Below are 61,259 nucleotides of genomic sequence, written 5' to 3'. Positions count from 1 at the left end.
TTTAAAAATGACATGAGTTGCGTTGCATCCATGTGCCACCGTCTGTTTCTCCACCGGAGTCTGTGTGCTGCAGCTTTGCTCTGTCTGTTTCAACTCCCTGTGGGCGTGCCAAGTCCGCCCTCCCCTGTCTCACTGACACTCCACTCTCCACTCCTCTGTTCAGCCGATCGGGTGGACATGCAGTGTTGCCAACTTGGCGACTTTGTCGATATATTTAGCTACTTTTCAGACCCACGTGGCGACTTTATTTCTCAAAGGCAACTAGCGACAAATCTGGCGACTTTTTCTGACCATGGGAAGCAACGTTAATGTGTTGAATCTCTACGGATTTTGCCTGCTGGCTTTTCTCCCTCTCTCTCTCTCTCGTTCGCTCTGCCTGTCTGACACACACAGCGCTTCGCCTTCACTGCAGCCTCTATCCTACCTGAGAGCAGCAGGATAGGGTTTGCTTGTCATTTCTAACAGCGTATGTTGAATCTGGCCCACACGGGCGGAGTCAGCACTTAATATTACAACCATACAGTCAGATTACAACGGCTATGCCGAAGCATGCACGGACATCAAAGCTGTCCGTCTGTAAAACGATGTTTACACAGGCAAAAGGGAGACAACACGTCCACTTGACTTGCCAAAGCATCTCTCCAACAGACGATCCGACTAGTACAAAGTGTCACAGTTTAGCGAATGTGATAACGTCAAGTCAAGCGAGTGTGATTTATTTTGTGACAAGCAAACGTTTTTCAGTTCGTTTGACGAGGCAATTAAAGGCAATGCGCCTAACCTCTGCCAAGGGGGTAGGCTATATGACGGTGTTTAAGAGTGATATGAGGTTGCAAACTGTATAACGTTAACTGTCAAATAACTCACATACACTAAGTATAAGGAACATCAGATTACTGCATATTACCATGTAAAAGCTTTAATAACACTGAGAATTATTTATTTATTTAGAATAATCCATGATTAATGTTATACTAATTGTCAAAAACTCACCTAGCCTACATGTATGAACAAACAAGAAAACACTTGACACCACATAGGCTACCACATACATTTTATTGTGGAAATAAATAAAGATACATGAGATTAACTGTAAATCTGGCACTTAATGATGAAGCTCAAACTCAGATTACACTAAAGTAGACTGAACAGACATTATTCTATTCTGCGCTCTACTGAACACATTTCCTCATTTTCTATTGAGTCAAATGAGATGCCAGCAGAATCAGTTGAGGCAGCCTTCCCCAGCTATCTTTGAACACCACATAAAGTATGATGAAGACTCAAAACATGAATTTTAACTCCCATGTTCTTCTGTCGTCCATTATTACACGACTTTTCCTGTTGTTTTAGCTTTTTGCCGTGGTATCGTTTAAGTATCGAGTATCGCAATATTTAGGCAGGTATCGGTATCGAAGTCATAATTTTGGTATCGTGACAACCCTAGTCTTGACACACAATCTATCTTGTTTTACTTCAAAATCAACTCTTTAAGTTGGAGATATGCACAAGTGTGTGTTGTGTTCAGTGGAGACTGTGTGAGATCTCACTCACCTCTGCCTCGTAGTACTCGTCCATCAACAGGTCCTCTTTAAGCAGGAACGACACCTCCGCCTTCAGATAGTGAGAGATGCCGTCCGTCTGGAGCTCCTTCAGGTCAGTGAGTTCCTGGTGATAGGCCAGCTGTTGATCTTTGGCCTTCAGGGAGCTTACTAGACCTTTCAGCTGCTTCTTCAAATCAAGGACCTGATTTTCCATGACGTTCTGTTTAGACAATTCGTGGAAAGAGGATTGTGCATTCAACATTTAAGTTAACAGATACGCACAAGAGAGAAATGTAAAACTTCAAAGTGTGTTGTGTTCATTGGTGACTGTGTGAGATCACACTCACCTCTGCCTCCTGGTAGCCTTGCTGTGCTTCAATCAGCTCCTGGTCTTTAGCAGAGAGGCTTTCCTTCATGAGCTTCATGGAGCTTGATGCAGTGTTCAGCACCTGCTCTTTAGCAGAGATGCTCTCCTTCATGAGCTTCATGGAGCTTGATGCAGTGTTCAGCTCATTCTTCAGATCTATTGCTTCCTTCTCAATCACTTCCTGTTTTAGACAGTTTGTGGAAAGAGGAATTGTGCAGTGGTTAAAAATTAGATTTGCGTAAAGGGAAAATCCACCTCAAATCATATACTTCTTAAATTATATATATTTAATATGAACATCCAACATTGTAACAGTATATATGTCAAAATAATAAAAAATAATCACAAATGATTAGGGGTGTCACGATACACTCAGTTCACGATACGATACGTATCACGATACTGGGTTCACGATAACGATACGATACGATACGATTTTAACAATATTTTTTTAAACTTGAATAATGACAATATATGACTGGAAAAGTAGTATTTTATTTGAAATGCACAAATACAAAACATGCTGTTGTGGGAAATTGTTATTACAATAACAACTAGAAAAAACATGAGATTGGAGATAAGGCTTATCTTGAAATAGAATGAGTTACACCGTCACTTAGATTTACTTTGAACTAAAAGGTTTCTCAGCAGTATAAATTCTCATTATGCATCTTCAGTTTTTCTTCAAACTCAAACAACAAGACTTTTCTTAGTCTATTTTTTATGCATCTTCAGTTTTTCCTGTCAAGTAAACAGTTTTGCCAGAAACTCAATTGAATGGTTTCTCTCCTGTATAACTTATCATGTGTCTCTTCAGAGACTTGTTCAACTGAACTACTTTCCACACATTGAACTTCAACAAACAAAGACGTTTCTTTGTCTACTTTTGGAAAAAAAAAAAAAAAAAAAAAAAAAAAAAAAAAAAAAAAAAAAAAAAAAATCACGATATGAGATTTCATCTCAACGATACATATCGTGACGTTTTACTATCGCGAAATTTCGTGGGACGATATATTGTGACACCCCTACAAATGATGCATCAGGTCATAATGGACTAAATGTAGCTGTGAGGCTTTAATCTGACCTTGCTGGCTGTAGCTTCACGGAGTTTACACTCTAGGCTGCTCCACGCTTCCTCAGCAAATTTTTGGATATCTATCAGCATCAGAAGCTTAGATCTGGAGAAGGCCAGCTGTGAAGACACAAGACACACATCAAAAGGAAGCATTAATTACTTCAAAATAAATACTCTGGTGTAATTATGTTAATTCTAAACAAATGTACCCCCAACCACCATTCAACAATTAAGTTAGGCTGGCTTTACACCAGTGTATCTTAAAGTGTGGGGCGCGCCCCACTTGTGGGGCGCAGTGGTATTACAGGTGGGGCGCGGGTGAAATCCGCGGAACCAATGTTTTAGCCATTTTTAGGTCGGAAAATCGCTTTGTAAAAGTGGCATCAGTGAACAGCAAAGCACAACTAGCGTCATACAAGGTCGCATACAGAATTGCACAGTGCAAGAAGCCGCACACCATCGCTGAGGAGCTCATACTCCCAGCAGCTATCCGTATGGTGTCAACTATGCTGGATGAGACCAGCGCTGCAAAATTGAAGACTATCCCGCTGTCCAATGACACAGTTGCAAAACGTATATGTGACATTTCAAATGATCTCGAGGAACAACTCACGGAAAAACTGACAGACACACGTTTCGCCTTACAAGTGGACGAGGCTACGGACAGCAATAAAGACTGCTTGCTTATCGCCTATGTTCGCTTTGTCACGTCGGAGTCACTGAGTGAGGATTTGCTGTTTTGCAAGTACGTTACAAGCAGAGCAACAGCTGAAGAGCTATGCTTCTGGACAGTTACCTGACACAACACGGGCTGAATTGGGAGAACTGTGTGGGTTTTTGCAGCCACTAATACTGATAAAACTTGAGTCCTCACAAATGTCTGCACTTATTATTTTCTGCAGGTTGCACCTTATTATTGTTTTGAAACGATTTGCAGTGGAAAACAGGCAGCCCTTAATACAGTGATAGTGACTTGAACTCACAATTAAGATATTTGAATTTATTTTGTTTTGTAGAGGTTGCACTTTATTGTTATTGTTTTTGAAAAGATGTGCAGGGCAAAACAGCCAGAATATAGAAATGAATGGTCATTATGTCAATAAAAGTTAAACTTGGACCGTTTTGTTTCAATTTTGTTGGGGCGGTGGGGCCCGAAAGATTTTCTTCCTCCAAAGTGGGGCCTGACAGAAAAAGTTTGAGAACCACTGCTTTACACTGTGAAACTTCAAATAAGTTAGGCTGGCTTTACACTGTGAAACTTTTAGGCAACTACGGTAGTTGCAGGTTGCAAATAGCATGAAACATAATTTTCATGCAAATGCGAGCATACATCAGTGCATTAATAGCATAGCCTACTTATCAGCATTTTGATTGGCTGTTGCATAAAACTAGTTTCACAAACTTGAGAATTTTGCAACTGTTGCAGCAGAGTTTCAGACAAGTTTCAAGTGCGTTGCTGAGGGCTTTAGACCATGCAAATCATTTGCAACTTAGTTTCACCTCAGTTTCAACCAACTAAAGTTGCGTGAAGGTTTCAGCGTGTAAAGCCAGCCTTAGAGATCTGCACAAGAGAGAAATTGAAAAGTATGTTGTGTTCAGTGGGTAGTGTGTGAGATCACACTCACCTGTGACTTGTAGTACTTTTCAGTCTCCTGCTCATTTTGAATCAAGCGGGCTTTGTCGGCTGTTGCTTGGCTGATTTGAGCCTGAAGGCAGCAGATAGTTCTGCTCCACTCCATCTGAGAAGATTCCAGAGTGTATTTCAGCCTGGTAACCTCAGCCTTGGAGATGGCCAGCTGTGAAGACAAGACGCAAATAAAAAGGAAACATTAATAGTGAAAATGTGGGATTGCTCGTCTGGTGTAATCCAAGTCTCCGGAAGCCCCAAGATGCCAAGTTGACTAGAAAGGATTTACATCCTGTTTTTAGATTACCTGGGAAGAGAGATCTCCATTCCATGCTATCAGTTGATCCACTCTAGCCTCATGAAGACTTGCGTCTAACCTGAAAGAGAGAAGACCCAAATGAGAAATAGTTTTTTGTCATACAACCAGCACTCATATGGGGGAGGATGGGGGCAGGAGTTGTGAACCTGTCCAATATCTAAAGGGGGTGGGGCTTCTTTAAGTGTTTTCAGTTCTTAGGTGCTTACCGCTTTTTGGGCGACTCAGGAAGCAGAACCATACGCTTAGAATTAGATCCTGTAAAGAAAGAAAGAAAGAGTCCATTAATATACTGTACAACAACAGTGTTTCTCTCACCGACTATCAAGGAAAGCAGATTGCCCCACAGCTGTCAACCAATCAGGGTGGGAGGCAGCTCAGCCCTGTAGGCACTGCCTCTCCCTCCTGAGCGGCCCACACCAACACTGCCCCGCGAGGAGCCAGGACCTGCTTCACACAGCCTCTCCAGGGTATATGAGGGAATCCTGAAGTTAAATTCAATAGCTTTTGAGACCTTTTTTAATACTTTTTCCAGACCTCAACAACGCCACTGGTCACATCAGCAATAGAGGTGTAAATCACAAGTTTCATCACAATACAATATTATATTGATTATTTGGACAACAATACGAGATTTGCTGATATCACAAAGTCTGCCACGATACGATTTCGATTCAATTCAGGGGTCTGCGATCGATATGGGACAATATATGCTCATTTAACACCATCAGCACAATAGCTACCAAATTGTATACCTCTCCAATGGCAATCAAAACTTGTTCATACTTTTTAAGGGCCTTAATTTCCCCTAAATTGATTGATCAACTTTTAATACTTTTCAAGACCCCGCGGATACCCTGCACGTCTCTAAAAGGTTCTGGCTCTGACTCACCTCTGCTATTCTATCTGTCCAAACTCACTCCCCTCAGCCATTCGAGTCGCACACCTGACGCCCTGGCCAACAGGGAGGCCGCCTCCTGCGTGTTGCTAGCTACTAAGCTCCTTTACGTCATCATACAGCCATGCAAAGAAGATGTATTCCCTGTAGCATCATGCACAATGCTATCTGCTGGGGAGCCCTGTGCATTTACAGCCAATCAAGTCAGCTATGCAAGGCCCAAAGCCTTTGTTTTGGTTTTGGCTACAGACTCATATCTAATGCCATGATCAAGAGTGTCTGTGCCATATCCTAACAAATGACAAGCAATTTAGATCACACCAGCCATTTCAACAAGAATAAAAAATATAAACACTAGCATATTACTATACTAATGAGAATATATAGTAAATACTAAAAAGGGCTATCACCACCCACAACAACAACAACAACAACAACAGTAGGGACGTCAGGCTCAGCTACACAACAGCACTGCTGTTGAGCTGGCAGGGCTTGGTGTCTTGTTTATAATAATGACACTTTAACAGAATCTGTTGCACTGTCATTCTCCATAACAGCCACAATATGGAGAAATAATCACTTTTTGGCTATCACCTTTAGCTAACGTTAATCACTTGGTTGCAGTTAATTATGACTTTTTGGCAGAACATATGACGTTGTAATCAGTGGATTGACGATACTGTAACAGGCAGCTCATAACTATAGCAGTATGGACCACACCGACCGGACACATTAGTTCTGAGGTGGCTGAAGTTCGGTAAAGTTGTAAATATATTGACAGATTCGCACTTCCTGGATCAATATCTCATAAACGAAGCGTTTGTACCGCACACACGACGCCTCTTTCCCATCTTAGTAAGGTAGACAACGAGCTACAACCTCATTTTCACGTAAACGAGCAATCCTCCAGTCCGAGAAGTGCGAATCTGTATATTTCCAACTTGACCGAACTGCTGCAACTGCGGTCAACTGAGCCGACGTTCGCGAAACCACAGTCAAGCCAGCCAACACTTGGTTTTTGATGCGTGTCTATTCGTGCCGTAACGGTACTGCTGCTTCACGGGTGTTCGGAGCGGGCTAAAAAGTCGAGTGTCACAATTCAGCGATCCTTAGATCGACATTACAACAAACAGTGTATTGAATGACTGTTGAATATGTCACAAAAGTCCTACCTTATTGAACGATCGTAGCAGGAGTTTCGCTTGGTACTATCATGTTGATGCTCTCAACAAGATGGCGAAAAACCGGCATTTCCGGGACTGGTTTTTCAAAATAAAAGCACGATTCGACTCCAGTCTAGACCACACAGATTTGGTGTTTGTTCCGACTTTCTAAGTACTGTACAATCTTATAACTCCATAATCCCACACCATGACTGACATAGTTGTGTACACTACACCCCTAGGTATGCACTCTCATGAAATTAGCCATTTTCACTGTGCCATTTTGGAGAAATACAGTCAAAATCTCAATACTGAACTTGAAAAATGTGTTTTTTTTACTTTCTAAGTACTGTACAATCGCATAACTCCATAATCCCACACCATGACTCACATGGTTGTGTACACTACACCCCTGGGTATACACTCTCATGAAATTAGCCATTTTCACTGTGCCATTTTGGAGAAATAGTCAAAATCTCAATACTGAACTTGAAAAATGTGTTTTTTTAGACTTCTAAGTACCGGTACTGTACAATCGCATAACTCCATAATCCCACACCATGACTCACATGGTTGTGTACACTACACCCCTGGGTATACACTCTCATGAAATTAGCCATTTTCACTGTGCCATTTTGGAGAAATACAGTCAAAATCTCAATACTGAACTTGAAAAATGTGTTTTTTTTACTTTCTAAGTACTGTACAATCGCATAACTCCATAATCCCACACTATGACTCACATGGTTGTGTACACTACACCCCTGGGTATATACTCTCATGAAATTAGCCATTTTCACTGTGCCATTTTGGAGAAATAGTCAAAATCTCAATACTGAACTTGAAAAATGTGTTTTTTTAGACTTCTAAGTACTGTACAATCGCATAACTCCATAATCCCACACCATGACTCACATGGTTGTGTACACTACACCCCTGGGTATACACTCTCATGAAATTAGCCATTTTCACTGTGCCATTTTGGAGAAATAGTCAAAATCTCAATACTAAATTAGAAAAATGTGTTTTTTTAGACTTCTAAGTACTGTACAATCGCATAACTCCATAATCCCACACCATGACTGACATGGTTGTGTACACTACACCCCTGGGTATACACTCTCATGAAATTAGCCATTTTCACTGGGCCATTTTGGAGAAATAGTCAAAATCTCAATACTGAACTTGAAAAATGTGTTTTTTTAGACTTCTAAGTACTGTACAATCGCATAACTCCATAATCCCACACCATGACTCACATGGTTGTGTACACTACACCCCTGGGTATACACTCTCATGAAATTAGCCATTTTCACTGTGCCATTTTGGAGAAATACAGTCAAAATCTCAATACTGAACTTGAAAAATGTGTTTTTTTTACATTCTAAGTACTGTACAATCGCATAACTCCATAATCCCACACCATGACTCACATGGTTGTGTACACTACACCCCTGGGTATACACTCTCATGAAATTAGCCATTTTCACTGTGCCATTTTGGAGAAATAGTCAAAATCTCAATACTGAACTTGAAAAATGTGTTTTTTTAGACTTCTAAGTACCGGTACTGTACAATCGCATAACTCCATAATCCCACACCATGACTCACATGGTTGTGTACACTACACCCCTGGGTATACACTCTCATGAAATTAGCCATTTTCACTGTGCCATTTTGGAGAAATACAGTCAAAATCTCAATACTGAACTTGAAAAATGTGTTTTTTTAGACTTCTAAGTACCGGTACTGTACAATCGCATAACTCCATAATCCCACACCATGACTCACATGGTTGTGTACACTACACCCCTGGGTATACACTCTCATGAAATTAGCCATTTTCACTGTGCCATTTTGGAGAAATAGTCAAAATCTCAATACTGAACTTGAAAAATGTGTTTTTTTCGACTTCTAAGTACTGTACAATCGCATAACTCCATAATCCCACACCATGACTGACATGGTTGTGTACACCACACCCCTGGGTATACACTCTCATGAAATTAGCCATTTTCACTGTGCCATTTTGGAGAAATAGTCAAAATCTCAATACTGAACTTGAAAAATGTGTTTTTTTCGACTTCTAAGTACTGTACAATCGCATAACTCCATAATCCCACACCATGACTGACATGGTTGTGTACACTACACCCCTGGGTATACACTCTCATGAAATTACCCATTTTCACTGTGCCATTTTGGAGAAATAGTCAAAATCTCAATACTGAACTTGAAATATAAGGAAAGAAAAATAAAAAAAACACCCTAAGAAATGAAAGGTAACTAAAGACAATCACAACGTTGCAAGTGCAATCAAATTAATTATATACAATACGTACATGAGTGATGGAGTGTTCTGACTATATATGAATTTGTGTTTATTTACATGAAATTTACAGTCTGAGCAAAATAGGCATTAAATAGGCATGAGTTTCCATGAATGTACAGTCTGAGTTAAATATGAATTTACATTGAATCTACATTAACTTTAGAAGCCGAGTTAAATATTAATGGGCAGTGAAGTAACATGAATTTACAGTCCCGGTTAATTATCAGTTTACATTGAATTTTCCATGAAATGATGATGAGAATAATTTGAAAAATAATAATAATAATAAACTGTGACAAAGCACAAATAAACAAAAGAAATGGCAATAAAATAAAGTGCAGGATAAGACCAACAATAATTACTATAACAAAGTGTAAATATAGCAGCAAGCAGCAATACCAGGGTTTCAAGTCTGCTGACGTCACAATAATGTCACAATGTCTATGACATCATCAGTGATGTCACAATTGCTCGAGTTAACCAAAACCCCCAAATGGTCGAGTAACATCACCGATGAAAACCCCAAATGGTCAAGTGACATCACTGATGATGTCACAATGCCTATAACATCATCAGTGCCAATGACATCATTAGTGTAATGAGATCAAAATGATGATCAATAATGATGCCACAATGTATGACATCATCAGGATTTACCTGATGACATCAGGTAAATCCTCCTCAGCCAAGTCACTGAGGCAATCCATATGGTGGAAAGGTTTTCTTGCGTTCACTGGGGGTGTGGGGACGCCGCTGTGTCCCGGCCCGGCCTTCTCTCCCACGCCTTATGTGGGGGGGGGGGGGGCGGGGCGGGGCGGGGGACATCGGTGCTCTTCATCACTGGTCGAGGGCTGCCGGTTGGTTTAGAACAGTTTAGGTAGGCGATAGATTAGCTACAGCCTAAGGCTGACCTGTTATAGTGTTCAGGCAAAAATCAGACTAGAGCAGAGTAGGATAGGCCAGATTAGGCTGTAGATTAGCTAGATACTATGTACCAGTTAGCTCTGGTTAATGCTTAGAGTAGTCAGTTGTCTGATCTTCTCCCCCCCCCTCTCTTTCTCTTTCCCCCTTCCCCCGCTCCTTCCCTTCTTCCCCCTTCCTGTTCTCCCCTCTCCCACACTTCCCACTCCCCCCCCCCACCTCCTCCACATCCCACCCCCCCCTCCCTTCTCCTGCTCTCTCCTCCTTCTCCCCCCCTCTGCTCCTTCTCCTTCTCCTCTTCTCCCCTATTTTCCCGAACCCCTGCCACTTCCTGCTCTCCCCTCTCTCACATTCCCCCTGCTCTCCTTCCCCTTCTCTGTGTGTGTGGGGGGGGGGGGGATGTGGGGGGGGCAGGGGGGGGTGTGTGTGGAGGAGGAGGGAGCAGAGAGGTCTGTTCCCTCCCCCGCCTCCTCCTCTCGCGTTCCCCCTGCTCTCCCTCCCCTGCGCCCTCCCTCCTCCTCCGCGTTTCCCGTTTTCTCCCCGCCTCCTCCCTCTCGCTGCTCTCCCTCCCCTGCACCCTCCCACCTCTCCTTCTCTGTTCTCTCCTCCTCTCTGTCCTCTCCCCACTCTCACATTCCCCCTGCTCTCCTTCCCCTGCACCCTCCCACCTCTCCTTCTCTGTTCTCTCCTCCTCTCTGTCCTCTCCCCTCTCTCACATTCCCACTGCTCTCCTTCCCCTGCACCCTCCCGCCTCTCCTTCTCTGTTCTCTCCTCCTCCGCGTTTTCCCCCCGCCTCCTTCTGCCCCCCCCTCTGCTCCTTCTCCTTCTCCTCTTCTCCCCTATTTTCCAGAATCCCTGCCACTTCCTGCTCTCCCCTCTCTCACATTCCCCCTGCTCTCCTTCCCCTGCACCCTCCCACCTCTCCTTCTCTGTTCTCTCCTCCTCCACATTTCCCATTTTCTCCCCACCCTCGCCCTAATCCGGGCCCGTATCCTACCCCCCCCCCAACCCTAGACCCTACCCTACCCAGGCTCTCCTTCCCCTGCACCCTCCCACCTCTCCTTCTCTGTTCTCTCCTCCTCCACATTTCCCATTTTCTCCCCACCCTCGCCCTAATCCGGGCCCGTATCCTACTCCCTCCCCTCCCCAACCCTAGACCCTACCTCTACCCTGGCTCTCCCTCCCCTGCACCCTCCCATCTCTCCTTCTCTGTTCCCTCCTCCTCCACATTTCCTATTTTCTTCCCACCTCCTCCCTCTCGCATTCCCCCTGCTCTCCCTCCCCTGCACCCTCCCACCTCTCCTTCTCTGTTCTCTCCTCCTCCACATTCCCCATTTTCTCCCTACCCCTCGCCCTAATCCGGGCCCGTATCCTACTCCCTCCCCTCCCCAACCCTAGACCCTACCTCTACCCTGGCTCTCCCTCCCCTGCACCCTCATCTCTCCTTCTCTGTTCTCTCCTCCTCCACATTTCCTATTTTCTCCCCACCTCCCCCCTCTCCTCCCTCACATCCCCCTGCTCTCCCCCCCTCCTCCACTCTCCTGCCTTCTCCTCTTCCCGGTGTTTCTTCCTCTTCCCCCCCTTCCCCCACTACTCTAAAGCATAGTACACATTCTACTCCAAAGCATGGCACCCACTCTATCCCCTCCAATATTTCGGCACTACTTAAAGCATGGCACCCATGCTCTTAGTATTTCGCCACTATTCAAAGCATGGCATCCACTCTTCCTAAAGCAAGGCACCCATAAGCTCTATATGTGAACATGTGCTTATTTGGCAAAAGGACTCACTACTAAAGGCTTGCAGCCAATTAAATTAGGCATAGTTTGGTTGCTAAGAAATTGACATATGTCCGTTTGCAAGATGTACGTCTATATTTCTCATTCTCTCCCCACCTCCTCCCTCCCCCTGCTCTCTCCTCCCCCACACCCCCCCCCCTTCCCCTCTCCTGCTCTCTCCTCTTGCTCCCTCCCCACCTCCTATACCCTCCAGCATCTCCCATTCCCTCCCCACCCCATCACTCTCTCACATTCCCCCTGCTCTTCTCCCTTCTCCTGCTCTCTCCTCTGCTCTCTCTTCATTTCTATATTTTCTATATTATCAATTGTTCAAATGTTATCTTTATTCTGTATATTCTTGTTACTGTTGTGTCAGCTAGAATTAGCTAGACATACTTTCTGTGAAGCCCTCTGAGACATGCTTGTGAATTAGGGCTATATAAATAAATTTGACTTGACTTGACTTGACATACGAGCAATTTCTATGACATAATTTCCAATTTCCTCTCGATGGGCGGCACTTAGCGGCAGTGCCCTTGGAAAATAGTTTCCAACAATACAACTTATCATTTTCAGCGTGTAGCAATGAGCTAGCGTGTAGGTTTCTGCCGTTAGCTTGCTAGCTAGTTGCCATTGTGATTGACATGGTCGGAGCCAATGACAGACTTTGTAATAAGCCGGGAGGGGACATCCGCCTGCCACCGAAACAGTCGCTCCAATGGGAGAGCAGCTGTAGAGCAGGGGAGGGCTTATCCCAGTTGCCTGTTTCTGCGGCACCAGACTCCTTGGACGGAAGGGAAAGGAGGCTGGCCAGCGAGATTACCAGTTCAGTGACATCACTTTACATCCTTTTTTTTTACACTAGATGAATTAGCCATGGTCAACTACTGACCTCCACGTGCACATGAGCGAAATCACACAGAGAAGGGGCTGCACTGCTTAAAAAGTGAGAATTTAAAAAATGCAGATAACACCAGATATGCACATCAACACGGAAAAAAAAAAAAAAAAAAAAAATCTAGGGCATCTAGTGAGCACCAATATCTGTCATTGGACCAGATTTCAGGTGATGTACCAACGCACGGGAATTTGCATCGTGGCGGAAGAGGAACAAAGAAAGTAAATAAAGTCAAAATAATAGGGGTTCTGCACCTGCGGGGCTTGAAGCCCTAAGTATGAAGGAGCACTTAGAGTTCAATGAGGGGAGGGTTCATTTGCATACACAACAATTCCAGATGAATGCATCATCCGTTGCCCGTTGGAACTCTTCTTCATCCATCTCCAGGCACTCAGTATGGTACCAACGAGGACAGCTGTCACACTGGATCTGTAAATGCATAAGTAGAGACGTCTGAGAGGTTTGCAGCAGACAAGTGGAGCGACTGTGGGGGCGAACGCCCCAGGACCAACGCTCAATAGGACCCACCCGGCTGAGCTACGTCTTCATTAGCCTAATTCAAATCTGTGAATCCAACAACTTGTGTGAAACCTCCCTAGTTATTGTTTAATAATGATCTCTGCCAGGCGAGAATCCCCTGGAGGAGATGTATTTGGCCGTGTGTGTGCTTGTGTGCGTCTGTGTGTTCTCCTCTCCTAATGCGATCTGAGTAAAGCCTAGACGGAATTTCATCAAATTTGCCTCAAACTGATGGACTCACTGATTAACAACTGATTTTAGTGTTCAAAGGTCAAACTTAAAAGGTCACTGACTGTGACCTCACAAACGCCATTCCCAAGTTCGTTAATGCGATATGTCAAAAATGGCTAGATGGAATTACTTCCAATTCCCTGAATGAACATGAATGACGATGCATAGTTCATCATCTATAAACCTTCTAATTAATCAATTACACACAATATTAACAATAACTATGAACAAATTATTTGATTTTCGTGTCAGCACAATTGACCATCCCACATGCGATTATCAGACACATCAACAATCAATAACTTAACAAAACGTTCTGGTGTGTTATCCAACCCCAAATCTATATATTCATGTATAATAGAATATATATATATATATATATATATATATATATATATATATATATATATATATATATATATATATACTGTATACACACACACACACACACACACACACACACACACACACACACACACACAAGGGTAGAACAATACCATACCCAGTCGGTCATCGGAGGCCCTGTCCCAGGTGGTCTTGTGTTGCAACAGAGGATGCATTGGCTCTCTATGGGAAACACTAATGTACAGAAGCAGACGTTACATCTTGAAAAGTACAATAACAAAATCAAAATATAGCCGCAAGCGGCGATTGACGGGTGACCTGGGGTGAGACATAATAAACACCAAATAGTGCACATTTATTCAGAGTTGGTATGCGCACAAGTAAACAATGTTTGGTTGAGATCCGGTTACCTGATTGTACAGTCCTTAGAAGTCTAAAAAAACACATTTTTCAAGTTCAGTATTGAGATTTTGACTATTTCTCCAAAATGGCACAGTGAAAATGGCTAATTTCATGAGAGTGTATACCCAGGGGTGTAGTGTACAGAACCATGTCAGTCATGGTGTGGGATTATGGAGTTATGCGATTGTACAGTACTTAGAAAGTAAAAAAAACACATTTTTCAAGTTCAGTATTGAGATTTTGACTGTATTTCTCCAAAATGGCACAGTGAAAATGGCTAATTTCATGAGAGTGTATACCCAGGGGTGTGGTGTACACAACCATGTCAGTCATGGTGTGGGAGTATGGAGTTATGCGATTGTACAGTACTTAGAAGTCGAAAAAAACACATTTTTCAAGTTCAGTATTGAGATTTTGACTATTTCTCCAAAATGGCACAGTGAAAATGGCTAATTTCATGAGAGTGTATACCCAGGGGTGTAGTGTACACAACCATGTCAGTCATGGTGTGGGATTATGGAGTTATGCGATTGGACAGTACTTAGAAGTCGAAAAAAACACATTTTTCAAGTTCAGTATTGAGATTTTGACTGTATTTCTCCAAAATGGCACAGTGAAAATGGCTAATTTCATGAGAGTGTATACCCAGGGGTGTAGTGTACACAACCATGTCAGTCATGGTGTGGGATTATGGAGTTATGCGATTAGACAGTACTTAGAAAGTAAAAAAAACACATTTTTCATGTTCAGTATTGAGATTTTGACTGTATTTCTCCAAAATGGCACAGTGAAAATGGCTAATTTCATGAGAGTGTATACCCAGGGGTGTAGTGTACACAACCATGTGAGTCATGGTGTGGGATTATGGAGTTATGCGATTGTACAGTACCGGTACTTAGAAGTCTAAAAAAACACATTTTTCAAGTTCAGTATTGAGATTTTGACTGTATTTCTCCAAAATGGCACAGTGAAAATGGCTAATTTCATGAGAGTGTATACCCAGGGGTGTAGTGTACACAACCATGTGAGTCATGGTGTGGGATTATGGAGTTATGCGATTGTACAGTACCGGTACTTAGAAGTCTAAAAAAACACATTTTTCAAGTTCAGTATTGAGATTTTGACTATTTCTCCAAAATGGCACAGTGAAAATGGCTAATTTCATGAGAGTGTATACCCAGGGGTGTGGTGTACACAACCATGTGAGTCATGGTGTGGGATTATGGAGTTATGCGATTGTACAGTACTTAGAAGTCTAAAAAAACACATTTTTCAAGTTCAGTATTGAGATTTTGACTATTTCTCCAAAATGGCACAGTGAAAATGGCTAATTTCATGAGAGTGTATACCCAGGGGTGTGGTGTACACAACCATGTGAGTCATGGTGTGGGATTATGGAGTTATGCGATTGTACAGTACTTAGAAGTCTAAAAAAACACATTTTTCAAGTTCAGTATTGAGATTTTGACTATTTCTCCAAAATGGCACAGTGAAAATGGCTAATTTCATGAGAGTATATATCCAGGGGTGTAGTGTACACAACCATGTGAGTCATGGTGTGGGATTATGGAGTTATGCGATTGTACAGTACTTAGAAAGTAAAAAAAAACACATTTTTCAAGTTCAGTATTGAGATTTTGACTGTATTTCTCCAAAATGGCACAGTGAAAATGGCTAATTACATGAGAGTGTATACCCAGGGGTGTAGTGTACACAACCATGTGAGTCATGGTGTGGGATTATGGAGTTATGCGATTGTACAGTACCGGTACTTAGAAGTCTAAAAAAACACATTTTTCAAGTTCAGTATTGAGATTTTGACTATTTCTCCAAAATGGCACAGTGAAAATGGCTAATTTCATGAGAGTGTATACCCAGGGGTGTAGTGTACACAACCATGTGAGTCATGGTGTGGGATTATGGAGTTATGCGATTGTACAGTACTTAGAAAGTAAAAAAAACACATTTTTCAAGTTCAGTATTGAGATTTTGACTGTATTTCTCCAAAATGGCACAGTGAAAATGGCTAATTTCATGAGAGTGCATACCTAGGGGTGTAGTGTACACAACTATGTCAGTCATGGTGTGGGATTATGGAGTTATAAGATTGTACAGTACTTAGAAAGTCGGAACAAACACCAAATCTGTGTGGTCTAGACTGGAGTCGAATCGTGCTTTTATTTTGAAAAACCAGTCCCGGAAATGCCGGTTTTTCGCCATCTTGTTGAGAGCATCAACATGATAGTACCAAGCGAAACTCCTGCTACGATCGTTCAATAAGGTAGGACTTTTGTGACATATTCAACAGTCATTCAATACACTGTTTGTTGTAATGTCGATCTAAGGATCGCTGAATTGTGACACTCGACTTTTTAGCCCGCTCCGAACACCCGTGAAGCAGCAGTACCGTTACGGCACGAATAGACACGCATCAAAAACCAAGTGTCGGCTGGCTTGACTGTGGTTTCGCGAACGTCGGCTCAGTTGACCGCAGTCTGCTGCAATAGCTAACGTCAGATCACCCTATCACGGTGTGTCCGTTAAGTTTATTTCTCCTCACAAACAGACAGTGCTCCAGGCAGCTTTTTCCATGCAAAAACGCTTTGTGAACAGCCCCATACACAGCAGATTACCCCTGCTCTTCCATTACCATATTCTCATAGGGATATGGCTAATGCCAAATTAACTGCTTTCACCGAACCTGGGTTCCACTGTTCCACACGGACGTTAATTCTGGTTTCTAACGCTAGTCAACTTGTGAGTAGATAATCACAACAGTCTTAAAGGCACTGCAAACATCCATCTGTTAAGTTAGCTTACCAAAATGCTGTAAATTAAAACAAACTGTTAGCATGATAGGAGAGCCTAACGTTAGCTAATGGGCGTGTACATTGCCCTGCAAAGATAAACCCCGGCGGCCATTAAAACATGTTTAACATTTTTTTTTTTTTTTTTACCAACCCCTATAACCAAGTTGTTTACTTGCCTAACGTTAACCATTACCGTAACCACCGACCTTCAAGATGTAACGTTAATTCATGTTAGTTAGAACCCACTCAACCCAGCAAGCACATTAGCTAATGTGCTAACTGACGTTAGCTTGTTTTTGGCTAGCAGAGACGGTAGCACCAAACTCCATCGATTTTCATCATCAGAATGCCTCACCTGTCTCCAAACCTCGATTAGGAAGAAGCTGGATTCCTGCTAAACGCAGGCGGTAGGCACTCGGGTGCATGTTGGCTGGCTGTTAGCTAGTCTTCTGGCTGTTAGCTAGTCGTCTCTTCAAACGGACGCGTTGACTTCCAATGCTCGGTACGACAGTCATAGGCGATGGGCCCAGGCGGCGTATCTGCTTTAGTTCTTGAAAGCAATGATCCTCATCGAGGGAGAAACCAGCGCTCTAAAGTTTCTAAGATTATATTCGTCTTAATCACATTCTGTTTGTTGCCACTCGAAAATTGTGCGAGCCTATCTAAAACCATGGTTGTTAAGTACGTTACATTTGCAGGCAAACGCTGCGACCTACTGGCCGGTTGAACCAATAGCACGCTGAGATACTGACAAAGAGATTTCGTTCGCCTATCAGATTGAGCTACATTGAGCAGTGAGCACAGCTGTTGTTTATTTGGGTAATCAGCTGGACACGAACGGAGAAGAGCACAGACATGTGATGGTAAGTTATTTTAATACATCCATGGTTTAATGTTATTGGAAAATGTTTGCTACTTCTTGTACATTTTGTTCAAATGTTTGGCGAGGGTTATATTAAGTGTAAAAGGAGCGTCAGCGCTTCCAAATAGCGCTCGCTCGCTAGCATCATGCACGAGTGAATGCACATGGCTTGTATCTAACGTTACCGTTATATATCTCATTTATCTGATGTTCGTGTTCTCAAATTAATGTAACTTTATTCACCTTACATGGGGTAGAAAATAACCTGAATTTCTGAAGCGTGTGGGAACTTTAGCATTAGCGGATTGTATTGATTTTGCCTTTGATATAGAGAGCTAACAGCTAAAAGATATCCAAAACAACAACACTACATGTATGCGTGATATACGTTAACCAGGTAAGTTTAAAGAACAGTGTAATTAAATTTCGTTTAGCAGTAATTGTCTGGTTTTAAGTGTCACTATTATAGAACGTATATAGCCAAGGAAATATGCATAGAGGTCTACAGACTTCTTCATACAGAAAGATTTCCTCCTGTAGGAGTCCTCACACACAGCCAAGTAGGCATACTTGGGCATCTTCAAATTAACCACTGTCACAGTCGTTTGTTTGTTTGTTTGTTACAGGAGCAATGCACAAGCTGCAGTATGGAGCTGACAGAAGTGTCATCTAGCTAGCCCACTTCATAAATATGCAAGGAGTCTTTCTTTAGAGGTAGGTCTCTTTCAGAACACTTTATTCCTTCTGATCATATAGATCACATGTATAGCATTACAAAACACATAATAGTATAGGAATAGTAGTAGTAATATGAAAATAGTAGTAATAGTAATAATATTTTGCAATAAACAATGCTATATTATGTAGCAGGCTGGCAATTAAGTCATTTTAGGACATATTAAGTGCTGCAGTGTGATACAGCACACATGTCAAATGGCTCAGACTGCTAAAGAAATCCACAACTTTCTTTTAAGGACACAATGGCCTGTTGTTCAAAACAGGATGCAAAACTGGCTGTGTCGGTAGAAGGGCTATTACGGCCACCCTCCAGGGCATCCATTGCGCTGGCTTTTTGGCCTTAGTATAATTCCTGCCCTCATTTACGGTACTTTTTTAATGTGTCTTCTTCTCATAGACCACTGCCTGAACAGAGGGATCAAGCCATGTAGGCCTAGTCATCTTCAAATGACCCATTGTCACAGTCTATGCATTGGCACAGGTTTGTACATGGCAGCTCATGCAGTTTACATGTGCATCTACCCTTAACACATTTTGTTTTTTTACAGGAGCAATGCACAAGCTCCAGTATTGCCTCTGGAGCTGGCGGAAGTGTCATCCAGTCTACTTCATAGACATCTCCTGTCATCTTCCAGCCATGCCTTATGGGAGGAGGGATGTCTGGCATACACTCAAGGCTCCTTCTGTGTACTGCAGCCTGATAGTTTGCCCGCTGGATATGTTTATGCAAGCAGTCTTTGTTTGGGGGAAGGTCTCTCTCAGAACACTTTCCTGATTTGAAGAGTTTAGCCCTTGCGATATTGACATCCTGGCAGTTATCAGTCCAATGTGTTGCACTTCGCTTACTTTATATTATGTAAGTTAGTATGGCCCTCTGGAAAAAAAATGTCCCACCCCTGATCTAGGTTGATAGACTTTCAGATATCAAGTATCTTGGTCAACAGGCTGGCATAAGTAATGTCTCTTATAATGATCATTAAAACTGATTTGGTGACACAAAGTATTTAACACTGTTTCATTATTTGCATCATCAAACATAGCTGCTATCATGAGGTTTTGAGGTGTCTTCAGTGACCAGCTTACTGTACCAGGTCACTCTTACCAGAAGTGACTACGCTGTTGTCTGTTAGCCAAATATATTTCCAGGCTGTTAGATTATCTGACATCAGCCATCTTGATAGATATTCCAGTCATTGTTTTAATTTTGCAGAGTTGTTGGCTGATTTGTTCTCTCTTTAGTTGAGATGTTTTGCATGAACTGTAATACCATCTGATATTTTCAGTGTTCCTGCAAAAAAAATCATCCACAATTCATTTAAACAGATGGACATTTGCTGGTCTCAGTTCATTTATTTTCACGGCTCAAACCTTCAGATTTGTTGAAATACTTGATCTATAGAAGTTAAAATAAAAAGACTGCATAGGAGTTATGAGTGTGCAATCTGTTTCTTTTATTTACAACTTAGAACACACTACAAAACATGAAAAGCCACTTTTGCCTGCTCCTTGGTTGACCGTGCAGATGTATAAACATGACAATTAAGCAAAGAAGTGATTTTATATTTAAACAGGTTCTAATTACATTTGAAGACCCAGACAGTAGTCTACATCATGATAGCAGAAACGGGCAGCTAGATGCACTCATTTGGCTTCCATCAGGTCATCCTGTCATTGAAGGTTGGAGGCAGTAGATTCTTGCAGACAACAGTAAGCCATGTCAGCCTGGTTTTGCAGCATGTCAGATTTTCAAACCTGTCCAACAAATCAATATAAAATATCAAACAATGTTGCTGCCTGTCCAAAAATCTATAAGTAAGTCACATTGGTTAATTTTAAGTAATTTTAATTAAAATGTTTGTGTTATTAATACAAATGTAACGTTACTCTAGATTAGAGACTAGTGAGCAGATTACTAAAATATACTGTAGTTGAGGTAATAGCCACATTTTTTAAATGAGGTTGATAGTTTACCCAACTAATTTACCAACCATTACACCCCTGCCTGTAACGTTAGTTAAATATGCTGGCTGCTGTTTATTATGTTGGTATTTCTAATATAGTTAATCACAATAGCTAGCGTTTTAGTCCAAGTGACAGACCAAGGGAAGCATAGCCTACAGACTGATCAGTTAGTGCTCATAAACTACTAGCGTTGTACTGCATTGACTAGCTCACAAAAGTTGCTAATGAAATAAACAGACTTTGAAAGGGGTAACGTTAGTTGTAAGGGCAAATTTACCAAAGAACTTACCATAAATTAGTATTTTATCTGGCGTGGCGTGCCCCACTTCCAAGCCACCAGAAGCTGCCGAACCTTCACAACTGACGTCACGTCTTAACACCGAATTGCTGGCTAAGTTAATATTATATAAATTAATACAAATCATAGTAAAGTGCCACTGAAAATCATTCCAAAAAGTTAACAGCGTGTGATGTTGTGGTGTTTGGATTTGACAGTAACCAGGAACTACAAGAGCAACGTGAACCACGTGATACTTTTCCAAGCCCGCTATTGGATGATAAGTACAAATACGTCATGCATGGGGGACCCTAAACATAGCTGTCTGCTCTCTTTACCGGAGAAAATGCAAGTTGACAGAGTTAGCGATCACAAAATATGGCAAGAAAGAACGGGTGGCAACAAATTTATTTTCATTTGTTGAGACATGTCTCAGTTGTTAATAAAGGACTGGGTTTTCCCTCGGTAGGGATCGTTTAAGTGTACGAAATCTCCGCTGGGCCCGCCGCCTATCAAGAGAGTGTGGCTCTACTGTAACTGGCAAGGACTGGCGAGAGACTGACGTCAGTGTCAGCAAACAGAATATTTAAAGCTCCCCGCTCTAGCCAGGTCGACCAATCAGGTCAATTACATAAACACCGTCGTCAACGCGTCCACACCATTGGTCCCTTCTACTACCGGAAGGTCACTTCTTCTTCTTCTGTTTGTTTTTACGGCGGTTGGCATCCAACATGTTGCATTACCGCCTCCTTCTGGACAAATCCATCCAATGTTCCCCCTAATCCATTAGTCTTGTTATCAGTCCAGCTCCTCTAAAAAAAACGGACAACTAGTTTCTTCCCCTCCACTACTCCCACACATCCCATTATACCCTTCACACCGCGTTATTAAAATCTAGGTTTGGTTTTAACCATGATTCCTGTATGCAAAGCAGGTCTGGTTTCACGTCCCTGCATGCAACGGTCACGGAGCGGGGGGGGGGGGGGGGGGGGGGGGGGGGGGTTTGGGATTCATGACAGATTTTTCCTTGGGGATTCGGATCCTGTCATCCTCATGTCAAATCACTGCTCATGTCTTGCTGGCACTGCAGTGTGTAACCACACAGCTGCTTTGCTGTTTCAAACTGGTGATGTAATTGATTGGCATTTTATGTTTGAAATGTGCTATATAAAGTTTATTATTATTACTACTCAGAGGTGAATGTGCAGGTTGTGCCCCCTGTCTGTCCACACCTGCACTGAGACAGAGCAGGAATGGCACAAGCTCAGAACAGCAGTAGGTGAGACACAATTCATAGGCCTAATATTCCTGATATTCAAGTATAAACAATTGGACAGCTGTATTGGAGGCATGATCAATACCAGAGTCCAACTTTTAAAGTGTCAGGAACCTTATAATAATGTATTATTGAATGCCATTTTGTTCTGCTCTCATTGTTTTGACATAGGATTATAGGCAGTGGTATGCCCAGCCTAGGGGTAACCAGAGACATAACATAAAAAAGGCGACTCCCCCCTTTCCCCTCTCCCAAGGATGACCAGGCCACCATAGGTTGCAGTCCAACAACAGTTGTTTTTAATGTAATGTGATGTGCACAACCCAAAACAATAACCAAAATCTATTTATGAGTTAAGCTTAGGCTACCTGTCAAATAAAAACAACCCCAAAGAAACAACCGGTATCTTACCTAACTTAACTAATACAAAACACAGGAGAAAAATAACTCAGGAAACGAAGGCTTCACACCCCTACATGGCTGTCATGAGGACTGCAATAGTTAATAATAATTAATAATAAAGATAAAGTAGTTACATTTTACAAATACAAGTAGCCTAAATATGAAAGCCCACAGTAAATGTGTAAATAAGCCACACCACATTGTAAACAAAGGCTTTCAAACATTTACACCTTTTTAAATATGACCTGTATCCAAGTTATCTGGATAATGGTCGCATTTAAAAACCAGGTGTAAATGGGGTGAAAGAGATCTCTCAATGTGAGCCAGACTACCTCCAGATGTGGTCAGGCAGATCTGATCACATCCTGATCACGGTGCGTTTACACCTATGGTTTTACACCTTGCATTAACATGTTTTTCTCCTTAGCTTTCCTGCCTGGTTTTTTGACTCTGGAGGAGTACAGGTCCTGGATGGAGGGCAGTTTGGCACCAATGACTTGTTTTCTGCAGTCCTGACCATCTGTTGCAGTCTGTGCCTGTTGTGTTTGGTGGGAGACCCAAACCAGACAGTGATGTGAGTTGCAGAGGACAGACTGGATGATGGAGGTTCTGAGAGATTATGGATCCCAGGAACTGAAGCTATAGGATTCCACCGTAGACACAGAGCTGTTGGATATAGCGAGGTGGCCAGTGCTGGGGGACTCCTCTGTACAGTTTTGAGTTTTGAGTGTTCAGCTCCAGGTTGTTCTGACCGCACCAGAGGGCAAACCGTTCAACCTCCTGTCTGTATGCATACTCATCGCAGTCGCAGATGATGACTGTGTTGTCTGTAAACTTCAGGAGTTTGACAGATAGGTCCTGGAGCATTGGGCCCCTGGGCCTGGGCCCGGTAGACCCGTTCGGTAATACATCCCTGGCTGTTTGCACACTGTTTTCCCCCAAAAAAATATACAGCTATTACAGCAACACACACAATGGATTTACAGTTCAATTCAAAGTTGTTTTACAAAAACACAAGGAAGTGAAGTTTAAACCTTATAGGCATGTAGTCTTGCATTTGGGCCTATTGGGTCTTACAGTGCGGCACACTCAATTAAAACCAAAAGTACAATAACCCTCTAATTGTCCATAAACTTGTGGAACATTTTGTCAAAAATAAAGGGTTGGTGCCATAAGGGTTAATTTGATCCCAGGTTTGGACAAGATCCACGGTGCACCCTGTGAAGACGCTCTGGGTTATGGGCCCCTGGCTACTGGCTCGGCCGGTAGGCCCATTCGGTAGTACATCCCTGGCTGCTTGTGTCACTTGATTGTAATCACCTGTTAATTGATTACAATCACCTGTTACTTTCCTACCATGATGGCCGTGTGGTGATGTAACAGAATCCTATCAATAGGAGGATGTAACCACTACCAGTGGAGCAGTTGAGACCAGACAGCAGGCAGCAGTATGTCGACACCACTAGAGGGCACTGTGCTGCAACATGTAGCTGCAGTGTGGCTGACAGCTGGTGTGGTGTAACCTCACTCCATGCAGACCTAGAGGCTTATACCTTTATGGTGTATGGGATAAAATTAAAGTTGACATCATAAGATGTATGAAACTGGTGTAAGTTATATTTTAAAGGGGAAAATATAATGCTTTGCTGAAAATATAATAGATTTTTACTATATTAATGGTTGTTTGCCTTGGGTTAGGGTTAGTTCCCATCATTTTAATTTACCACACTGATCTGTTAAAATAACCCCCTTTTTCTCCACATGATCTGGGACCTTCTCATGTGGCAGATGGAAAAGACAATCTAGTGCAGAGGTCAGGGGTCACCAACCTTTTTGACCCCAAGAGCTACAGTAGGCTATACGAGGGATCAGTGTTGGTACACAAACGGCAGCTTATAATGGGACCCTATGGAGCCAGCCTTGAGTGTCTCACGCTAGCAGTGCTTTCTACTAAATTCACTTCATTTTAAAAACTGCGACAGTTCACACAACTTTAACACGACATACATATATTATACATCAGACCCTTGAGCTACTTCTGCTCTCACTCAGAATGTCAAAATATAAGCGATGTGATGTATAGTTTTTGAGATATAACGTTTGTTTGGCACAACTCATAGGCTACTAGTAAACTGCTGTGGTTCCGGTGTGATGTCACACTGATTCTATAGATACAGTCAGTCTGTGGGGGAATATTGTGCATTTAAACAGGAGACAATCATCTCTCTACTATATGTTCAGCTAAATGCTCCACAGGTCTGTTACCTTCTTCCAAGCTTCATCATTTAAATGTTAGTGTCTCTTGAGTTGAGGGGAACCTGGAGCGATGAGAGCCACTGGCACCCTAAGGGGTTTCCCTACGCAAAGGGCAGGGGCTTTGAAGATGATTGAAGAGTCTCCTTTTTAAACAGTGTTTTCAATCAGCATCTCAGCCTCTCACTGTGACGAGGAAAGAGTCTCTGAGACACAAACACATTTTAAACATGGTCACGGAGTCTCTTGCTGCTCACATACGTTGTTCACTTTCCAACAACATGCTCTGGATTAAGCTATGTAAGCGTGCACATGATCAAATCAAACAAGCATTAAGGAACTTGTGAAGAAAAGTAAGAGAAGCAAACAGGAATACAATAGCCTACCAAAATTACAACATCGTATCAAAATTACAACATACAATCACATTTGTAAGAACAGAGTACAATAAAAAATGCATACATCTCTGACTTACACTAAAATGTCAGGATTTTGATCTGAATCCATACTATTACACCACTATTCTTAATAAATAAACTTGTATCACATACATCGGGTTTCAGCTGAAGAAAAAGGGTTTAGTGCGCAGTTATTCTTTAACTAAACCAATAAAACTATTGTGCCTATGGCTATTTGAGCAGCCCAGACTCAGAAATGTTTGTGTAACTAGTACAACTGCTGCAACCCCCCCCCCCCCCCCCCCCCCACCCCCACGCACCTCTTCCAGTTCTGCGGGTGATGAAGCACTTGACGGAGCCATCCTGGAAGTCAGTTGTACAGACGGGCCTTCTGTCCGTACTCCATGGTGTGTTTGGACATCTCCAGGTTCTTCTCCAGCTGAGGCAAATAATTGATACTCTTTTTACATACTGTAGCTAGTTATGTCAATGAAACAGGATAGGTAGGTAGATACAGTAGTTAGTTTGTTTGTAGGGGTGTGACAATACATCGAGCTATTATTGATGTATCGCTACATCATCAATATCGTATCGTGTATTGATGCAAAGTGAGATATCTATCGTCATCTTGAAGATACACCTTGTAAATCCAAGCATGGCATTGATTATGTTCATAATTGAAAGGTCATCAAGGGCCCTTTATGGCAGTGGTTCTCAAATGGGGGTCCGGGGACTCCCAGGGAACCTTGAGGGGGTTCCAGGGGGTCCCCAGCCAAACGGGGGGTAATTTATTTTCGCTATGATTCCATTCATAAGTAACACAATGACTATTTTGGTCATGGGTTTTATACACTCTGTAACAAAACATCTAAAAGCATCAATCTTATTATCATATGGGGGAACATGCGACAACATCATATCAAATGGGGGTCTGTGGTCTAATTTCTGTCAGTTTAGGGGTCCTTCACGTGAAAACATTTGAGAACCACTGCTTTATGTTAACTGATTAAAAAAATCATTTACACTTAAACTTTAGATTGAACAGATTGTTTTTCATATAAATGCCTGGAAGAGCTCAGAAATAAAATACATTTGTCAAATATTTGAGTTGCTTTTTGTGAGTTGATGGAAATGTAACTGATTGTGTTAAATGGGCGATATCATCTCATATCGATCGCAGGCCCCTGAATAGACCCTTTTCACAGCCACCATTTTGTGTCTAAAAGGCAGGAAGTTTCACAGGTGCACCAAAACCTTAATTAGGGTGTCCAACTTCCAGTCCATTTAGGTGTTCCAGTGCTGGGGCCCTAATTAGTGAGTTGGTTGCAGTGCCTGCGTTTCCCCTGCCTTTAAGACACAAAATGGCAGCTGTGAAAAGGGCTAATTGAATCGAAATCGTATCGTGGCAGACTGTGATGTCAGTGAGACAAAAAGAATAAAAACTACTCGCACACCGCAGAGCTCCTTTTCTCCAGATTTATTGCTGTAGCGCGTTTCGAGCTACATGCTCTTCATCAGACAAGACAGTACAGGACGCCATCATAGATATAGTGGTCAAGTGTCACATGATACAGTCACATGATGAGATCAGGTGTGATGACAGACACCTGTGTAATTGAGAGAAGGAAAATGCATATGCACACCAGGGCCGTTTCTCAATACCAAGAATGCATTCTTGTTCTTGGGTTCTTGGGGAGAACATTCTTGCTAGTCGTTCTTGGAAGAATGAACTTGCTAGGTCACAAGCACACATGACGCTGTTGGCAGTTTGAGACGATGCGTTCTTGAGAGTATTGCGCAATACCAGCGCAGAGGCCGCCTGCAGTACTACACAAATAAAAAGCTCAGCTGATGTAGAAGCAGCCAATTGTGCTCTGGAACTTTTTGCCATTTTTCGCCATAAATGTTCGTAAAGTGGCACTTATTGAAACCTACTACCCTGCTTGTAGGCATCAAAAGTCATCAGAAATTAATTTAGTGATGAAATAAAACTTTAAATTGTAAAAAACTTTCCGGAGCTAATGGCGTCTTCTCTGCTGCGTTCTGCCTCTGCTTATGCCGAAATGCATGCTGGGATATCTGCCTTGCCAAGTTGACACAAGTCACCAACCAGAGCATCCTCGGTAAAGTGGGCGTGTCGAGAACACATCCGGGAATTTTAAGCGTTCTTGGCGAAATGTGAACTTTGTATTGGAACAGTACTTGGGCTGCGACTGATGACGTTTCACAGGGACACAAGAACGCAAGAACACACAAGAACGCTTATTGAGAAACGGCCCAGGTGTAGAGAAAACGGCAACAAATCCCATCTGCCATTAACCATTAACAATGGAAATATAGAAATGAATCACTAAAATTACTCTAAGAGAAAAAGTCTAAACATGTCAAAACATCTAAACATGTCAACCTGACCTGTGTATTTTGGTGCTATTGTGATTTTAATCTACATTCCTACAGGTGAGTTTAATGTGTGTCGTTTTCCTTTAGTCACCTTCTACCTACCTTTGACATATATGCAGTATGTCAAAGGTAGGTAGAAGGTGGATTTTTGTCTACTCAGTATTAGCCTGTGCAATCTTACCAATATCCTGAGGGGTAGCCCTCAGGGATGGGCAGAGCTTACAAATATCCTGAGTAGCCCTCAGGGATGGGCGGAGCTTACCAATATCCTGAGTAGCCCTCAGGGATGGCCGGAGCATACCAATATCCTGAGTAGCCCTCAGGGATGGGCGGAGCTTACCAATATCCTGAGTGGTAGCCCTCAGGGATGGGCGGAGCTTACAAATATCCTGAGTGGTAGCCCTCAGGGATGGGCGGAGCTTACAAATATCCTGAGTGGTAGCCCTCAGGGATGGGCGGAGCTTACAAATATCCTGAGTGGTAGCCCTCAGGGATGGGCGGAGCTTACAAATATCCTGAGTGGTAGCCCTCAGGGATGGGCGGAGCTTACAAATATCCTGAGTGGTAGCCCTCAGGGATGGGCGGAGCTTACAAATATCCTGAGTGGTAGCCCTCAGGGATGGGCGGAGCTTACAGATATCCTGAGTGGTAGCCCTCAGAGATGGGCGGAGCTTACAAATATCCTGAGTGGTAGCCCTCAGAGATGGGCGGAGCTTACCAATATCCTGAGTGGTAGCCCTCAGGGATGGGCGGGAGCCAGTTGAGGTCTGGCCAGCCCAGGGTCTCGTTCACATTCTGCTTTTCTAGCCATTTAATAATGGGTTCAAAGTATCTCATCAGTGCACCGGCGTCCATCTTGTTGGTGCCCAGGGCTTCCTGGAGCACTTCAGGCCAAGGTTTGGAAGAGCCAGCCCGAAGAATCTTCCTGGAAGAAGATTGAAATGGTTGCATCCATAAACTGCATCCTTAAACATGACTTGCTCGTATCTGTAAATGTGGTCAGCTCTGGAGGCCCTATGAGTTCACATACTCTAAGATGGCCCCCGCCTCCTTGGAGCGGTAGATGTCACACGTGTGCAGAGGGCCTGTGTGCTTTGCTGCCTGACACAGTTTCTCGTGGAACTGGAACTGCAGGATGTAGCTGACAAAATACCTGCAATAATAATAATCACCACCATCACATCATCATCTGTATTTACCTTTTTGTATTTACCATCATCTGACACTCTAGTCTCTTAGGTCTATCCAAATCGAGCCATTGCACACAAGCACACACACATGCAGACAGAGGGAGAGAGAGACAGGAAAATCCTGCATTTCTACACCACCTACTGTATCTAACCATCATTTTTCATCTTGGGGCCCAGAAGAAGAAGAAGAAGAAGAAGAAGAAGAAGAAGAAGAAGAAGAAGAAGAAGAAGAAGAAGAAGAAGAAGAAGAAGAAGAAGAAGAAGAAGAAGAAGAAGAAGAAGAAGAAGAAGAAGAAGAAGAAGAAGAAGAAGAAGAAGAAGAAGAAGAAGAAGAAGAAGAAGAAGAAGAAGAAGAAGAAGAAGAAGAAGACCTTTGGTGTGCCTTGTGTTAGTGACTAACACAAGGCACACCAAAGGTCTTCTTCTTCACATCTGACTAACAGTTAGTCAGATGTGGCAGTTGGAGATGTTTGGACAGGATGCTACCTGATGTATGGTGTGTTTCCAGGAACGTGGAATTTTGCCCCCGGATCAAAGTGCTCCTCTGTGCGCTTGGTGGGCGGGCAGACGCCTTGGTATTTTGTCCTTTAAAGAGTAATGGCAGAAGGAATAGATGGATTCAGTTTCCAGTGTGTTTGGGTCATTGAAAGGCACTACACAAATTGAATTATTATTATTACGGTATTATTATTACTAGAAATATTGCACGCTTCGCACGCGCATCTCACATATTTGCATCTCTGGGAGCTGCCCACTAAAACCACAGTCATGTACTGCTGGCCACTGAGCAGCTCCACTAGAGCTGTCGGGGGTTGTGCCTTGCTCAAGAGCACCTCAGTAGGTGTTGAGGGACGGTACACACACACACACACCCCTTGTTCAATGTGTTATTATTAGTATTGTAATTTGCTACTGTTGTGTCAGCTAGAATTAGCTAGACATATTTTCTGTGAAGCCCTCTGAGACATGCTTGTGAATTATACAAATAAATTGTCTAGAACCTTGGCGTTAGGGGTGTTTGTCTAGAACCTTGGCGTGAGAGGTGTTTGTCTATGGGATTCTTCTATGGCATTACTCCAACTCCAAAGAACCATTTTCGGCACCAATCATTTTTGCATCAATCATTCACTTTCCCAAACCACGTTTTCTCAGCTGGTCCAAAGATTCATATGAGTAGGGGGCCACGGTGGCGCAGTGGTAGCGTTGTCGCCTCACAGCTAGAAGGTCCTGGGTTCGATTCCCACCCGCGACGCTGCGAGCGCTGAAGGAGTGTGTGCCCGTCCGCATGTCCTCAAATGCCCACTGCCTGGGTCGGGTCGTCAAAAGGGCCTTTCTGTGTGGAGTTTGCATGTTCTCCCCGTGCCCCCTGGGGGTTTCTTTCATATAGGAACCCCTCACCAAAAACATGCAATATCCTGGTCGCTGAAGTGGTTCCTCCTCTGATCGTTCGGGGCGCCTGTTCGGGGGAAGGGGAACTCGTTGGAATAGCGTGAACCTCCCACGTGCTATGTCCTACCGGTGAAGCTTCCCCTGTCAGGTGAAAAGAAGCGGCTGGGCATGTCTCGGAGGAAGCATGGAGCCAGTTTCGGCTCTCCCCAGATCAGCAGAGGGTGGAGCAGCAACCAGGATAAATACATTAGAATTAGCACTAATGGGGGATAAAAATGGGATGGGATGGGAGGGGGAGGGGGGTTTGTAAACAAATTAAAAAATCTAAATCAAATGAGTAATCTTAACTGCCAACCTGAGGTACCACCAGTCAGAGTTTAGGCGCTCTGGGGGCGTGCCTCCGCTGAACACGTCCCATCTCCATTGGTCGATTAGGTAGCCAAAGGGGAGGAACGCGATCTTGCTTAGAGCCGTCTTCAACAGGAAGTTAATGTCAGTCTCTGCAGGAAGTGATTACAAATAAAGCACTTAATAACTCGTGAATTTTATTGATTGTTTTTCGAAAAGGTTGTCACTATATTCTGAAAGGTGCTTTTTAAGTGAAGTTTATTATTATAATTACCATGGTCAGCGGTCAGAGTCTCCAGTAGGCCGATGGTGTACAGATGTTTGGGTGTGGAGGCGGAGAGACCCAGGACATCGCCGATAGCCTCGTGGAAACCGGGGTTGGCTCCTCTCCGGAAGCCTACAGGCTGGTCCTTGTACTGCAGGTAGTACTCCACATGTCCCATCTCATGGTGCACGGTGGAGAGAGCCTCCATAGTCACTGTGGTGCACATCCTAATCCTGAAGAGGAGGAACTATCAATTCATTCCTTATCAGTTAGTATAATCAACGACAGTATTGTAGCCGTCTCGATGGATAAAGTGAGCACGTTGGTCCTTGGCCAACCGGATTGTCCCTTTGGTCTGATGGTTAACATGTTGTGCTTGTGAATGACAGACCCGGGTTCGAAATCAGCCCTGCCTGTGTCGTTATATTGGTGTCAGAAGTGGGATCTGTCGGTAGTAGGGGTGCACCGATCACGTTTTTTGCCACGATCACCGATTGCCTATGGGAAATATCTGCCCAACCGATCATCGACTGATCACCGATTACCTTGTAGGATTAAAAAAGTTTGGAAACGTTAATTCGGTCGATTATTTCTCCCCTTTAATAATACCAATTGGTATTGTATTTTATATTGTTGGAAAGCCTGATTAGTGATAGGGCTTTTTTTTATAAAAAATAAATAAAAATAAAAGCTACATTCCTTACTTGTTTTATATGTTTAACTGCTGTAATTGTTTAAATTGTATTAGTTCTGCAGAGAGGTTTTGCAGGGTTTACTCAGCTCAACAACTATCTTCAAACAGCAAAATCCAAGTGACAGAATTTAAATTGGCTGCAACTACTCTAATAACATACTTATTATTTATTTATTTTCAAGTTGCGCTCAGTTTGGTGTGAAAAGTATGTATATTGATATTGTTCTAGCAACTAAACCAGCGTATATGCTTTGATTTTCAATGGGCAGCATTTCAAGCAATTTTATATTGTATATTGTTTTTAAACTATTTTGGAACAGAAAATAACCTTTTTTTGTAAATTTTTGTATGACAGCAGTTTTAATACAGTAACTTAATATAAAGAAATATCGGCAATCAGCCGATCGCATATATGAGGTCAAAATCGGCCGATACAGATTGCGTGCCGATCGATCTGTGCACCCCTAGTCGGTAGGGATCACGGTGCGGTCACCGGAGGCGCAGGGCGCCCCGGTTGCGTGAGGGAGCGGAAGGACGCCATAAACGGGATGATTGGCGGCAGAGTACGCGGAAGCGCAGGGGAGGGGAGGCAGTGTAGCGATCCGGTCTCTATGCATAAAGTGAGCATGTTGGTCCCTTTAATGGTTAATGTGTTGCGCTTACGAATGACAAACCCGGGTTCGATACCAGCCTCGCCTGTGCCGTTACAGTATTATCAACGGTAATGGCAGATCAATACAGTAGTACTAGTCAAAAGTTTTGACACCTGATTGAATGTATACATTTCTCATGAACTTGAAGCCATTCTGATCTAAAGGCTTTTGCTTAAATTTCTTTCCAAAGTTTTTGACTTTCCATCCAGGCAAAATGTTCTAAGCTGACTCCGCAGGACCTTTTCTGTTGTCTACCTGAAGTCTCTGCGGTTTAAGAAGTCCGAGGCACCCCCGTGGCACACCACCTCCCGATCAACAGGCTTCACCAGCATGGATTTGTCCCAGAACTCCTGGGGCATCTCCAACAAGCCCAGAGAGGTGAAGAAGTCCTCAGCAACATGGAACATGCGTGTGGCATTGTAACCCTGGAGAAAGAGAGGTAACAATGAAATGCTTCACCTCAGTGGGTTCTAGCAAAGCAACCTTCAACAGAAAAACAGAAAGGGTTTGATTTCATTGTCTGCAAGACCTAACAACTGAATTTCACTTTTTCCATAGTCATGTCAGCTTTCCCCTGACTTACTTGTTTGACCATTTCATCAGTCACGTCCACGTTGGGTTTGTCAGGGAAGGGGACCATCATGTCATAGATATTGTGCCAGGTCTGAGCCCACATGTTTCCTGAAGGAGAGGGAGAACAGACACTCGAGCATCAGCATCAACTTGCTGATCAAATTCCTTACGATAACCGCACCGTTTCAAATTTTCATTATCATTAAAACCGTGTTACCGTGATTACCGTGTTACCATGGTTACAGTGCTTTGAAAAACATGGTAAATACTGTCCATCATCAACCAAAGTTGGCAACCGTCTCCCAGATGCAAACGTGCAGCCTTGGAGAAATGATTTCAGTGAGTGTATCAATCCTTTTTGGGTCTGAGTTTTCAATATAAAACGTAACATGATTTCAGTGAGTCTCTCACTACTCTTTGAACATTTTCAGCAATTTATTACGAATACCGTGATAATACGATAACCGTGATAATTTTGGTCACGATAATCGTGATGTGAAATTTTCATACCATTACATCTCTACTCACAAGCACCGTTTCTTTAAAGCAGTGAGACAAAATGACTGGCAGGCAATGGCGTGCCTCCCTCGATACTGTGGACTGTCACCAGGAGTTGGTGTGATTACATTTCACTTCCTCCTATGCATCTATAATAACTGTTGATGTATAGGCTAGTCTAGTATGTAACACACATTCATCCCTCCAGCCAGGTACTGGCAACATCAAAAGGTGCATCTGCCCTACCTAGCAGGTGAGCTGGGATGGGTCCTTGGAGGTTGATGTACTTGGGGCCGTACTGCTTGTAGAGCTTGCGGCGGACAAAAGCATGCAGTTGCTGGTAGAGGGGCTCGACGGTCTTGTAGATTTTCTCCAAATCCTCCTCAAACGTTGGAGTGTCATACCAGGAGCGCCAGTAATCTCCAGTGTCCTTAAAACCTAGACAGGACATAATGTTCATCTTGTCAGATGTTTGCCTGATGTATATATATTTTGAATGTACTGTGCACACTACCAGTCAAAAGTTTGAACGCCCCTGATTGAATGTTTTTCATGATCTTAAGGTCATGTCAATCTAAAAGCTTATGCTTAAATGCTTGTTTCTTGCACAAGTATAAATAGTGAAGTTGATCCTATGTATGAAGTTCTTTCGATGCGCTACGCTCGCTCGATGCCTAGGCTCGGCCGCTACGCGCCCTCGCCCGTAGCTCGGCTGCTGCGTGGCCTCGCCTGCCCAATTGGCGAGTGCGGGTGTGTGTGTGTGTGTGTGTTGCTCACTAAATGTTATTGCATCAGTGATGTCAACAATGCCTCCGTGTGTGTGTGTGTGTGTGTGTGTGTGTGTATGTATGTGTCCCGTTATGATATCACTGATGACATCATCAGTGTGTGTGTTAGGATGACGTCATCATTCCTACTTTGACGTCGTCATTCCTACTATGATGTCATCGATCACTGATGATGTCATGATTCATAAGTGTCTTTCATGCCTTTCGCTGGTGATGTCATAACACAGGTGATGTCATATTCGGGTCTATAAGGGCCTGCTCCTGCACGCCCTCCTGGTAAAACGGCTAGATCTTCTCGACGGTCGCCTGATTGCCCACCAGGAAGAAGCAATCCAGGCTCTGGCTTCCAAGGCCGAGGATCAGTACGCCCTCCTGGTAAAACGGCTAGATCTTCTCGACGGACTAAACCCTCCTGAGGGGGTCATTCCGCAGCCTTCTGCCCCTCCTGCCCCAGCTTCCGAGCGCACCGTCGTTCCGGAGGTTTCCAGACCTGCTACCCCCCCGGTCACAGCGGCCGTTGCTTCTAGCTCTGCCTCTCGGCCGCCTCCAGCTGCTAAGCGCATATTCTGGGGGGGGAGTTCGCGTCATCCCAGAGCAGGGGCAGCCACATTTGAGTCCCAGCAGCCATCTGTACCGTGATCTGACCGGCAGGGTTCGCATCACACCAGAGGAGAGGCAGCGCCGTTTGGACACCCGGAGCTGCCTGTACTGTGGTCGAGCCGGGCATTACCTCTCCTCCTGCTCCCGGCGTCCAGTAAGTGGTCCCACCGCTCGCCGGCCCGTGGTACTCCCAGTGGATCAAGACTCTACGGGTTCAACCCCGAAACCCATACGGTTGGGCAGCGTTCACGTGACCCAGGAGTGGCAGTGTGTCTCCAAGAAGGTTAAGGAGTTGGAGAAGACTGTAGATCGTCTCATTGAGAAGTTCAATCACTGCCTGCAGATCAGCTCCGTCCCCCCGCAGGGGGACTCCGAGTCTGCTGTCCCTGAGGCACAACCTGTGGACCTTCCCCTCGCCGAGTCTGAACCCGTACCTCAGCAGCAGCCTATTCCAGTTCTTGACCCACACGTAGGTTCCAGCTTGATGCTGGGAGGTCCCCGTAGTGTCGTCAGCCCTCGGTCAAGAGCAAGAAGAAATAAGAGGCGTTTAAAGGAGGAGGCGGTGAGTGACCTCCCCAAACTACAGGTCGGGAGGGCAGGCCTCGCTGAGTCAGATCCCCCTGTGGCTCTGCCTTCGGAGACGGCGGCATTTGACCCTTTTGATGGTCTCCAGCCTCCCATGTTTGGATCGTGCCCCGGGGGATGGCCGGCTCCAGAGGATCCACCGGACCCGGTAGAAGTTCTGTCTACGTATCGGTCTATCTATGGCTTCGATATCCAGTATTAGGGAGGAGCACCTCCACTGTCCTACACCCCCTTTGGGGTCTGACCACCTGCATCTAACCACCTGCTGAAGAGCACCTCACTCTCCTACACCCCCTTTGGGGTCTAACCACCTGCATCTAACCACCTGCTGAAGAGCACCTCACTCTCCTACACCCCCTTTGGGGTCTAACCACCTGCGTCTAACCACCTGCTGAAGAGCACCCCCACCAGAACCTGCGGATTTTCTGTCTCCCAGATGCCATCCTTGATGGCCTCATTGGACGCCAGGTGGCGTCCGTTGAGGGGAGGGTACTGTTAGGATGACGTCATCATTCCTACTTTGACGTCGTCATTCCTACTATGATGTCATCGATCACTGATGATGTCATGATTCATAAGTGTCTTTCATGCCTTTCGCTGGTGATGTCATAACACAGGTGATGTCATATTCGGGTCTATAAGGGCCTGCTCCTGCAGGTCCTGGCCAGTGATTCATAAACTCACATCAAGGATCACACCAACCTCTGCAACCTCGGCAACCTGCAACTTCTGCAACCTGCAACTTCTGCAACCGTTCCCAAACCTCGAACAGTGCAGCCCCAGCCATCAAGTTCCACAACACCCCAGCTTCTCAAGACTTACCAAGTTTCCCGTGGCCCTCAACTACCCGCGAATAGATCCACATGTCTGACTCTGATCCTGACAGTGTGTGTGTATACCCCCCTATGACATCACTGATCAGTCTTGTCACAATGCCTCCTTGTGTGTGTGTGTGTGTGTGTGTGTGTGTGTGTGTGCGCGCGCCCTTATGACATCATCACTGATGATATCATTGCTGATGTCATCACATCATTAGCTAATTAACCTTAATTAAAAAATTTGGCTCAGTCAGGTCACCCGCAGGGGTGCCCTTTACACACCCGAAGGTTTCAGCCCGATCGCACGTAAAACGGCATAGCTGTGGCCGAACACAGAACTTGAAACAGACAAAGCCCGCATACTCAATTTTAATTTTATACATAGATATATAGAAGATAGATAGAAGATAGTGTTGTAAAAATAAAGAAAAATGTATCCAAACTTTTGACTTGTAATGTTCTTGCAACATGTCAGGTCATGGTGAAGTTCCTACCATCAGCTTGAGAGGCCTTGTTGCTGAGCTCCACAAATTGGGGGTAGTACTTCCGAAGAGGTACACCTGATGCATTGTGCCAGCCCTCCCAGGCGTACAGCAGCTTCTTGTAGCTCTTGGAGTTGGCCATGATAGATGTCAGCTCTGGAGAGAGAGAGACAACAAAATCAACACACCCTCAGTCACAGAGATGACAGCAAATAGAGGGACGCTGAGGCCTCGCCTCCAACAGAAAGAGGAGGCTAAAACAATAGATATGTGTCCACTTAGCAGTGATGGGCAAGTTACTCAGGAAATGTAATTAGTTACTTTTTTCCAGTTTTTTTTTTATCCCCCGTTAGTGCAAATTTTTTAATTTATTTATCCTGGTTGCTGCTCCACCCTCTGCCGATCTGAGGAGAGCCGAAACTGGCTCCATGCTTCCTCCGAGACATGGGCAGTTAACCAGCCGCTTCTTTTCACCTGACAGGAGAAGCTGCACCGGTAGGACATAGCACGTGGGAGGATCACGCTATTCCAACGAGTTCCCCTCCCTCGGAACAGGCGCCCCGAACGACTAGCGGAGGCACCACATCAGCAACCATGATATTGCATGTTTTGGTGTGGGGTTCCTATATGATGGAAACCCCCAGGGGGCACGGGGAGAACATGCATACTCCACACAGAAAGGCCCTTTTTGACGACCCCACCCGGGCGGCGGGCACTCGAGGACATGCGGACGGGCACGCACTCCTTCAGCGCTCACAGCGTCCCAGGTGGGAATCGAACCCAGTACCTTCTAGCTGTGAGGCGACAGCGCTTACCACTGCACCACCGTGCCCCCAGGAAATATAATTAGTTACTGATTACTCCTTTGAAAAAGTAAAAAGATTACTTTACTTATTACTTGGTATCAAAAGTAATTAGTTATGTTACTCGTTAATTTACTACATCACTTTCGCTGCCCCCCTTCTGAAAAAGTGGCGTACGTTTAGCCAACTCCTTTTAGAACTGAATCCCCTTTATTATTATTATTGATTATTAAAATTTAACCTTAGAGGAGGAGTCAACAACCAGCCAAACCATACTTTTTATTTGTCTTCTCTTTTCAGTTTTAGAGCTACAGGATATCAGACAGATTGGTCATTCCACCTACTGGAATGACCTACCTTTGATGCTCCTGATAGATGGAACAAACTTCAGGACTCATCAAAAAAGGTTCCAAGGCACTCTTCATTAAAAAGCTTTAATATAAGGCTAGTTCTTCATAGAACAGAATAAAACAGCCAACATGTTTCGGCCATAAGGCCTTCTTCAGGGCTAGTTGCAAAACCTCAGGACTCTCTTAAACTGGACAGACTGGTCTCCATAGAGACGTTCAGGTCAGGGTCTCCATAGAGACGTTCAGGGTCTCCATAGAGACCTACAGGGTCTCCATAGAGACGTTCATGGTCTCCATAGAGACGTTCATGGTCTCCATAGAGACGTTCATGGTCTCCATAGAGACGTTCAGGGTCTCCATAGAGACATTCATGGTCTCCATAGAGACGTTCAGGGCGCTACTTGAGGATGCATTACATAGGAGATGCACCTGCTTTGGATAGCCCTTTTACTTGTCTGCATCTGTGATTTTTATGATGTACTGCAACTTTTGTCATTGTAATTGTATTATTGTAATCAGGACATCCTTGAGAGAGCTTGCTCTCAATGGTCCTCCCTGGAATGGATAAATAAAGGGTAAAAAAAAAATATATATATTTGCCTAACTACCTACCTAAAAAAGGAATTGCGTTGTGGCAACGCAGTAGTCTTGCATAGCCAGACCTATCTCCACACTTCGTTTTAGCGCTCATTTCCCATACCAAGCCCTTGTAAACATGCGAGAGCCTGTATCTTCCGGATGTGTAATTACAGGTTTCCACCCGTAGACACAACAGAGATTGTTCTGCAGATATTCGAAGAAATCGGTTTCAAATAATTCATGTGAAAATGTATTTATACCAACTTACCAGGATCCAGGCTCCAGCAAAGGTTTGGCTTTGGACACACCTTGGCTGTTGAATAGATTTTGTCCATGGTGCTGAGAATTTCATTATACTGGAGACAAGAAAAGAGTGGAAGTCATGCTTTCATTTTAGAAAGAGTTCAGCATTTCTGCTAATATAGTAGTACATTACATAATATAATATATTATATATATAACATATATATATAGTAGTACATTACATTATATATATTAGGGCTGTGGCGATTCACTTATCTCCCGATTCGATACTATCACGATTCTTGGGTACCGATTCGATTTATATTGCGATTCTTAACACATTCACTGCCAGCCGTTTTTTCAATACTGTAGGTAGGTTCTGCCAAGGTTTTTTTTTGAGGATTCTGGCTCATCTTTCAAGAGCCGAGGATTCTTTTCTGCTAAGATTTTGTGAACACAAATGATCTCAAAAGAACTAATAGAATGTGTGCTTTCTCTGTCTAAAAGAGATAGTTTGTAGAGTTAGTAGTGATGTAGGCATTAGCAGTAGAATACAGCATGGTTTCAGCGTCTGAAAATTTATTCTGAGATAAATGGCTTTTTGTGAAATTCGATAGAACAGTCACTTTAACCATTTATTTTTGGCGTAAGACGTCAGACATCTAAACAATAGTTTTGAACAGTAATTTCCTCCATAGCAGCAGGAAACCCCCCTCTCCTTCAAACTCCTCCCTCCGTGGGTGTGTCTCTGATGGCTTTGCAGCGTTTGTCACAAGCGAGGCTCTGCCTGTCTGTGCTGCCTGGCTGCTGGCGGCTGCTCTTTGGGCGAGTCTGCATGAGTCGTTTTGGTTGTGAGCTCAGCTGCAATGAAGCTGCGTGCGATTGTGGGCTTTCTGCCGCTGTTTCAAAGTGTGTTGCACGCATAATCTATTATGCAAATTTGCAATCCCCCACCGCCAGCTCCCAGCGCGATAATGCGCGAAAGCGAAAGCGTTTTCGCCAATCCATTTTACAGTATGATAATGGTTTCCTCGCGCGTTCCCCTGCAGTTTTGGCTCGGCTTTTTCTAGTCTGGAGAGCACTGTCGCCACTTAGTGGGTCGGTGGAATGGGTTGTACACGTTCGGTGGCTCCAATATTTTTATAGGAGACGTGGGGGGCGTTGATCCACGTCCCACCGTATCAACACGTCATTGGCAGTCAACCGTTGGATTTTTTTTGACGTATCAACTCGTCATTGGCAGTGAACGTGTTAAGTATTGCGATTCTACGATTATTGCGATTCGATATTACGATTTATTGCGATTTTTGTTTATTTTTTTCTTTTCTTTTTTCAGTTTGTTTGCTTTTTTACACTAGATTAGAACATGGGAAAAGTTGAATCATACATTAGAGACTGTATATTATATATCATGAGTAGGGCTGGGCGATATAGTTAAAAACAGGGGCGGACTGGGATCATAATTCAGGCCGGGCATTAGATACCAAGCAGGCCAGGCCGATATGGGCCGACGCGCGTGAAATTTGGGGCGCTTGAAACCCAATTTGGGCCGTTTGAAGCCAGATTTGGGCCGTTTGAAGTCCAATTTTACAATGAGATGCACCCACTTTAACCCTGAAGTGTAATTATTACTTCAGACTAACTAATAAAGTAATAAAACCACATGCAGTGTTCGAGTGACATCACTCAGCGCACAATTGCTCAACTTCATAGACATTGTGACATCATCAGTGAGATCACAATTGTTCTCGAGTGACCATCACTGATGACATCATCCAATGTGGGACAGAAATTGAAACAAACAGAACCCACTTCCTTGTATATGATGATGATGACAACAAACCTCCTTTCTGTCATTCTCCGGCAGGTTGGCGGCTCCCAGTCTGCTGATCTGGCCTATCAGCTTCTTGACGTCAGTGAATTGCACAGGGAACGTGTCCACGAACTCAGGAGGGAACACCTGCTTGGCCTTCTTCCCCCAGGCCTCGGTGAAGGCCTGCTTTTCTAGGTGTGCATTTACCTATAGAGCCATGGGGGGAATGAGTTTGTCATCTCTGCAAATATTACCTTAAGTTTCAATCTTAAATTTGTCCCTTAGGCAATATCTTTGCCTAAGCTGAGGGATTCACTTAGGAGCGTTCCATAAAGGATCTTAGGTTTACTCCTTGCTTGTGTTTAGACTGAGGTTTTTACGGTAGTTACTGTCAGAATACAGCACAGAGCACTTCAGTTACCATGGTTACGCACGCTTCACTCTGCTCACTTCACTCACAGCATCCTTCAACATTAACATGACTTGACAGCATGTTATAGCTAGCTTCTTCCAAATGGACAACAATGAGAATATAGACATAGAAAGCCAAACTGGACCGAAGATGAAAATGTTATTCTCCTTGTAGAATGTGGCAAGCGTAAGCAAATTATACAAAGTAATTGTTTCTATGATGCAGCAGCCGTAAAAAAAAATATGCACAAACAGAGGATGTGGCCAGAAATAATGGACAAAATCAATGCAAGAAATCTCTGTCAAAAGAACCGTGGAAGATCTCATGCCTTTTGGTTCTGTGCTTCACTAGCGGGATTCTGGGCCAGGATATTTGACTGGTACTCTTAAGGCCTCCAAAATAAACCTTCAGCCGGAGGCAGAACTCGCCATCTTTGGCTGCTCGGAGACTTCTCTGAACTTCCCTGTCTGGGACCCGTTTCTGGCCTATCTTGACGAGGTCAAGGGTGACGGGTGACTCGCGGACCCTTTGCGTGGGGCCCCACGCACAGCATCTCCTAGAAGCACATAAGCACCGTATGTGGCTGGTAGCACTACGTTGTAACACTGAACGTCCTTATATATGTTTTTTTTTCTTTTCCTTTTTTCTCTCTGTGTCTGAGCCTCTTCAACCACCATAAATTCAGCCATTCTGGTATGTTACTCTAGCCCTTTTCCCACATGCGCTTTGTACCGCAAAATGACCGGTACGTGGTCTAATGCCTGCATGTGAGAAAGGCGCCGTGCTGGTATAAGCGCGACCCCGTCGTCGCGGAGATTTCACCACTTTCCAGCCTGTCAGAAGAGCGGTATGCGCTTTAGCGGATACTAGTGAGAAACGGGTGCAGTCATTTTCCGCGACACTCTCATGGGCGAGGTGTACACACGTTGCTTAATGTTCCAGCGGGCATAATCTAATCATTCGCGCACATTAAAGCAAACTGGCGAAATGATCTTGTGATAATAAGAGCAGTAGCCTATGTCAGCTTCATGTGTGGGTGTGCTGTGCTGATTTTCCCCTCTCCTCTCTGCTCGCTCTCTGGCCACAGTCCGTCCTCCTCCTTAAGTCACAGCCCGACAGGGACTAAGCAAATGCACGAAGCGAAAGTGGAAGTATTTTGCTTACGTTGCCGACAGCCAAGGCAAGCCCGGACACATCAAATGAAGCCAGTCTGTAAAAAGTGCTTCAACGCGATGCAGGTGAACGGATAAACAAGCAAACTTATTTCACCATTCAGAGTTTTGCCGACACGTCACTCCCCACCCGCTCTGCAGTGCCGCCCCCCCCCCCCACATACAGGCAATTTCGCTGATAGATTCCCACATGCCAGAGGAGAGGTGTGAAGGGAAATGTCCGATATTGACTTACAGGTAATTTTCCGGTACGCATGTGGGAAAACGGCTTATGTTACACAAATAATTTAGTTACTAAGGACCTTGTTGCAACGCATAATTCATAAGGGAATAGGGATGTCACGATACTAGAATTTCTACTTCGATACCGATACCCAGGAAAATATCGATACTCGATACCATTTTCGATACCACGCGGCGGGATGACAACACATCAAGAGGCATAAAAAAGAAACAAACAGATGGACGGACAGATGCACGCTTCTCCATAATCTAGACCTGATAAAATTCACTAAAAACTTTGACCTTACACAGCAGATTACACCTGCTTCTAGTCATCAGCCTATCACAACACAGCAGATTATACCTGCTCTAGTCATCAGCCTATCAGAATACTTTGAATTTATTGAAGCAAAAGATACCCACCAATGACAGGGAGGGAGAAATCAGTGGTATGTTTGATTTTTCATTAAGAGAAAGCACTGCTGATATTGATACAGTTGCAAATGAGTATTGTATCCGTTTCAATTTTTTAGTATTGATACGTATCGATACTATCGATACCTGTTGCAAATGAGTATTGTATCCGTTTCAAATTTTTAGTATTGACTTTTATCGATACTATCGATACTTTTGACAAGCATATAAGGGAATACTTAAGTTAAGTAGCTAAGAGCAAACACTCTAGATCGAATGGTTTTCCCTTACTACATCCTAAGGTAATCTTTGGGTGATTTTATGCAACAATGTTTTTCCTAAAGGCATCCTTAGATAAAAGTTTAAGGGTAACCTTACAGCACAAACTAAAAATATCAAAAAGTCCGACAGTTGAACAAATAATCAGTTGACATATTAAGCTCGCAAGACCCCCTGCACATTTATTCAGAACACGCAAGCAAAGTTGGCCACTTTGGGAGGAAACTGAGCCTGTCATTCTCCAAATCAACCAGGGCTCGAGTGGATTTTCACTCCTGTCCCTCCCAACCCAGTCCCACAAAGAAAACTCCTGCCCGTCTTAAGAACAATGACTCCCATTCCGACTGTTTATTTAACTACATATTTATATCAACCTGATTTATTGTTACCGTAAATTTCGGACTATAATAAACTATATAAACTATATATAACTATATAAACTATATAAACTACCGTAAATTCCGGACTATAAGCCGCGGCTTTTTTCCCGTTTTTTGGCCTTTTTTGCCCCCTGCGGCTTATATAACGGTGCGTCTTATCTATGGATTTTTTCCAAAAAAAAAAAAAAAATCTCTCTTTTTTAGCACTCTTTCTAACTATAAATCCACTTCTGTTTTAATTTCCTCTCTTGCCCTCTTTTAACAACATAACATAACATAACATAACACAACACAGGTAAGCAGAAAGAAAAAGACGAAGCAATCACGCCATGAATGAGGAAATGACTCACCTGCTGGAGGCTGGAGATACACCGCTTGGGCTAAACTTTTACTCCGTGAAACACTATCGATTAAGTCCGACATCGCTCAGAGGTTTTGAGCAGCTTGAAAACAAGTTTGAAAACGTGCAGAAGTCCATCCACTCACTCACTAAAGAAAATAATGCAACCGTGAAGAGTTTCACTCGTGTCCAGCCATCTGGCCGAGTTAGAGCCGAAGTCCCGAACACAGTGAGAAAACCTCCCGAAGGTGCTGCTGCAGCGGGGTGCATATATTGTCCGGCCAGCCGACCGAGAGGCATGCGAGCCGGGCACTATTAAACAGTTGGGGTGTGTGAGGTGGCTGGCTGTGGAGGTGGCGGTTTCTCCTCCTCCTCCTTTCTTCTTTCTTTCCGGCCTGCCACCGAGGGCCATCTTCATCTGCCTACTCCGCTGGCCCGACCGTCAACTCATCCTCCAGGCTGCGGGGAAGAAGCCCCTCACCTGGGAGGGTACGCGCTTTTTCGTCCCGGCAGGACCTCCGCGTTGGTGCAACAGAAACGCGCAACATACAACAGCATCATCGAGTCAATGGATATCGCTTTGGCGTACTGTACCCAGCGAGACTCGTCATAACCATTGATGGACAGCGGCGGAACAAGAGCTCAAAGTGAAACTGCCGAATATCTTTTGAGTTGGACTGGTCAATAGTACTGTGGGTAACTAAAATAAAAAAATAAAAAACGGAATTCTCTCTTCTTTAGCACTCTTTCTAACTATAAATCCACTTCTGTTTTAATTTCCTCTCTTGCCCTCTTTTCACCACACCGCGGACACTGTGTGCACTGTAAAAAAAACAAAAAATACCACAATGTGTGATTTTGTCTGGGGATTAGTGACCTGACTTTTGTTTTGTTGAAATGTTAATAAATGGGAGCTTCCCCAAACAGCCATCCATTCCCGACAATCCCCTCTGTGCACGAAGCCTTACATATGGTAATTAAACATCAAAACACCCGCGGCTTATAGTCCGGTGCGGCTTATAGAAGAAAAAAATAGTCACCTTTGAAGGTGCGGCTTATAGACCGGTGCGTCTTATAGTCCGGAATTTACGGTATATATAACGGCTTTTTCCCCGTTTTTTGGCCCTGCGGCTTATATAACGGTGCGGCTTATCTATGGATTTTTCCGGAAAAAAAAAGAAAAAAAAAATGAATTCTCTCTTCTTTAGCACTCTTTCTAACTATAAATCCACTTCTGTTTTAATTTCCTCTCTTGCCCTCTTTTCACCACACCGCGGACACTGTGTGCACTGTAAATAAAAACACAGGTGGTGTTGTGTTATGTTGTTTTGTTGAAATGTTAATAAATGGGAGCTTCCTCAAACAGCCATCTCTTTCCCGACAATCCCCTCTGTGCATGAACCCTTACATATGGTAATTAAACATTAAAACACAATTAAAAAAAAAAAAAAAAAAACATTAAAACACCTGCGGCTTATAGTCCGGTGCGGCTTATATATGTAACAAACAGGCAATTTTGCTGCTGCAGCTTATACTCCGGTGCGGCTTATAGTGCGGAAATTACGGTATTATGATTCCTGTCCCGCCGGCTCCCATTTACTTTGTTCCTGTGAAGTTTTCAAGTTTCTTGTCATACCGGCAACAATGCAAACATCTGTCACCTGCAATGAAACTCAGAGCCCACTCAACTTCACTGTAGTAAAAGAAATGTAAAAAGGAATATCAATAAGAAGCAAGTTTCAAGCAGAGTAATTAAAATCAGATATCAAAAACATACTTCGTAAAAACAAGTAGGTAAAAACCAAAACAAACCCCACAGGATTCCCGAAATAATGTCAGCCTCTACCGTGCATCCATTTGTGAGTGGGAGGTGCCAGTCCGGGCAGGGACCTCTCTATGGGAAAGGTTCAACTCACACCAGTTCAACATGCCTAATCTCTGTATAGACTGCCCATTGGTCACATGACACCGGCCTGGGCCCGAGGAATGGAGGGGAACTCAACTCAAAACGTGAGTTTTTTATTTATTTATTTATTTATTTTTATTAATTTTATTTTAAATTTTTATTTATTTTTTATCTATTGTCAGATAAACGGGCTTTCTCTCCAATGGGACATTTTTCAGACTTTTGGGGTGTGCGACCAATGACATGGAACCGTCGTCGTACCTACCTGCAGCTTGGAGTTGTGGTCTGTCAAGTTGGTGTTGTAGTTCCAGCTGGCGGTTTGACTCTCGAAGAACACCTCCTCGGCCGTGCTGTTGTAGTCACTGACGAACCTCGCTGCTTCAGCCGCGGTGCTGGAGTACTCCCCCGGCAGCCAGCGGGCAGGCAGAGCCTCACACAGTCCCAAGACCGGCAGCAGCAGCAGCGCTGCTGACACAAAGCTGTCCATCCTGCTCCACTTGGCTCTCAGGGAGGAAACACACTACAGTGCAACGTGTCAGAAGAGTTAGAAGAAGAGGCAAAAAAAACCTTTTCGTGAAGTGAGAGTGCGCCTCCTCCACCCTGGGGCTGTTGTATCATCCACTCCCTCACACGCCTCCACCCTGGGGCTGTTGTATCATCCACTCCCTCACACTCCTCCACCCTGGGGCTGTTGTGTCATCCACTCCCTCACACTCCTCCACCCTGGGGCTGTTGTCTCATCCACTCATTCACACACCTCCACCCTGGGGCTGTTGTCTCATCCACTCCCTCACACACCTCCTTCCTCACCCTTGTCTGCTGGTTGAAAGGCACAGAAGCCACAGCCAGCTCCTTGTTAAGGAGCCGTTTAAAGCAGCCCACACTTCTCTGCAGCCTTGCCTCTCTCAGCAGTCTAAAGTGGAGGATGACATGGGAGTGGTTTTTCACTCCTGTCCCGTGCCAATCCCAGGCCAGGGTAAAAAAAAAAATCCTGTCTCGTCCCACTCCTGGTAGAATGACTCCCGTCCCATCTCACTCCCATTTTTTTTATATATATATTTTAGTCTCTAGGCAATGCAATGATTTTGATTTGATGTTCTATCCTTCTTAGATTACTTTGTGTTCTATTGCACTTTTAATTCGCACCATTTGGCCATATCTAATCTATCTATCTATATATCCCCAACATAAATGGGAGCTCGGGCTCTGTGTGTCTGTCCCACTGTGACATCAAACGTGATGTCATAAATCCCACTGTGACATCATCAGTGATGTCATAAATCCCACTGTGACATCATCCGTGATGTCATAAATCCCACTGTGAAAGCACCAGGGATGTCATAAATCCCACTGATGACATCATCAGTGATGTCATAAATCTGACATCATCAGTGATGCTGGTCTCATTCGGTCTCATTGGCCACACAGCAGCCGAGTTGCGGGTGAAGCTGCATGGCCAGCTTGGTGAGCTGCAGGACGGGTGAGGTTTATGGCAAGAATCACTGCCATAAACCATAATATTATTTTATCACCCAGCACTACTTGTACAATAATAACAATAACAATAATAATACTAACAATAATTTGTCTATTTGTCTGGTCTATTTGTGTGCCACAGTGTTTTCGTTCCCCCGGCCATAGAAATGCAGCAGTAGCTAGCAGCCAGAACCTCGCCAGAGCTAGAGAAAAAATAAGAAGCATGGACATACCAAACGAAGTATTCAAATAAGTACTTGAAGAAACTTGCCGGATCCATAACATCACATCTTTGAAGCTTTGGTTCCTGTGTTCCGCCCATAGCCGACGCAGGGAGTCATCATGGCGAACCCGAAGAGCACTGATGGCCGTGCCCACGGCTGAAAACAACAAACCCCACGGCTATTCTCGCTAGCTCTCTCCTAGCTTAGCCTAGCTCTCCACCTCTCCACACACAGCCATCTCTCCCAGGCTCTCACGCAGCTCCCCTCCCCCAGCCAATCCCAGGTGAGCCAGCCTCTCTCTCTCACCTAACCTCGCGCCACCAGGCTCTTCTCAGCGAGAACTCTCACCCAACCCGCGGCGGCCAGCCACGTATTGTTGTAGCAGATTGACAGCCAATGAAATGGCCAGGATTTTCACGTGACATAGGCTACAGTGTTAGAACACTGAGTATGTAATCTACAACTCTTGAGACACAGGTTCGAATCTCACCTGGGGGACACCTTTTTATGATGTAAAGGTTTATTTACCCCACCTCAAACAATTGTCATGCACCATTGCTGATAACTAAAACATGTTTTTAGTCAACATGAACAACAGTTGATTCATTTTAATACAAAAATATCAACTATTACATGATTCACACTGCAGTTTGACAGATGACAGGTGACAGGTGCAAATGAAGTCAGGCACTTTTCTGCTCCCAGTTGAAGTTTTCAATAAAATGTCACATGAGGCAGCTTAGCCTAATATCTACATCAGTTCAGTAGTTTAGTTTGAAATGTGTAGTGGCTATAGCATTTTTTGTACAGATAATTGTAGAGGAAGGCCCAAAGTATAGCATGTAATAGCATAATTATTACACTGCATAAATCATATTGATACTGTACTGAAAACTGTTGCATTCAAAAATGAATTTGATAAACAAACTATTTGACCTATTATAATTGAAAACAAGCTGAGCAATGCCCTTGAAGATGAAATCAAGTGAAACAAATTATTTCCTTAAAATCAATGTTTTATTACGGTAAATCCACTCAATACACATACATACACACATACCATATATACAAGCAAATGAAGTGAATTGGATTAATCAGGACCCCTATTCAGTCCACATTAGAGCCACAGACCTCCATTTGATGAGATTCTGTCTCTCGGGCCCAAATCTGAGAATATGTTTTACTGTCAGATATGATTTTGTCAATCTGTACTGTTGGTAGAGAGATAACAGTGAAACTATGATCAACACAATCATTCTTCTACATTCCCTCATTGTGATAACTTCTTGCAAATGAAATAATGTTGAAATTTGTAACAATTGATCATTTTGCTGGGGACCCTCTGAAATGCCTTCAAGGACCGCATGTTGAGAACCACAGATGTTAAGGGCATGATGGGAAGCACATAAAAACAATGACTGATTCAAATGTGTAATGTATAGTGTTATAATCCTAAAACATCATTTATTTTTCTCTGCTGTCCACCTCTCCTTTTCCATGCCATAGAATGACAAGGCTTGAAATTCACGCCATGTCATTTCTTTTGTCATGCCTTTGTCTTTGTATAAGTCGAGGACTTTACCAGGACAGTAAATGTATTTTCCTCTCACTCCTGGAAACACTGTGTGAACATGTTTGCTGTTTGGGCCCTTAGCTGTGTCCGACAGAAACGGCACATTCTCCCCTGTGGAGAGAATGCTAGTTTCCTTTTCTTTTCAGCTTTGTCCTCCACTCTGCGCTTTGTTAACTGCAGTTCACGCTGAAAGAACTCGGTGTGTGCAAACTCTTCAAAGGCCATTCTGGGATTTGTCAGGCCCTCTGCAGAATAAGCTTTAAACACCTTTGTGGAGCAGTAATGATATCTAACGGGCCCTTGTTGATAAAAGTGATGAATTGATGATCCATCACCTTGGTATCGGGATTTTGGCTGGCCACATGAGAGACATTTTTTTATCTGCCTAGGTTTTTGATGTTGTTGTTGCTGCTGCTGCTGCAATATGTCCTGCACTATTTTATCTATTTTATCCCGTGTTAGTGGCTCTTCAGGTGCTGGTTGTGAGACCAGGTCTGCTGGATTCACAATGGCTGGCGGCAGTGCTACAACTGGGACATGGACTGTCTCGCTTCCCTCAGTTAAACTTTGCCACAGTTTTTGTGTCTGAAAAAGTTTATCTGTACTGGTGTTCAGTGATGAGCTTGTGTTCACCAGTTTAGCCAGGTGTTTTATGTACTGCAAAATATGGTGTTTGGTTGTTGGATGTAGCAGACTGTTTGGATCTGTGGCAGACTGATGGACCATAGTATTGTACTCCTGATCCACAAGCTTCAACATGTTGTTCTGTCCACGGTACTTGTCTAGGAGGCCGTCGATAGCATCTTTCATAGGTGATGTCCAGCGTCGGTGGTCCAACACGAACAGTCGTCCACCAGTCTTGATTGGTCCAGTGCGGGCACTCCTTGGTGAAGACTGCAATGGCAGGGGTGGGGGTGGAATATTTGAGGTTTCTGGAACAAAGAAAATAAAGTTTAATTGATATTTTATTCATATTTATTCAGTTGATGTCCATGAGTATAAAACGTGATTTAAAATGATATTTAAAATGCTGATCCTTGAAATTGGTATCAACTTACCCATTTTAACTCGAGGTTCCATGCTTCCTTGGGACAACATCTGGAGAAACTGGAACACAGGCACAGCAGTGGGTGGTGCTGTGTTTGTGGATGGTGTTGGGCCAGGGGCGAGTGGCACAGCAGTAGGTGGTGCTGTGTTTGTGGATGGTGTTGGGCCAGGGGCGAGTGGCACAGCAGTGGGTGGTGCTGTGTTTGTGGATGGTGTTGGGCCAGGGGCGAGTGGCACAGCAGTGGGTGGTGCTGTGTTTGTGGATGGTGTTGGGCCAGGGGCGAGTGGCACAGCAGTGGGTGGTGCTGTGTTTGTGGATGGTGTTGGGCCAGGGGCGAGTGGCACAGCAGTGGGTGGTGCTGTGTTTGTGGATGGTGTTGGGCCAGGGGCGAGTGGCACAGCAGTGGGTGGTGCTGTGTTTGTGGATGGTGTTGGGCCAGTGGGGAGAGGCATGGACACAGAAGGATCATCTTTGCCACGCACCTTATGTTTGTCCCAATTAAGCAGAACTGGACGACACTCTGGCTCTCTGTATTCAAGGCCAAACCTCTCTCCTGTGTCCCTATCAGAGAGCTGAAGTGCAGGGTACTTCTCCTTTCCCCTTACTCTCTTTGAAGCAGAGTTGAGCTCAGTTATCAGTAATGGATCAAATACAGCTGGGAGGATTACATCTGGCTGCTTGAGGTCCAGAAGCCTTTGGTAGTTCCATCGTGCCACTCCTGTCATGCCCTGGGCCTGGAACAATTCACAGGAAACATGAGTTCCAGTAATCCACTGGGCCTGGTGGAAATGATACCCCTCCTGCTGTGAAGTCCCTCTGACTGGAATCCAGATTGGGACTTTTGCGCCTTCACCAGGGACATGATTAAGCTGCCGAGTTCCCCCATACCTATACATGATTCCCTGTGTGACCTCAGGGTCACTGAGGCACCCACGGAGAATGTGCACCCTCTGGATGCGCCATGTCTTCAGCATGGATGGTTTGAAGAGCGGTGTGTTGTTTGGGTCTGTGGTCAGGTGGAAATGTCGAAGAACGTTCTCCACTCTGTAAACCAGTTCTGTTGGCTGTGGAATTCTAATCCTACAGTGCTGTCTGATGTGCTTTTTTGTAGGATTTGGTGGCTGAATCCCGCAGAACTGATAAGCAGCTTTGAGCTTCTGCAAGTCCTCCTGATCCACGACAGAAAAGGCAGCGGAGAGATCCTGACAAAATGTGCTGTAGAGGGGGTGATGCTCTGAAGTGCACTCCCGTGTGAAACGCCTCATACAGTGAAACAAATCCAACTTGACCACAATGTTGGAGTTGTACTGTGTACGGGATGCACAGGTGTTCTCCACACTCCCAGCAGTGGACTCAGTGATGATGGATGGTGTGGTCCTCCAGGCATCCTCGTAGAGGTGCTCTCCGCGGGCAAGGTCAGGGATTCGGAATGGGGCACAGCAATCCCTGAACACAAGGAGGAGGAACTGATTACTATATATGCTATAAAAAAAATATATAATATAATATATAACCTATTACCCATAGGATTTCAGTAATATTATACCAGTTACTTTATCAAGTAACAAGTTACAATTTGAGTTACCGGTACATTTCTTTTTGATCAAAGCGCATTGAAACAAAGATACAATCATTTCCTAATCAAATTGTGTGTTTTTATGCAACTAATCGCTATAGATGACAATAACAAAGGAAAAGGATAACATTTAGAATTTTGGGCCGGTTTACACCGACTACAATCAGTTTAAATTATATTTCGGGATGGTTCCGGGACGGCGATGTCATTCAGCTACTGCTGTTATTTTGGTGAAAGTAATGCAAAAGTAATGTAATAAATAACGAGTTACTCTACACAGACAGTAATATTGTAAAGTAACATTACTTTCAAATGAAAGTAACTAGTAATATGTAGTATATTCCATTTCGAAAGTAACTTTCCCAACACTGGTTCTGAGTGACAGTAAAAGGACCTGGAGGTATTTCTCACCTGTCTACCCAATGGTAATTGGCCTTCTCCACCCCTGCATCATTGTACCTCTTGGCTAACCCCTGGTACATGGGTTCAACGGACTTCTCTGTCTCAGACTGCACCATCACCCAGGAGACAATCATCCAATTCTCGTTCATAACTGCATAGCTTGACATGGTGCCAGATGACATGGTCACTTTTCGGGCCACCTTCCTGGTGTGATCAGACCGGAAGACCTGTCCAAATGTGCCCTGCAAGATTTTAGTCATCGCTGGTTCTTGGCACTTGTACTCATCAATGAGGCAGTCAGTCAGGTAGAAAGCAGAGACAGAGGTCCCATACCACCCATCTCTGTCAAGATAGGCTCCAAAAGACTGTGGCGTAGACTGTGGCGTGTCGTCCTTCTTCTGCCCATAGACCCCAGCATCAGCATCCCAGAGGTTCTCTATGCTCCAGATGTATGCCAGATGAGCTTGTTCATATTTAAGGTGCATCAGCTCATTTACCTGGTTTGCCATGTCTGAGGGTGACTTGCCAGTGCGCCTCAGCTCCCAAAGCACTGACTTACAAATGGCCTTGTGGTAAGTTAAGGATGCTGGTATAATGTGTGTGAACCGCTTTGGCAGCTTATCCAGCCACAGAGGATTGTCAGCAAACCAAATCTTCTGGCACGCCCTGCAGCGAAGGCGTGAAGCAAATATGTAGTATTGTCCACTCGTGCCAACGATCACTCGAGGCCTACCAACACCGCCTGAGACAATATCTGGCATTGGACAACCATGAAGACACGGGAGGACGTAATTATTTCTCAGTCTCACCATGATGTCATTCTCTGGTTTCCAAATAAAAAATGGATGGAGCTGAAAGAAATTGCGCGATGGGAGCGCTGACACAGTCTCAATGAGTTCTGCCTGTGGAGGGCAACGCCATAATGAAAGGGCATTTCCAGGCTTGAGCTTATGTTGATGGCCAGGCCACAGTCCCAGAGATTCCAGCTCCATCTTCATCCACATTTTCTGATGATGGGAACAGGTCCAACGGTGTATATCCTTCTCTGGTGTCTGTGTCGGTGGGGGAACAGCAACAGCAACCACAGGAGCAGCTGTGGGAACAAGGATAAAAATAAAAATTTACATAATTAGTGACATCATTTATACATATTCCATTATGAGTGAAAAAAGCATCATCTGCACACTCAAATCTGTGCAAAAAAATCATGTTTATTGCAAGCTTTCGGTCATAGACCTTCTTCAGGAAGCCTTGAAGAATGACTGACCGAAAGCTTGCAATAAACACGATTTTTGCACACATTTGAGTGTGCAGATGCTGCTTTTTTTCCCACTCATTTGGATACTCTAAAGCTCCAGCACCTCAGCAAAGTCTGATACAGATGAGCAGTGGTCTTTTCACCATTTTGATACATTCTATTATTATCACAGATTGTACAATACTTGAAAACATATTCTGTCCACAGTAACATCTTCAGCGTAGTTATAAAACCTCTTACTGTGTGGTGTCTCTGGTGTATGAGGGTCCAGTCTGTCTCTCTCTGAGGGACCAACAGCAGAAGGACCAGCTGACAAGGAGGACAAGGAGAACATTCACACATTTTAATTTCTTATTCAGTTGAGTTTTATCAGTATTACCTTTCACATTTAACATTTCTTCCGTGCTCGGAAACGGAACAGAGTGCACTTGCGTCATCAACTATGCCTGGAGTTTATCCTTGCTCCGTGTGTTGTCTATGAGGTTCGGAACGGTTGGCTTTCCCACTGGCAAGTGTTCCGTGCCCGTGCACGCCAGGGCGCTCCCCAGACCACCTTTTCAAGTGGATCCTGTCAGGGTTCTCTGTTGCGCGACCGAGTGTGGAACGGAACGCAACGTTCACACTCGTCAAATGTTTCCGAAACTGGGGGCAATTTGAAGACAAGTGTGCTCGGGAACGGTACCGGGGCGCCAGTCAGAAAGCCCCATACGAGTCATATGGGCCACAGTTTAAAAGTGAATATGAAAGTCAGCCCATGATACACACCTGGTGCTGAGACAGTCCTCTCGGTTTGCTGCGGACTTCCAAGCTCTTTCACCATAAACTGCAGCTCAGGAGGAAGCGGCACAGGTCTCTTCACTGTAGGCATGACAGGAGATGCAAGGACAGAAAGACAAGGACAGAAAGACAATGGGATAACAAGAGGCATTCATCAGCCAGTGATTTAAATACAATAGTGCACGAGAATGTATTTATAGGATTAATAGAAATATATTGCAGATGGAGAGCCAAATTATACTGCAATTACCATCTACTAGTTTCTTGTGCACTTTCCTTTGGGTGTCAGCAGGTGGAGCACTTCGTCTGGACACTGAAGCAGATGGCCCTAAAACAGACATTATTTACTTAGAAACATGAAACAATCGGTCTTGGTAAATGCACAAACTACCAAAAATTGGCTTCACCTGCTAAGTCTTATAAATTCAAGGCATACTTCATTCTGATATTTAAAAAAATGTAATGGTAATATAATGGACACACTTGATTCATATACACATTTCTGTGTGGGTTGAAGTTCAATCATAATAATCTATTTGAGCCTTTATTAGTCTAAGCAGGGGAAGCAAGATGACTTTTCATACTTTAAATAACATGCACGAAGGGGGGGGGGGGATCAACTTACCCTCACCGTTGAGATCAATTCATGAACCCTATTCGTTAGTAGGAAGATCAGCATGCAAACACAATATTAGTGGAACATGGACAGAACATGGACAGAACGTGGACAGAACATGGACAGAACATGGACAGAACATGGACAGAACATGGACAGAACGTGGACAGAACGTGGACAGAACATGGACAGAACATGGACAGAACATGGACAGAACATGGACAGAACACAAAAGGGACGGTTTAATTCATGGATCCGTTTTGGAGAGCAATTCATTGTGGCTCGATCCAAAAGGCGTGGACTTTTACTAAACCTGTTTTCTTTTGTGTGGCGTGTCCTGGTACAGCAGATGATGATGATGATGATGCTGATGATGATGATGTAAAAGCAGCAGCTGGCAACACACAAAAAGATCCAATCATATAGCAGACTCACATTCAACCATTGAGCCTAAATCTAATTTGAATCTTCAGTCACTAGGTAATTACACTTTTTTTATGTAAATAATACAAAACAACACATTTTGGGCATACTGGGAAAAACACCTACTCATGACTTCAGGTGCACTTGAGGCAAGAACTGGTGGACAGGAGACCGAGGTGGACTCTTTCTTTCTCAGGTACTGCTGCAGTCTGTACCTCTGAGTCCCTGGAAAAGACTTAGTCCCCATGATGGAGGCTGCATAGCCATCAGCCCTGCTGTCCCACACCTCCCCCCAGGTGCTCTTGGCACGGGAGCCAAAGCCAACCAGCTCGTCATCGTCTGAGGCTGCTGGAGGTGGGGGAGGTGGGGGCTTTTCCCACTCACAACAAAGAACAGATTTGATTTGGTCAAAGCTGAAGGCATAATAAACAAATGACAACAAGCTGGCCTTGCTGTGCCCCTCAGTCATAAACATTCCTGCAGCCTCTTCCTTCTCTGTCTGCTTGATGAGGTGGATTGTGTAGCCTACGTCATTTTCCAAAAGCCACCGGAAAGATTTTCCCTTATATTTACCAAACTGCAGGATGTATTCCCCCAGCACCTCTGTGCTGTCTGAGGCATCCCCCCCTCTCTGACGGACCACAGTCAGGGCATTTTGTCTCACAATTTCCTCCCTCAGAGGTGCAGACATGTCCTGCAGAGAAGGGTTGTCCTGGAGCAGTTTAGCTGCATCAGTTGGATCCTGGCGAAGACACCCTTGAGGTCCCTTGCAGAAAGCAACGGTGATCCTCCCAGGAAAAAAACTGAATTTTTTTTGCATGCTGGCCTGTGACATAAGGAGGAAGGAAAAGAGAGAGAGAGAGAGAGAGAGAGAGAGAGAGAGAGAGAGAGAGAGAGAGAGAGAGAGAGAGAGAGAGAGAGAGAGAGAGAATTAGATATTCAAAATTATAGAGCTCAGATCAGCTTTATTGGTGAAGTATGCAGAAGGAATACAAGGAAATTGACTCCGGTATACTTTGCTCTCAATGTCCTTACACGAAAAAGAAAACGAACAAACAAGGACAGCAATCAAAGGCACATAAAGCTATTTGACTGCTATTTCCATACATCCGTGTATATGATATATATATATATATATATATATATATATATATATATATATATATATATATATAGATATATATATATATAGATAGATATAGATAGAGCCCACAGATCAATGTCATTCAACATCCAAAGCTCCGACTACATACAGTATCTGCCCCATTTTTTATCTACTACTTTGTCAAAAAGTCACTTACCTGTTTTAGACAAATCAAATGCCATGTACCCAGTAGTTGCTGAGCTGGATGTCACCTCTGTTCTTCTCCACTCCATTCACTCTGACACTGAATGAAAAGTTGAGGAGAGAGACTTTGAAGAGAGTAGAGGAGGAGAGATGTCAATAATCGACAGCCAATGAGATAGCAGCAGTTTTGTCTGCTCCCCTTGGCACTGAACTGCTGCATTCAACTTGAACATGACAGGGAGGTGAGAATCCACATCAGTTCAGTCTGAAATGTGGATTTATTTTAGTTTTGCATATCGCAAGGCCCAAAGTATAATATGTAATACTGTAATCCCTGTGGGCAGCCTCTGTATGATTTGTTTTGAGTCAACTTGTTGTAAATTACAACCTTGAATTTTAAGCATGGTCCTCACCCTCCCAGACACCATAACGTGTAGATGGTAGTCAACCTGCTATTTGACCTGCTCTGACAAAAATCACTCACATGTAGCAATGGGCCGTTTGTGTAGAAACCCTGTTGAAACGTGATTTTATGAGAAAATATTGATTTAGGCTTTTTAGGCGTTTCACCCGATGTGAGCAAATAAAGCATTTTGAAGCTAATAAATTGTAGAGTGACAAGCAAAACAAACTTACTTTGTCATACTTGGAGCCCGTTTTTCTCAAAAACATAGTTTTGAAACAGTCAAGACATATTTGGGTGTATGTCACTCAATCTTTGGACTACAAAGATCATTTTCATATCACCAGAAAGCTTACATTCTCCTCTTACAACAGTGTATAAAACGCAAAATGTGCTTCAGGGTCAATGTAACGGATTTTGATAGAGCACGTCACATATTAAAATAGCCTTTAACCTCACCCCAGCTTCAAATATTACACTGTGCACCTCAGATAGGTTAAGGTGATTTGTGACATGAAATTACAAATCAAGGGAATCCGATTCCTTGAACAGTTTAATCCAACTATTTGTATTTCACAGCAATATCCAACATGTACGACACTGTTTGATTACAATTGAAACATTCTTTACTTAATTAACTAGCACACACCCACACATACACACATACACACACACACACACACACCCACACACAGTCACAGTGTGGGCCAGAGTTCAAGGGGGGTCTTGACACTTGTGAGATCACCCGCCCACCACTTTCTCGGGCCTTTTTAGGTGTGATGGGGCTGTTCAAACAGTGTCTTTGAACAGAGCGAGCGTGAGCGCGTGCGCACACACACACACACACACACACACACACACACACACACACACACACACACACACAGGTTTTGTACTTCAGTGAAGGTCCATTCTAACATCAATCCAATGTAGCTAACTATCAAGTATATCAAATCATAAATAATGACATCCTATTCTTGCCTTAAAACAAAGGTTTGAATCCATGGATTTACATGGGAATAAACCGTTGGGAGTTTTACAGTTGTGAAAAAAAGAAAACAAAAAAGATGAAAGATGTAGCCTGACATCACCAGACCAATTCACAACTCAACTTAGATCGTTAGGTTTTCTTCTATACTCACAACTCACAACTCACAACTCAACTGCTACAGCACATAAAACGTGCTAGATTTGTCCGGTTCTCGGGCGAACAAAGCTGCAGATCTGACCTGTGATTCCATGGCTACCATGCAGTGGACAAATTGCATCTGGGTCACAGTGAGGGGAAAACAACACCTCAAACTTTGTTATGTTTCAAGGAGAGAATGAACGCTTGTTGGAAGAACAAAAAAAGGTACAGGTTAACAATATAAAACCAAACAAATGAGCCAAATTTTAACATTAGCCACTGGCTACAGGTGACAACCTCAGTGCATGGACATACGCTCTGAGTGACAAATATTTTAAGTAACAGCATCCCTCTCCTGCAACCAATATATCCACTAAACAGAGCAGTTAACTCCATGCTACATGCTCCTGCCAGTTCAGCTCCAAGCTTTACATTGCTGTCAGTATGCAGCTGCTACTGGAAAGATTGGGCTGATGATGGGAGAGTAACTGTTTAAAGGAATGGGGCAGAGAACCGATAGTGTCTCTTTAGTGTGTGCATTTAGGTTGATGTGTCACTTTCCTTTCTCAGCAACCCATCTCTGTTTTTCTGTTTCATAAAAAGCAGAGGCATGGAACTCCCACCAGGTCATCTTCTCTCTCATGCCCTGAGGTTGGTATATAGAGAATACCTTTTCAGGGCAATAAACATATTTCCCTGCCACGCCTGGGAATACAATGTGTACGTGTGGACTATTAGGGCCTTGTTTTAATGCCATGCGGCAGAATCTGCATAAAGGTCCTTTCGGAGGTTCTTCTGGAGGTTCTTCTGTGCGTTTCCTCTTTTTTTGGTGTTCCTCAACTCTCTGCTTTGTTGCCTCAATTTCTCTCTGAAAGAAGGGAGTTTGGAAGAACTCCTGAAAGGACATTTTTGGGTTTGTGAGACCCTCTGCTCTGTAAATGTTGTACACTTTGGATGAGCAATAAAAGTATCTAACTTGTCCACCCTGGTAGAAAAAGTGAATAGAGGAGCCATCACCTTCATAGCGCGACTTGGGTTGGCCACATGAGAGGCATGTCTTCGTCCTCTTTCGTTGGGGCTGAGGTGGCTGTGGTGGAAGCAGGCCAGGCTGTGGTGGAAGCAGGCCAGGCTGTGGTGGAAGCAGGCCAGGCTGTGGTGGAAGTAGGGATGAAATGATTAGCACTGATAAACTGTGATACATTTCCAGATAATAGTATTACGGTTTAAAATAAATGGGAGCTAGAGCTCTGTCTGTCTCTCTGTTTCTCTGTCTGTCCCACTGAAGACATCATCAATTCAGTCACACACACACAAAGTCACAAGAGAGACTGAGGGGAGAGGGAGAGGAGGAGATGGAGGGAGAGAGAAGAGAGGGGTAGAGAGCTTGAGGGAGAGAGAGGGAGACATTGTGCGCACGCCAATAGGGCAGGCAAGGCCACACAGCAGCCGAGCTGCAGGCAAGGCCGCACAGTGGCCGAGCTGCGAATGCGAGTTGCAGGGCCAGCTCGGCGAGCTGCAGGACAGGCGAGGCCGCGCATTGGCCGAGCTAGTTATCTATAAAACCAAACTTTGGTTACAGCGCTTTGAAAAACACTGTCCCTCAACCAACGTTAGCAACAGTCTACCAGATGCAGGCTGCACGCCTGAGTTTTCAAAATAAAACTTTCATCATTCACTATAGTTGTGATATGACATTTTCATACCGTTTCATCTCTAGGTGGAAGCAGAGCAGGCTGTGGTGGAGGCAGGCCAGGCAGAAGCAAAGCAGGCTGGGCTTGATCAGTGTCAAGGAGAAGAGGGGTCATGAACACGGACATGTCCTTCTGTTTCAGAGACCTGTGTTTATCCCAGTCAATGGGAACCGGGCTGCAACCGGGCTCGTGGTACTGGAGACCAAATTTCTCTCCAGTGTCTCTGTTGGAGACCAGCAGGGCTGGGTATTTGGGATGCCCAGTAACCTTCACAGAGGCAGCATTCAGCTCTGCTATTAGCACTGGATCAAACATTGCAGGTAAGACCACATCTGGTTGTTTGAGGTCCACCAGTCTCTGGTAATTCCACCGTGCGACACCTGTTATTCCCTGTGCCTGGAATAATTCAGGAGAGACTTTGTTACCAGTCACCCACTTAGCTTGGTGGAAGTGATACCCTTCCTGCTGAGAGGTGCCTCTGACAGGAATCCAAATGGGCACGGCAGCCGCCTCTCCTGGGACATGATTGAGTTGCAGCGTGCCCCCATACCGGTACAGGAACGCATCCTCCAACTCTGGGTCGGTGAGGCAGCCTCTCAACATGTGGACCCGCTGAATCCTCCAGGTCTTTAACATAGAGGGCTTGAAGAGGGGGATGTCGTTGTGGTCCTTGGCAAGGTGGAAACGCCTAAGGACATCTTCCACTCTCTGTACCAGTTCCCGTGGGGGTGGGATTTTCATTCTGCAGTGCTCACGGATGTGCTGTGTGTTGGGTACAGCTCGCGCAATCCTGCAGAAGGTGTAGGCCTCCTTCAACTTCTGCAGGTCACTCTGGTCCACCACTGTAAATGCTGCAGAGAGGAACTGACAGAAGGAGCTGTAGAGTGGGTGGTGCTCTGAGACACAGCCTCTGGTCAACCGCTGCATGCAGTGGAATAAGTCCAGCTTCACCACAATGTCCTCATTAAACTGTTTTCGTGACGCGCAGGTGTTGGCCAAATTGCCGCAAGTTGAATCTGAAACTATGGCCTCAGTGGTCCTCCAGGAGTCCCAGGATAAGTGGTCATTTGGCTTTGGGTCCAACACCTTGAAGGCAGCGCAACAGTCCCTGAAAGAATACAATAAAACACACACACACACACACACACGCACACACAAACAAAGGTAAATGCAACACAAACACAATCACAATCCTCCCCCTCCTTTTCCCCAAGACCCTCAATTTTGGACACCATGGAGGAGTATACTGTAGGCTTGCTTTGTTTTATAGTCCCGACAGGAGACGCACACAGACAGCTGCAGACGAGTAGCCTATAGTTCTGTACTAGGTTCTGGAGTCGCTGGGATGAGGACGTGTGAAGAGGGAGAGGGAGGGAGGGAGAAAGAAAGAGAATAGCAAGTGCAGATCTCAAAAGCAGGTAAACCACTGTGGGTTTAGTGAACATAAAACTAACCACCGTGGGTCAGAACCCCTCGCCTTGACGACAAGAGAGAAATAGAGAGACAGAGGGGGGGGGGGGGGGTGGATTTAAATAAGATGGATTTAACATAACATATAACATGACATTACATTAAAGAATGGATTGAAATAATATTGAAAATGATAAAACATTAATTAATGGATTAAAATAAGACAGAATGACAAATAAATAGATTGCATACCTGTCCATCCACTGGTAGCTGGCTTTCTTTACTCCAGCAGTGATGTACCTGTGAGCAAGGCCTTCATACAGTGGTTCCAGTGACGCCTCCGCCTCAGACTGAACCATCACCCAGGAGATGATC

The 61,259-nt window shown here is 44.1% G+C and overlaps 2 protein-coding genes and 2 long non-coding RNA genes across 4 annotated transcripts; 1 reads left to right on the top strand and 3 right to left on the bottom strand.

Annotated features, from left to right (window-relative positions):
- Window positions 1-1,554: 1,554 nt before the first annotated feature.
- LOC310771267 (uncharacterized protein) lies at window positions 1,555-17,720 on the bottom strand (the record flags this gene model as incomplete). The annotated part of the gene is made up of 7 exons (XM_083663911.1): window positions 17,582-17,720; window positions 5,139-5,187; window positions 4,921-4,990; window positions 4,612-4,782; window positions 2,996-3,103; window positions 1,892-2,092; window positions 1,555-1,764 (listed from the first exon to the last, which is right to left on the bottom strand). Coding segments are annotated over exons 1-7 (879 nt in total), but the record flags the coding sequence as incomplete, so codon positions are not given.
- A 154-nt stretch (window positions 17,721-17,874) lies between these two features.
- LOC310771265 lies at window positions 17,875-19,967 on the top strand. Its single transcript, XR_014552403.1, has 3 exons — window positions 17,875-18,089; window positions 18,715-18,802; window positions 19,224-19,967. It is a non-coding gene; the product is annotated as an uncharacterized lncRNA (long non-coding RNA).
- Window positions 19,968-28,379: 8,412 nt separating this feature from the next.
- On the bottom strand, window positions 28,380-46,273 carry LOC310771262 (angiotensin-converting enzyme-like). The gene is made up of 12 exons (XM_083663909.1): window positions 45,856-46,273; window positions 40,496-40,672; window positions 38,678-38,765; window positions 36,690-36,833; window positions 33,651-33,842; window positions 32,917-33,014; window positions 32,589-32,758; window positions 30,996-31,219; window positions 30,729-30,873; window positions 29,471-29,569; window positions 28,825-28,947; window positions 28,380-28,719 (listed from the first exon to the last, which is right to left on the bottom strand). The coding sequence occupies exons 1-12, from the start codon at window positions 46,075-46,077 to the stop codon at window positions 28,509-28,511; spliced, it is 1,893 nt and encodes a 630-aa protein (XP_083520035.1). The 5' UTR covers window positions 46,078-46,273; the 3' UTR covers window positions 28,380-28,508.
- A 6,462-nt stretch (window positions 46,274-52,735) lies between these two features.
- LOC310771263 lies at window positions 52,736-54,226 on the bottom strand. Its single transcript, XR_014552402.1, has 4 exons — window positions 54,175-54,226; window positions 53,913-54,005; window positions 53,388-53,456; window positions 52,736-52,982 (listed from the first exon to the last, which is right to left on the bottom strand). It is a non-coding gene; the product is annotated as an uncharacterized lncRNA (long non-coding RNA).
- Window positions 54,227-61,259: the final 7,033 nt, after the last annotated feature.

Source organism: Poromitra crassiceps (assembly GCF_964638095.1).
Source record: "Poromitra crassiceps genome assembly, contig: HAP1_SCAFFOLD_483, whole genome shotgun sequence".
NCBI lineage: Eukaryota > Metazoa > Chordata > Actinopteri > Beryciformes > Melamphaidae > Poromitra > Poromitra crassiceps.
This window is presented reverse-complemented; position numbering and strand designations above follow the sequence as displayed.

Coding starts and splice junctions, on each gene's coding strand:
- LOC310771262 (XM_083663909.1), bottom strand. CDS start 46,077: ATGGACAGCTTTGTGTCAGCAGCGCTGCTGCTGCTGCCGGTCTTGGGA. Junction 29,570..30,728: donor TCTGACTGGTGGTACCTCAG/GTTGGCAGTTAA, acceptor TACTCTTTAAAG/GACAAAATACCAAGGCGTCT. Junction 28,720..28,824: donor GAGGCGGGGGCCATCTTAGA/GTATGTGAACTC, acceptor ATCTTCTTCCAG/GAAGATTCTTCGGGCTGGCT.